Below are 72,089 nucleotides of genomic sequence, written 5' to 3' on the forward strand. Positions count from 1 at the left end.
AAACTGAAGATCTATGTCATTTCAACAAGAGGAAATTACTGCACCCTTTTAGCCCTTTTTAGAGAACCACTACTTGGAATACCCTCATAGCAAGCAATCATTGAAACAATGTTGAGTCAATGTTGACGCGTCAACGTTAATTGCATTGAATTAATGTTACAAAGTGATGTTGGTTCAGTATCACTTTTGCACCCTCATTTAATGTTGAAGCAATGTTGAGATTTCAACCAAAAATCAATGGTAATATAGTTGATTCAACATTACAAAGTGATATTTTTTCAACCTCACTTTTCAGTTACTTCAGATACTTTCGAAACAATGTTGAGATTTCATCAACAAGAAATCAATGATAATATCATTGAATCAGCATTTACACTTTGATTGATTCTACATCACCGATGCTGAATCAATATTAAAATTAACAAAAATAATCAATGGTAATATTGTTGAATCAACTTTACACTTTTATTGCTTCTACATCACCGATGTTGAAGCAATATTGAAATTAAAGGGCATATTGCAGGTTAGAGTACCCAGTGAGTCAATGTATAGAAAAATAATGTAGGAACTAGATTTAGCCTAAATATAAATATATACTTATAAAATGCTATTCAGGCTTCTGGAGTCATTTTTGTGATAAAATGTTACTTCCGCATCTGAAAACCGCCACACCGGAAGTGACGTACCAGGAGGGAGTGCGGTAAAAGTAAACAATAGGAAAGCAATGGATCGCAATGACAGTTCGGACACTGAGGAAATTGTAGTCTAAATGTTTACTCGTATGACGGACCTCAGCCATATAATTATGAGCCTGCCATGCAGCCAAGAGAGCAGGGACAGGCCAGGATTAGACAAAACAACGGTCAGAGGAGAAAAATGTAGTTGTGAGGAGAACAGGGTAGGTGTCTTGGTGAGAGACCAGTGTTACCTTATAGATATATCCACGTTAGCGACGATACGATAGCCTATGTAACACTATGCTCTGATCACAACATTGTACAGATTATTATCATGTATAGCTAGTATTGGACCCTTACCTGCATGTGTTGTGTCAGCCATAAGAAGACAGTTTCCAGAGGAAGAGGGACTTTATAAAGGCTTTGAATGGTCCTATTTTGGTGACAATGAATGTAAAAAAAAAAAAAAAAAAAAAAAACAATCACAACTGTCTTACTTTATAAAAACTGTATATGCAGAAACATCCAATACAAACATTAAAGTGGTTTTGTACAGACTGAAAATGAATTATAGAACATAATATATTATATAAATGGCAAACTAATAAACTTTTGACTAATTTCACCATTTTGAATTGAAAATAGGCCAATACAATTTATGTAACTATGTATGTAATAATTTAAGTAACTAAACATGAGAAGACAAGAAACCCTAACGAAGCCTTTTTTATCATATTGGGCATAAGATTAATAATGAATGTGTACATTTGTGAATGAATTTAATACATTTAATTAGCTTTCCTGGTAGCCTTCAGTAAATTAACTTGTCTAAGAAAACATTACTTGGTAGAATAAATGCTGTTAAAATGAATATTTTGCCCAAATTCTTATATATGTTTCAATCTCTTCCAATATTAATCCCTAATTCATTTTTCACTTCTCTTAATAAGTTAATAAGATCCTTTATTTGGCATCGTAAAACTCCTAGGGTCAGCCTTGACAAACTGGCTTTGAATTATAAGCAAGGAGGACTGAGACTTCCCAATTTTAAGATGTATTATTGGGCAGCCCAATCCAGGTACTTAGCTCAGATGTTTGCAAATACCCCCTTTCCCTCTTGGCTGAATATGGAGAAATTTGAGATAAAAGAAGAATGTCCTGCAAATATTTTATATACATGGGATGACAGACTGATTAAAACAAGAACTAATAATCCCATGATGAGACATTCAGTTCAGACTTGGAATAAATTGCGGTCTATGCTGGGACAGGATAATTTTCTTTCCCCAAAAACACCTTTATGGGGGAACAGATTGCTATCAATGTGTCATCAAAACAAAAATTTTAAGATATGGGCAGATAAAGGAATTACACTGTTAGAGCATTGTTTTGACGGTGATGTCTTAATGTCGTTTGAACAGTTAAAGAATCAATATAATTTGAGTAATAAAGAATTTTTTAGTTATCTACAATTACGTGATTGTTTAAGAGTCAAAACAAAAACTTATCCTAAATTACCGAATTTGACATTTATTGAGCAACTCTGTTATTCCGAAAAACCACTATATAAAACTATCTCTAGAATATATGAAGCTCTTATCTCAAAATCAGCCTTTAGATGACCCAGATAAATCCAGAAGGAGATGGGAGCAGGATTTGGGGGTAAGGATAGATGCAGACCTGTGGGGTCAATTATGTAAAGATGGGGTCACATCAACCTTGAATTCTAGGTATAGATTAATTCAGTTTAATTTTTTACACCAGCTTTACTACACTCCAGCTAGATTACATACATTTAATAACAGTATTTCACCCCTCTGCTTCAGATGTGGTACAGAGGAAGGGACATTTTTGCATTCCACCTGGTTGTGTCCTAAAGTTAAGGTGTTCTGGGTACAAGTATGTGATAGTATATCACAGATTCATGGAATTGACTTTCCAATGGATCCAGAGGTATGTTTATTAGGCAATTTTAACAACTCTAACCTCCGAAACAGACAGGCTATTAAGCTTACTGAAATGTTGTTAATAATAGCTAAAAAATGTATTGCTTTGAAATGGAAAGCAGACACTGATGTGCCTATTGGAATGTGGTTGTCAGAGATTTGCAGCTGTGTACCCTTAGAGAAGATTACATATTCAATGAGAAACAAGGGTGAATTATTTTATAAAATCTGGAAACCCTTTTTGAATTATATAAATATAGTACCACATGTCTTGATTTCATAGTTAACTGTAGTTAACATAGTTACACTGTCTTACATTGTATCTCCATTTGTATTATTATTATTTATTATTATTATTATTATTATTATTCTATTATTATTTTTTTCTTCTCTTTGTTGTGGTTTTTGTTGTTACTGTTGCTTCATTTGTGTTTTGTCCGATGTTTGTTATTGTATTTGAAAAAAGTTAAATAAAATTTTCAAAAAAAAAAAAAAACTTGTCTAAGAAAATGATTCATAAAACATATCAATATCAGTTGACCCTATGTTTGCTTTCTACTCTGACACAGACAAAAATGAAAAGACTATCAGCCAAAGCTCAGCTTTAGGAGGGGAAGAGATAGGGCAAGATAAGGAGACAGAGAAAAAGAAGACTGATGAAGATGAGGAGAGAGCAGGTGTTGACAAATAATCTACTGCCCACTGACATGGTTTTATAGCTAGGTCTTATCCATTTTTTTAGCATGCTCCCCTGAACCCCCCTAACATTTGCGAGCTCTGTGATTATAAAACCATGCCTATACAGCCCTTACTACAACCTTTGTAACATAAAAAAAATAAAATAATATATATATTTTGAGATATTGGCAGAAACTCATACAGTAATTCAGTCTGCCCAGTGCCCACTAGGCATTTACTATAACCTTGTCAATATCGTTCATTGGAATTAATGATTGGACGTTTATATTTTTGGACTGTGAGTGGATTTTGAGGGGGTCCCTTTAGCAGTCTAGGCGAATATGTGTTCCCGAAGCGGTTGCTTTACACTACAAATGCATAAGTCAAATGCCGTTGCCCCCCCCCTAGAAATATAGATGCCTCAACGTCGTCCCATTCGACTATCGTGAGTGCGAAGGCAGGCGATTATATGATGCTGCCTCAGATCGGAGAGACGCTCGCGGGCTATCTCTCCCCTGGAATCGCATTATCAGATGTATTTTCAGCAGCTGGTCAGGCTGGTACATGGCTGTGTTACAGGCATACCAGGCTGATCTTATGAAAGATGTAAACACAGCCTGTCACCCAGACCGTGTTTGCTTGTCTGATTGATATTTGGCTCTATTTATTGCTGAGAAATTAAATGATAATATGAGAAATGACGTTAACTCGTTCATGGGGAAAAGGTTCTTTGTGCCCTTGACATCAACTTATTAGACTATCGTGGGTGCAGGGGGATGTGGTTATACGATGATGTGCCAGTCCGAAGAGACGCTCGCGGGCTATCTCTTCTCTGGGGCTCATCATCATTTAAGGAGTCAGCACTCCCCATATAATAACGTATAATAACGTCCACGCTGGTGGGGGTCAGTCTCAGTCTCAAACGCAAGGGACAATATCCCCAGCCCGAGTTGTGGAACCTTCATGCTTGGCCCCGGAAGGGTACCAACTGAGGGACACTGGGTTTTCAGCTATCATAGAGACCATTCTCAGTGCTAGGGCTCCCTCCACTAGAGGAAGTTATGCCAACGATCTTTACGTGAACTACGTCCAGTAGTTCACGTAATGCAGATCCAGTTAACTGCCAGATTGCTTCAGTTCTGGACTTCCGGCAGAAAAAATGATCAGCAGGCACATGCCCCGCCACTCTCAGGGTTTATGTGGCCGCTTTATCGGCTTGCTGACGGGGTGTCACTTGAGAAACATCCTCTGCTCGCCAGCTTCGTTCGTGGAGCCAGGCAGCTGAGGCCTCCCATTAAAACCAAGATCCCTTCATGGGACTTAGCTATAGTCCTCGAGTGTCTAGTTGAGACCCCCTTTGAACCTCTAGACTCAGCGTCTGACAAACTTCTGTTCAAACATTATTCAAATAGGCTACTAAGTTACTAAAAAAATCTTTGTCAAATAATACACTTGTTTTTTCACAGTATGAACGTTCTTGTTTCCATTTGTTTAATTTCAAGATCTGAGGTGAATTTACATTGTTGCTTTTACAGCTACAAAGCTGGGAGCACTAAATGATATTCAAAGTCACATTACACGCTTTTAACATTAAATAAAGCACATAAACAGTACCAGTGATTATCATTGCCAAACTTTGTGTTTATTGTTCCAGCGCGACGTCGCAGAAAAATAGAAACCGTTTCTAAAATAGAATCGTCGCGTGTCGCCGTGGCGGCTGGACAAAAACTCTGATTAACATGGGAAAGATACCTTTTATCACGCGTCGCCAGGACACAGTGTAATAATGTTAGTTTGTGTAAAATATTAACAGATGTATCAGTAAATCTTGAAATTAACAAGATTAATTAGTTAATATTGTTAGTTCATGTTAACTAGTGTAGTTTAGTACTTTTTTTACTTGTAAAGTGTAAGCAGCTATTGTTCTTAAATAAAAAAAATGGGGGGGGGGGGGGGGGGCAAAAAAAAATGTGTGAGAAACCAGTTAAAAAGAGATGCAGATCAGTGAAACAACAGCAGATGCATTTGGCACTACAGATGACCCATCAGGAGAATATGCTGACTGATCAACCCCATGCCTTTAACTGGCATCTCTCAGTTTGAGTCCATCTGCTCAGTGGACCCAAAGTGTTCCCTGATGAGCAATGTTGGTGAATTATTAGTATTACAAGCATTTGTTGCTGACTTGTAAAAAGATTAGTTCACTTGAAGAAGCAAGCAATAACACTAATGCTACAAAACGTCCAGTAAGCATACCAGTTTGCTGATCTTACAAAGCTCCACTGTATCTATCAGTATAGTTTTTCCTATTAGCAGTATTTCTGCATGACACGTTTATTGCAGAAACATTTTTGAAATATCTCAGGTCTTAAATACTGGTTTTGGTTTACATTTACATTCCATCAAATCTCCAGCGTCCCATATTTTAAGCATCTCACCCATATTTTAGGCCATGTGGCAATAGATGACAACATTCCACAGATTTATGAATAACCAGAGTGTCATTGCTCCGGCTGTGCGGCGGACTCGCTCCTATTTTCATGACAACATGATTGGTTGGAGACTTCCCAAGAGGATTATAAGAAACCTCAGTGTTGATATTTTCCCTCATTTGTGCTTTTGGGGTTTATAGATTTCCAGATTCATTGCAAAACCAATAGCAGGGAACCGCCGGGGCCTCTAGACACCCCTCTGGCACCAGCTGAAATCACCAGTATTAAACTAAGCAACAGGAAAATGGCTCGGAACAAAAGGACTAAAAGGACTAAAAGAGCAAACGCTGCAGGAATAGATCAGACCACTAGTACTTTTATGACTTTGTGTCAGAGGCGTTTTCTATGGAGGCAATGAAGCAGTGCCGCCCCAAAAAAATCAAGTGCAAAAATAAAATGAATATTACAAAACAAAAATGAATGACATTCACATCACTGCGACTGGCTGTGAACACAGTAAGACCCATCTATCATGTTCACAACTGTTCCACAGAAATGGACAGAAAAACATCAAACTGAAATCAACTTGAAATGACTTGAAATGATATGTGAGCAAGCTGTTTTTATTGTGACCCTCATACCTACAATATTTCCCATTTTTTTGTTTTTCATGCACTGGTCAATTTTGACATACAGTATTGGGATATTTGGCCTTTCATAACCTGTTGTTTCAGACTAGTGGAAAGAAAACATCAAAATACACTTTTAAGTGTTTATTTTTTTGTACTACATCTATTTGCATCTGTAGATTTCAATTGCAATACATATCTTTAAAGGTTGTTTTCTCAAACTGAGTTTCTCATGCACTGAGCCAAAAAAACTCCACTTCAGTATCACTTACATACACCAAACGTTACATTATTCCTATCTATATTAATTGCAGAGGGTTTTGTTCATATATAATTTTTTTCAGCAGTTGACAATATTTAATGATTTATGGAGCGATAAAATTAGATATAAAAAAATCCCTTCTGTAAAAACCTTTGACTCTAAGACAAAATGAAGCGAGAGTTTGAACCTGGCTTCATCCAATTTTCAGATTTCTAATCTAGAAATGTATGCAAATTAGTAAACATTTAATTAGATAATGTATAATTTTGTTGTGTTGCTAGATTCTAATATGAAATCTTCTGATAAATCCCTTAAATTGGAACCTCTCCTAAATGATTTACATGTTTCAGGAACTGACAGTGTCTCAAAAGTAACTGATAAAATTGAAATATCTATGGACGATCTTTTAGTTGCACAACTACAGAAGGACCACGCCAGAAAACTTCATAAAGCTAAGAAAACAGAGAGGAGGAAGAAGAAGGACCCAACATCCACGGAACGAGCTGACATATCAAAGTCGACGAATAATGAGGATTCTCCGACAGATGGAGAAATTGCATAAAAGATTACTTAGTATTGTAAGGGGAGTTATGTTAGAGAATCAGTTTAAATGTCCAAATTGTGAAATATCCTGTTTACAGGAGAAGTTTGAATTGCTCGATGCAAACTTGCCCTGTGATAACGTTTTGTAGTTTAAGTGTCATTGCTTGCAAAAGAAGCTTGCAACGCTAGATGCATGTTGCAAGCTTGCTTTGCAACCACAGTGTTTGTGGTTTTCTTTGATCTCTCTGAGTGAGTTCAGTGGAACAACAGGTGTTAAGGCTATGCCCGCTTAGTTGACCTTTAACACAGTTCAAGAAGATGGAAAGTAGCCTCCCCACAGTTAGAGATGAGGCGAGAAGCGAGCTGTGGTTTTAACACCTGCAGGCCAAGTAACGGTCAAAATGTATATTAAGCTTTTTAGCGTAGGTGGTGCGGATGAGATAACCTATACACGCATGCTTATTGCATAACAGCTTTAAGGTCATGGAAAATTCCAGATCAATTGTTTTATTCTTCTAAGAATTGCTTCATTGTAAGGGACAGCCCTAAATGCTTAAGACGGCCCCCCATCAAACCATATAAAAGGTTTTGTTTCCAGTTGCTCGGGGCCGCAATTCGAGGTGAAGACCTATACGCATTTCTGTTATTTTTTCCTTTTTGAATTTATTGTCTTTGTATTATTCTGTAACCTTTTTAAGTAAAACGAAACCATTTTTGGTGATTCGAAAAACTTTTTAAAAGAGTCTCAGAGTGATTTTTTCCTAGAAGTATCTTTACTTTGTTATAGTTAAGATATTAATACTAAGCAAAAGCCCAGTGAAACGGACCCCGGACTGAACTGGATCGGACACCGCCGAGGACCCTGAAGCCATTTATAACATCTTTAACCAGCAGGTAAGGACAATCTTTGATTGAAATAGGTTATGGGATTGTTATAGAAGGATTTGGATGTTACAGCGGTATAGAAACACAACAATTTGCATATTTATGCATTTATGTATGGTGATATCTATTATTTAATGTTTTTTAGCTATAGCCTTTTTGAGAAATCTATTCAAAAAGGTATAAACCTGATGTCAACTAATAAAAACTATTGGTGCCTTTAACTGGGAAACCATGTAAACATTAAATCGAACATGAATTTGGATTGTACTGAAAACCCCCAAAGAAACAGAGCAAACTTTCCCTCCTCCTTTCAGACTTCCGCCACACGACACTGCTTTGAGCATGTTTGTTTGTTGTACACAGCAGATGTCTTTTATGAGCAGATGACGGTGTGTGATGACGGACGTTCAAGTAGTGACTCTGATTATCAACACAAGAGTCATGATAGCAGAAACCTGTCAGAAACCTGTTATTTCAGCAGTGTAAATTAGAGTCTCCCTGTGATTATCTAGCTATTGCTAGATATGGCGTGAGGAGTGGGTACGTGTGTTTATGTGACCTCTGCGGTGTTCATCTGAGAAAAACGCAGCATGTCAGGAATATTCAATGGAATGAGGAGCAAATTAATTCACCTTAAAAACACACTCCAGCCTCACCTGCCTTAACTTGCTCAGGCGATGGGCAAAATCAGGGAGCAAATTCCTTCTACTGAAAGGCAGCAGCAGGCGTGGGGAACATGGGCTGTGATGGCCAACAGAATCAAGCAGATAGTTTCCTAAAAAGTAGAGTTTAATGTTACATTTCATCATCACATGCACATGTACTTCTTTATAAGCAACAAAATATTTTTAAATTACAGTCCTCAATGACCGCATCATCATAATAAATCTAATCCCTACAGTGATTTTCATTTGCAGTGCAAAATAACAAATAAGCTAAAATTAACACAAAAGGAGCATTAACCATAAACACTTATTCACAAGCACTCCCTCTTAATGTTTTGGAAATGTATTCTGGTAATGAGTATGAAACGTATCTGTTTCTATACTCAAAAAGCATTTTGCTTGTATATAAAAGCTACAGACATACAGCAGTCTCCAACTAGGCAGCAATAGAGATTATCGAAATCCATTACCTTTCTTTATTTCACACAGAATGGCTTTAATGTTCTCCAAATTCACTTTGGAGATGTCTAAACCCTTTTACTATCATTTACTAAATTTTTTGGGTAAAAAATGTTTACACTTAAAAATATTTATTTTTAACGCAATGAAATCAATTACATATACCATATGAACTGAGTAAATGTAATAAAAAAAAAAGTAGATCTGAGTAAGTGCATTTGGTACATTAACAAATAGAAATAATTGAGAAAAACATTAAAAAAACAAAACACTATTTTTTTTTCTGTTTTTATTTATGAGTAATATTAACTTTTAATTTCCTGTAAACCTTTGTAAAATACTCCACACAACCACAGGTAACGTTATACATGACATCGGCCTTTATTGTCGATGAGTACAGCAATACAGCATATTTTGCAGTAATAGCTGCAAATTCTGTTAGTAATAGCATACTAGCATACTATTACTATAGCATACTATTACTAACAGCATAGTAAAAACTAAAAATGTTGTAATTCAAGTGTAAACAACTGGGGTCTCATTTATAAAACTGTGCGTAGGATTCTTACTAAAAGTGTACGTACGTCCAAAAGCCTAAAATTGCATACGTCCCAAAAAAATCTGACTTCTTAAACCGTCCGTACGCACTACTGTAAGCATTTTTCCCTTTATAATACTGTCTCCAAAATGTGCATACGCATGTGTCAGAGTTCGCGTGGAGGACCGCACATTCTCCCTTCAAGTTTGTTTTTTATAAATCACAACCTTTTCGTGGGAAGTATCGTACGCACATTTTCAGCCCTGTTTTGTTTCACTGTTTTTGTGGCTGTTTCACGCCACGTTTATAAATGAGACTCCTGGTCTGTTATGCAATTTCCACCATATCAGCGCTGGTTCTCGTGCCTGAGATGAACTCGCGCTCTGCGGATGAACTTCTAACTAGACCGCCGTCCTGCAATCATATCCGAAAGATGATGCGACTGCGACGCGAATTGTGGTAGCTAGATGTAAACAAACCAGCATGGCGAACCTTACGGGGCTTATGCGCATTTGTAATAATTTCTGTCGCCAAAGGTGCTTACTCCTTGTTTATTTATTATTATATTATTATTAATTTGACTGCAACGTTATATTGTCCTAAAGTGTATTCTCACCGTGTACCGCCTACAGAAACACTGCATCCGTAGGGGCTGCCATTGTTGTTTTGTATGGTTTCGCGGGTATGTGGTATGTGACATCCATTCCTCCAACAATCCCTCCACCAGTTATTGGTATTTCTCCCTCTTTCTCTCTTTAGCTTCCTCCATCCCCTCCTCCCAGGGCACTGTCAGCTCTAACAAGATCAGATGTTTTGTGGCCTCAGAGACCAAGATGATGTCAGGTCTCAGTTTGGGCTGGGTGATGTGTGTTGGGATTTTCAGCTGCCTTTCCAGGTCGACTGTCATCGCCCAGTCTCGGGCCGTGGAGAGCAAACCTACAGAGCAGTTTTTCTATGTTTTCTCTGGCTTTTGTCCTTTCTTGATGAAGTGAATGGCCTTGGCTGTAGCTTGGGTTTATCGGCTGTCCTTGATCCCCTTGCTGATTGCCTCAGCAATGGATTTGAGGACCTGGTCGTGCCTCCATCGATACCGGCCCTCACCCAGTGCCTTGGAGCAGCTGCTCAGGATGTGTTCTAATGTCCCTATTTTGTATGATTTTACTTCATCCAGGCGCCTTGCTACCGCATGGCCACTGCTCTGCTGGTTCGCTCTTCCTTGACTGAAGCTCGCACCTCCTCCTGTACCAGCCTCTACCTCTCCTTTCCGCTGGCATCTCTGCCTGCTGGACTGCCTCGGCTGCCCTCCACTTCCTCCCTGTCCTCACAACAATCACTGCGCCAGACACTTCTGGATCCAGAGTACTGCAGTTGAAGACCTTCCCAAGGGTCTTCACTGGTCTCTCAGTGACTGACGGGATCTGGTGTTCTCCCAGCCTGAAACGGATTCTGTCTGTAACTTCCCCTTCTTTAGGACCAGAGACCTGGACTTTGCTGGTTTGAAGCTCATGCATGCCCATGACATGAGTCTCTCCAACCCCTGGAGGATCCACCTGGCTCCTGGTACCACCGTTGTTGTCACTGTGAGGTCGTCCATGAATGCTCTTATGGGAGGTTGCCTTACTCCAGCATTGCTGAGAAGGCCTCTGCACTCTGTTTCAGCTGCCTTGACCAGCATGTTCATTGCCAGCGCAAAGAGGGTCACTAAGATTGTACAGCCAGTGATTATCCCCACCTCCAGCTGGTGCCAGTCAGATGTTAGCTGGCCATAGTCCAAGATGAGATCTTTCACCTTCCGCGGTACATGGTGTTTCTCCAGTGCGACCTCCACCAGCTTGTGGGGTATTGAGCCATAGGCGTTGGTGAGGTCCAGCCACAGTACAGCCAGATCCCCTCTGCCTTCTCTTGCTTCCCTGATGAGCTGGGTTACCACACCCGTGTGTTCCAGACAACCAGGAACTCCTGGTATTCCTCCCTTTTACACAGACATGTCGATGTACTTACTGCTCAATAGGAAGTTGGAGAGCCTCTTGGCCACGATGCTGAAGAAGATTTTCCTCTCCACACTGAGCAAGGAGATGACCCGGAACTGGCCGTGGTTCTCAGACTTCTCCTCTTTTGGCATGCACACTCCCTCAGCATACCTCCATGGCTGGGCGATCTTCCCTCTCCTCCAGATCACCTTCAGGGTCCTCCAAAGCCGATGTAGTAGCTTTGGGCAGTTCTTATACACCTTGTAGGGCACTCCACTTGGGCCTGGTGCTGAGCTCAATCTTGCTCTCCTCACCACTTCCTCCACTTCCCTTAGGCCGGGGCTCCTTCAGGTCAAAGTCTGACGAAGACTCTGGTGGTGTTATCAGTGCATCGCATGGACCCAGCGTTCTCTGATGGAGTCATAATGGTGGCCTTGAGGTGGTCGTTTATGGGATCCTTGGAGCAGGTGAGGTGGCCAGCCCTCTTTTGGCAAAGGAGCTTGGTCAACTTAAATGGGTTGGCCAAGAATCCTGCCCACCTCCTGACTCTCTCCTTCTGCCTCCTTCTGTGGAACTCTGCCCTCCGTAAGGTCAAGAGTTGTTTCCTTAGGATTGCTTTCAGGTCCGCTAGGCCGGCTCTCTCGACTTCCCCCGCTGACTTGTATTGCCTCGTTAGCAGCCTGAGTTCTTCCCTGAGGCACTGAATTTTCCTTACTCTGTGGCTTGGAGCAAGTAAATGATATTCAGAGATTTTATTAAGTTAATAAAGTTAATTATTACTGTGATATTTACTAAGCCACTGAATTATTTTTTAGAGTGTACTCTAGAGAGCATTTTGGTTTTATATAAATAGCTACAGACATACAGAGATGCTTTACATGAGCACCAGTGTTGGGGGTAACGCATTACAAGTAACTCCAGTTACATAATCAGATTACTTTTTCAAGTAACTGTAAAGTAACTCATTACTTTCAAATTTTAAACAAAATATCTCAGTTACTTTTTCAAATAAGTAATGCAAGTTACTTTGTTTTCCCATTTATTGACTGGCAGCTCTCCTGTCCCCATGTTGAGAGAAATCATAAGTAAGTGCAGAGGCGTTGTTTGCACTGTGTGAACATGATGGTTACTGTAGTTCTAAACTAAATGTGAGCATGCTTTTCATCTTACTTGCACAAGAACAGATTCAGATTCCTCAAAATGTATAAAAACAGTGAAACACAAACTCAGAATATTATGCAAATAATATTCTGAGCCTTACTCGTACGAAATCGTACGATTTGTCTAAACCCACGTGATGGGCAGGTTTAGGGGCGGGGTCAGGTGTAGGTCACGAATTCGTACGAGTGAGGTCGTATGAATTCATACGAATTAGCCACCTCGTAAAATTTATACGATTTGCCGTGAGATCAAGTTGGCAATCCAGTAGAGCTGAAAGGTTTGAGCTGCGTCCCTCTACTGAACAGGTGTGAATTTGCATTTCCTTCAGCTTGAGGCTTATTCGTTTCACTTATGGTGTGAATGAGCCTTTACATTTGCCAAAGATATAACTATAAAAAATAAACAAAAATAAAAAATAAAAAAGCAAACAAGGCCAGGTGAGAAAAAGTAATGCAAAAGTAACATGACATTACTTTCCATATACCACAATTAGTAACTTTTTAGTGCTCCTGAAGATCTTAATTAGCCGGTTCAATTGTGTTTGATCAGGGTTGGAGGTGAACTTTGTAGGAAGGTAGATCTCAAGGAACAGGATTGGGCACCCCTGCTGTAAACAATGGCTGCATCCAAAAACGCTCCCATGAGGTATCCCATGAGGCCTCGGGAGAGGATTTATGAATGGCAGTGAAGCAAAGGAACTGACGCTGATAGGTCACAGGATAAGGACAACATGGTGTATGTAGTACGTCCGGATTACATTCACACACATGTACTATTAGGGTGACCAGACGTCCCGAAAAATTTGGGACAGTCCCGAAATCTAAGCCGTTGTCCCGAATCCCGAATCCGGCCCTAATTGTCCCGAAAATTATACTAAAGCAAATTCTTGAGTAGTTATTGTCTGATAAAACATTAAAAACTGTCTGTGGAGGTTGAATCGTCCTGCAGTCAGCCCCCGCCGGCTGCTCATTGGCTGCAGCATCTTTTTTTTTCCTTTTTTTAAGTTCTACAAAGATACTGTAGGCGCGAATTTAAATGCATTGATAAGCGAGCGCAAGTTGCCGCAGCCGTGAGGACAGTGAATGTGCAGGCATCCAGTCGTAAAGGAGTGATTGATTGGTCGCGGCACTGTGTGCAAAAAAATACTTCGGCCTAATGTCTGATGGTGGGTTACACAAAGCAAATCATCTACACAATTATTTAGTTTTCATATTTAATGACCGACAATTTCGTCATAATAATAATTTTGCCATAAGGTTTATTAGCGTTAGGCTAGCCTGAAACAGTTTTTTTTTTTTTTTTTTTTTTCACAATGACATTTGAATTCATGATTTTAATATTGTTTTTTTTGTGGCAGACTAAAGATTAATGACAGACTGTTGATCTTTGAATAAAAATATGTTTGGTTCAGGTTTGAAAATTCATTTTATTATAGGCTATGTAGTCTAATATCATAGTAGGACTACCCCAAAACCTCCCCAAACAACACTCCCCCCCCACCCCCCCTCCCTGTCCCGAATTTCAGCCAATCTCATCTGGTCACCCTACGTACTATATAGAATGTACTCAAGAGAGTATGCAATTTCGGATGAAGCCAACTTACCAACATAAACACTGTTTATGACACCCAAAGGCAGATAGCAGTGAAACAATGCGTTACATCCATACTATAAACACAGACATCAGCCTGGACAGGAAATTCAAGACATTCACGTTAGCCACTGAGATATGTTTGGCAACACATGCGCATCTAGAGCCGGATCTCTCATTCCTAATGACTCAATAACAGTAGCGCAGGAGGTCATAGGAGGTGTCTGATTAGACAAGCAGCCGATAACTTCAACTTCTGCTTCTACTGAGTTCACAAAGGCCAAGCTTGTTTCAACAGAGACCCAGGCACACGCAGCTCACAGCTGTGCACACTTGTAACACACTTTTTAAGCCCACAATGAATCTTTATTAAAGCATGAAGTGGTTGGCTGCTGATCAGCTGAGTCACATTTAACAGTCCAGTGATGACCATAAAGACATCTGAATGAGGAGTCTGCATGACTCAAGAGAATTTCTCTGCAAATTTTATCCAGATTGTAGATTTAATTTTCAAGGCTAATTATTACAAATTCATTTGTATCTGTGCCAATCTGCAATATGTGCAGCAACTGTGACTTAATCAATACATTCCTTTCAGGTGTATCAGAAAACGGCAATAAAAATCCTAATAATGGTAATGGCATATAAACATGAAACAAAAGGTCGCTGTTTCCACTTCACGTGGACATTTAGAGAGAAAAAAAGTTTTTTTGTTAGAGGTTCAAGGTGACAAGGTGACTTTGAAGGCTTTGTAAATACATTTAGAAAAAGAGGGCACATAAATAGGGGTATTCATACCAGCTTTTTATAATCTAAACATATTTTCAAATATTATTGCATCAGTTTGTATCAATAGTTCACTGAAAAATTAAAATTCTAGGAAAATTAGAAGAAAACACAAACATCTAGAAAAAACACAAAAGGAAAATTTATTTATGGCCATGATGTCCATTTCATGGACAAATGAAAACAGATTCACAAAAAAACTTGTTAGTGAGTTGGCCGTTTGAATCAATCAATTCATTGTTCAGAGCACTACAGATTTCGCAACTGACTCCATCACTAAACTGCAACTTACTTTTAATTAAATATTTATTCAAGAGAGATTTGTTGTAATAAATGGTATTTAAAAAAATATTTTTTCTAAATAATATTTTGGGAGTAAAACTAGGTGGGCAATATGTTGATCCCAAACTAAATATTTTCCCTTTTAGTTTTTGCTAAATATTTTAAGTATGGAAAAGAAAAGCATGTACATTCTTTGAAAATTCAGTAAACAAGATTTTTTTATTTTCGGGCGAAGTTTTCCTTTAATCCATCATGTAGTTGTGAGTGTTTCCCAATAGAAACATCTTTTCTTTTTAAATGTAATCTTCCAGGCCAACAAAACAGCAGTAGGCCTACACAGTGCATGAACGGCACAGCTAGACTTGCTGATTCTGCCATAGAATGGACTGGCGGGGGAGGCATTGAGACGCAACGTGTGTGAGACTGAGGTGGAGCTGCCAGGCAATGAGTGCCAGGAGCACAGTTGTACCAGCACCTGTCTGTTATTGTTCAATCCACACCAACTGAACAAGACAGCTGCCTCTCTCTCATGTGTATCAAAGCAACGGCGTGACTCACCACTCCTAATGAGCGAACAGTTTGAAACCAAACACATAAAACAAGATGTTAGCCGAGAATAAAAATAAATAAAATGTAGGCTACTTTTGTTCATGTGATTTGCAAATCGATTGTATCACGCAGGGTTTCATTATGAGGCAAGTTCTCTGTGATTAAATAACTGGAGCATGGGAAAGTGAATGCGAACGTGGTCATTGAATTTGCCGTTTTATAATGAGAGAAGCAACTTCTCCACCTGAGACCATCTCAGTGCATTTCACGCTTCAGAGGATTCACTTTCAGCACAAACAGTTTTTATCTTGTAGAGCACACATACAGTAGCCTATACTGCAGATACGATCAATTTCTTGGCACTTCCTTTTGCACTGATTATCAGAAAGCCTGTCTCAGAAGCAAGTTAAATATTATGCAGCATCTGTTTTTAAAATAGGTAGTAAGAAATGTTTCTTTTGCATTAGAATGGTTTTTGAAGAATCTTGTGACACTGAAGACTGGAGAGTAATGATGCTGAAAATTCAGCTTTCATTTTAAAACAGAAAACAATTATTTTCAAACGTAAAAATATTTCACACTATTATTTAAAAAAAAAAAAAACCAAATAAATGCAGCCTTGGTGAGCATAAAGTACTTCTTTTGAAAAATCTTACCAAATACCAACCCAAACTTTTGAATGCTAAAGTATTATTTTATTGATTTTTAGATATAATTTTAACATGTGAAAATTGCTGATTTTAGTTTTTAGTGTTTTATTTTGAATGATTTTTTTTTTCATCTATTTATTGATTATCGACCATAACATGAAAATAATTTTTGTCTTATCTGAGACATGTTGTTTTTTGTTTGTTTATTATTGTTTTTTTTAGGAACAGATTCACTGTAAAAAGTGATCAGCTGACTTTTTTAAAAAAGTGAGGAAACCCGTTGCCTTAAAATTATTAAGTTAATAAACTTCATGCATAATTGGAAAGAATAACGTAATTTTTTCAAGTATGCATGAAGTTTGTTTACTTAATTTTAAAGCAGCGTGTTTCCTCACTTATTTAAAGTTAAGTCAATCGATCACTATTTACAGTGTTGAAATTAAGTTGTTATTAAATGAGAATCTTCCCAGTTTGCTGTTAATCTCCACAACTGGATTATTGAGTCACTAAGTCAAACTCAAGAAGCGAATCAATTATATTTGGGAAAATCATTTTTGTGAAACTCAAAAAAGTGATTTAATCCCATTGAGGGTCATGAGGCAGAAACTACAGAGTATATTTACAAAATTAACATTAACCAAGATTAACAGTGGTGTAGCACATAGCACATAACTAATGTTAGTATATAACATATACCCTAAGTATAAGGAACAAAAATTGTCACTATACACTAAACATCAACCGGATTTAACCAGATAAAGTGTTAAATTCCAAATAAAATATTCACTATACTCAGATTTGCCACAACCACATTCGTTCAGTAACCTATCAGTTTCTCCAGTCTAACAAAGAAAAACCTACTGTGCCAAATTATACGGCTGTTTAAACACCAACAATCCTTCCTCAAACCCTTATCACTTGCTGTATAACTATAATAATAATACATGTTACTTACCACCATTACTAAAGTGACAGTTTGATTTTGTCATCAATGTCTTCTCTTGGAAGAAATCTCTCCTCTTTTAGTCACAATGAAGTGGTTAGACTGTTGTTATTGTGTCAGAAACAAGGCAACCACCCCCTTCAATCAAACCGATCCCTGATTAATGTGAGCACACGAGAGGAGGGGAAAGCCATATGGAAGATAAGAAGTCAAAGGGAATTCACTCGGGACCGCTGTCACATGGTCAAAGCACTCTAGGCAAGGGGACAGATTCATCTGATTGTCCCTGTGGATACAGAAATGATGGTCAAATGTGAGCCTTTCACAGTTCTGCAACATACAATGTTTTGGGAGTGAGACTGAAATGTTGAACTCTTTTATATTCAAGCAGAATACTAACAAAGGGAGGTCACGGTCTCATTAGCCCATCACAGATTCAACAATACCAGGCTGAAAGCAGACGGGTGCAGAAAGAGCCCTGTGGTGCATAGTAATGGATATATTATGCGAAGATGAGAACCTCAAGATCTGAACACTTCTACATTATACATTATGGGAATGCAACACAAAATAAGTTGTGAAAAGCTTTATGTGACGAACACCATAATTATAAGTAATAACAATTTTTATGTTATAATACTTTCTGCAATGTCGACTTATTATAAGACATCCTTTAATAAGCCGTTTGGAAGTTGACTTGAGTGTAAACCAGTTTCAAAAGCTCTGACTGATGGCTCAACCAATGCCGTGAGTTTGGGGAAGAACTATCTGTTTGTACAAACAAAGAGGGACAGGATGTGCATTTTGCAATTTCATTTGGTGCCTCTAGTGGTACAGAAATGACACATTTTGACTTATATAATATATATGTTATTATATAACCAAAATATTACAAAATAAGTTTGATTATTGCTCATGTAACTTTATGTACTTTAATTTTTTTATTTTTTTTATTTTTTTTATTGCTCCATGGTAAAACACAAAACATTTCATTTTCTTCTTTAGATAGTTTAAATTCCCATGTGCAAAAGGGAACAGAAAGAAGATAAAATCTTATAATATCTGTCCCCTATTCCAACAAACAAAATAACCTTTCTTAAGCAGCTTACAGCCAAAATTACATTGACAACAAACAATGTTGGTTTAAATATCAGCATTCATGCAATATAATAAATCAGGCAATGCCCAGACAACAAAACAACAAGTAATCCAATACATATAAAGGAAAACAAAACAAAACAAAAAAACAACATGGACCTCACCATATTAATACTAACCGAATTTACTCTGTTTATATCTATACTTATACTGACCAATATTACTAAACCCAATATATATAGAAAAAAAAAAAAAAAAAAAAAAAAAAGACCAAAAACAACATAGACCTCACCATATTAATACTGACTGAATATACTCTGTTTATACTTATACTTAAACTGACCAATAGTTTAAGTATATTTGAATAAATACATTCATCATTCATGCTCATTCATAGATCCTGAATATAGTGTCGTGGAAACCAACTTCCTCTCGATTGGCAGTGAAAGACTCTAACATGGTGATGAAAATGAACATTACATTCATGATCTCTTCAATGGACAACAATTCCAGAGCACGCTCTGAGCAAACAGGGCAACGTTTCAACATGTAAAGTAGCTGATACATACCATGATGGATGTGTGCTGGAGGGACTGAACTGTGACAGCTCATCCTCAACACATCTGAGGAGATTTCCAGCCAGCTTGACTTAGGGAACTAATGTACTTAAAATGCAATTTGTCATTGAGAAGACTGTTCTTATCTAAAGGAACCACCTGAACGCTTAGAACAGGAACAGGCCCCGGAAAACAAAACTAAGGGTTAAGCATTTTGCTCAAGGACAGTGGCGTATCTCTTGGCAGTTGGCACCTACAACCTTTGGGTTACCAGGTCAAATCTTTTAACATCAAGCTTTCACAAAACCTTTGTACTTTTGCTGAACTGAAAAACTACATCATCTACTAACGTCACCCCAAACCCAACCCATTCAACTTTTTTTCTTCAGTGGAATAGCATTTTCCTCACATGAAGGCTTCTGAAGACTTTGAACACTGCTTATGAGTCATATCAAACTAATTACTTTTATGTTGCTTTTACACTGCGTTTTTGTCGGTTTCTGAGCTTGGTCACCATTCACTTTCATTGCATGTAAATGAGCAGCTTGAACGTTATCCTAAACATCTCCTTAGGTGCTCCATATGAAAGACTAAACTATTTTTATTATTAAAGCTGACTGTAGAACAGTTCACATATACCAAGCAAATCCTTTGCAACTCAATAATTTCACTGAGTGATGCTGCAGTAAGTTTACATTTACAGTAGCTAAGTGAATGAACCTGGTCTTCTCTCTCATCACACAGCTGCGCTCATGTGTCGTTGTTGACTGGTTGTGCATGTGAAGAATCCTTTATGTAAGCGCAGCATGGTGGTATACACTATTCCGCCAGCCTGCTTGAACAGATGCACGACACAGACGGGCTGTATGATATAATGGCAGAAGTATCTGAAGAATGGTATTTTGGATTTAAATCAACAGCCTTAGGCAAGGCACGGGAAAATCTTGAGCTTCTTCTGTAAACATAAGGCCCCCACTCCAGACAGAAAGCACTGTAGAGATAATGCCACAAGAAAAGCTGTAAAAAGAGGATGCACATTCATTTCATTTGTGGCTAGACTAAGAATGTCAATATTTTAGGTATGGTGAGAGCAGCGCATTATGGATCACACGCTTCTCAAACATAACATTTCAGGGGAAATTATAGAATACCAGAATTTGAGATGAATACCTCCTTGAGAGTGGGTGGATGATTGACTTTTAGGCCTGATGATACAGGAGATATCTGTACAAATATGTACTGCACAGTTTTTTGAATAATTGACATTAAGTAAATGAGAGTACAATTACAGGTGCCACTAATTAACTATAAAGTATAGGCTACTCTGCTCCCAAACAAACAACACAAAGATCGTATGTATCCCCACCCGTGATGAAACGTGGGCAGGGATTAACACACAATGTAAATTGCTGTTTGCTCACCATACTTTTGATATAGATATGTATATATGTATATGTATATATATTGTCACGGGTGAGAAATCACACAACAAGGTAGCTCAGTGCAATGGTCCCGGAGGGTGGATTTTTATTAATACTTGAAGTGAAGGTGATGGGGGAAAAGGTGCTCGGTGCGATCGTGTCTGGTGGTTCTACGGCGTCCTCGTGTCCGTGAAGGGGTGTCCAGGCGTGCGTGCTGAGGTCGTCGGTCACTCGCTGCCTTCTGCGTAACAAAGAGAGAGAACGTTAACCAGAGCGAGCTGCATGAGACGTGAGTCTGTTTGAGTGAGAGCGGCGGTGGCTTCTTAAGCTCTGTGTTGATGAGCGGCAGCTGGGACCGATCGGCCTGTGATGAGGACGTGCAGGTGCAGCGTGTTGGTTGCCAGGGCGACGCTGATGAGCCCAGAGACACTCGTCACATCCCCCCCCCCCCCCCCTAAGCGTCGTTCTGGCCCTGGGAACGGCCCCTGACAGACCTGCGTAAGCTGTCCATATCCGCGAGAGCCCATCTGCGTTGGCGTTGGCTGCCCCGGCACGATGACGAACCTCGAAGTGGAAGTCCTGGAGCGCGAGGAACCAGCGGGTCACCCTGGCGTTGGTGTCCTTAGCCCGGGCCATCCACTGTAGGGGGGCATGGTCGGTTACCAGGGTGAACTTACGGCCGAGAAGGTAATACCGCAGCACCAGGACTGCCCACTTGATGGCCAGGGCCTCCTTCTCAACGGCGGCGTAGTTCTTCTCAGCCGAGGACAGCTTCCTGCTGATGTAAATAATAGGATGCTCCTCACCTTCCTGGATTTGCGATAGAACGGCCCCGAGTCCGGTGTCGGAGGCATCCGTCTGCAGCAGGAAGGGGCAGCTAAAGTCGGGGGCCCGGAGCACTGGCGACGAGGTAAGGGCCGTCTTGAGCCGGGCGAAGGCCTCCTCGGCGGCGGTTGTCCATTGTATCTTTTCCGGCTGCCCCTTCCTGGTCAGGTCTGAAGGAGGAGAGGTTGGGGATAAAGCAGCGATAGTACCCCGCCAACCCCAAGAAAGCTCGTACCTGGGTCTTCGTCTGGGGCTGGGAAGCGGTAAGTATGGCCTCTACCTTCTTTTCCTGTGGTCGGATGAGGCCACGGCCGACCTGGAAGCCCAGGTACTTCGCTTCGGAGAGCGCTAGGTGGCATTTTCGGGGGTTGGCGGTTAGTCCAGCCCGCCGGAGCTCCGAGAGCACCCTCCGCAGACGTTCCAGGTGTTCATCCCATGCCTCGGAGTGCACGACGACATCATCCAGGTAGGCGGCTGCATAGGCTTGGTGGGGTCTCAGGAGGATATCCATCATACGCTGGAAGGTGGCGGGCGCTCCGTGCAGGCCGAAGGGAAGGGTCCGGTACTGCCAGTGTCCACTAGACGTGGAGAACGCTGTCTTCGGTTTGGCAGACGTGGTGAGTGGGACTTGCCAGTATCCTTTCGTCAGGTCGAGAGTAGAAATGTACCGGGCCCTCCCCAGCCGATCCAACAGCTCATCTACCCGAGGCATGGGATAGCCGTCGAACTCGGAGACCTCATTGAGGCGGCGGAAGTCGTTGCAGAAGCGGAGGGTGCCATCCGGCTTGGGTACCATCACGATGGGGCTGGACCATGGGCTGCGTGACGGTTCGATTACCCCCAACTTCAGCATTTGTTGAATTTCCTCCTCAATAGCCTGCCGACGGGCTTCTGGGACTCGGTAGGGCCGTTTCCTGACGATCACTCCAGGGGGCGTCCTGATGTCATGCTGGATGACGTTGGTCTGCCCTGGTTGGGAGGAGAACACATCCTTAAACTGACTGACCAGGTGTTGCAGCTCGGTCTTCTGGGCAGCCGACAGATGGGGATTCATGTCGACAACCACGGGATCGGTGAGACTGAGGGCGGCTACCTGCTCGTTGGTCCCTTGCCATTTCTTCAGTAGGTTAATGTGATACAGTTGCTCCGCTTGTCTTCGTCCAGGCTGGCGTAGTCGGTAAGTTACTGGTCCAACCTTCTCCACTACCATATAGGGACCCTGCCAGGACGCCAGGAACTTGCACGCGGAGGTGGGGACCAAGACCATCACCCTGTCTCCCGGCTGGAATTCCCGTGGTTGGGCTGCCCGATTGTAGTGGAGTTGTTGGGCTTGCTGTGCCTTGCTGAGGTGTTCCCGGACTAATGGCATGACCCGGTCAATCCTCTCCCTCATCTGCTTCACATGCTCGATGACCGTGCGGTGGGGTGCCGGCTGCTGCTCCCAAGCCTCCCGAGCGACATCCAGCAGCCCCCGTGGCTGGCGGCCGAACAGGAGCTCGAAGGGGGTGAAACCAGTTGAGGCCTGGGGTACTTCCCGGATTCCAAACAGGACGTAGGGGACCATGGGGTCCCAGTCACGTCTGTCTTCGGCAGCTACTCTACGGAGCATCCGCTTGAGGGTCTGATTAAAGCGTTCTACAAGTCCGTCGGTCTGCGGGTGGTAGACAGTCGTCCTCAACTGTTTCACCCGCAGCAGCCTGCAGAGGTCTGCCATTAGCCGGGACATGAACGGTGTACCCTGGTCAGTCAGTATCTCGGACGGGATGCCGACCAGGCTGGCCAACAGAAACAGCTCCTGGGCGATGGCCTTCGCTGTTGCTTTACGCAGGGGGACTGCTTCCGGATACCGGGTGGCATAGTCGACGATGACAAGGATGTGTTCATGACCTCGGGCAGACTTAGGCAACGGCCCCACAAGATCCAATCCGATCCGCTCGAAGGGCACCTCAATGATGGATAAAGGAATGAGCGGACTGGGGGGAGGAGATCTGGGCGCGGTGCGCTGACAGGTAGGACATGCCTGGCAGAATCTCTTCACTTCCGCTTCCATGCCTGGCCAGTGAAACCGGTCCCAGATACGCTGAGGGGTATTCGCGGCTCCCAGGTGACCCGCCATAGGATGGGAGTGTGCAAGTTCCAGAATGGCCTCCGTCTTGGTCCGTGGGACGAGTAACAACTCCTTCTCCTCCCCCCTGCGCTGGGCGACGCAGTATAGCAGGCCCCTTCGGACAATGAAGTGCGGGAGAGGATGGGGCCGTGGGAGGATGTCTTTCTCATCCACAGCGCGGACTTGCCCCCAGCAATGCTTCAGCCGATCGTCCTCCCGTTGTTCTTTGGCAAAAGAGCCCCCCTCACTGGCCTGATGGAAAACATCATAGAAAAGATTAGTAGTTTGAGAGGGGGACTCACCATCTCGTGGAGGGCACAGTCGTGCGTGAATGAGGGTGACCGCACTGCCCGAATCCAGAAGCGCCCGTATGGGTTTGCCATTCACGGTGACGTCTGCTTCTGGGGCCGCAGGTGGAACGCGCTGATGTACGATGCACCCCGCCAGCCAGGTCCGCGGAGTCGTAGTGGGATCGGCGGTGGGCATGGGCTCGTCCATCGGTGAGGGAACCGTCGGCCTGCCAACTGCGCGCGGGGTGCCCTCTGGCGTGCGTCGCTCCTGGACCACCCTCCGGGGAAACGGCGGCGCCCTCTCCCCAACCTCCCGGTGTTGGACAGCGTCCGCCAGCTCGATCGCCTCCACTAGGTCCAGGACAGTGGCGGGATTCCTCATCCCGACGGCTTGGCGGTGGGCTCGGGGCAGGGCTCATTGGAGGCGATCAACCACCACACGTTCCACTATCTGGGCTGCGGTGGGCTCTCCTTCCAGCAGCCAGTGTTGGGCTAAGCGGACGAGTTCGGCCGCCTGGGCTCGCGCTGGCACCCGGGCTTTATATTCCCACTCGAAGAACTGTTGCGCAGCGCAAATGGGGGAAAGCCCCAGTCGGGCAAGGATTTCCCGCTTCACCTCTCCATAATCATCAGCCCTTGCTGGTGGTGGAGGAAGTACTGAATCTCAGTACTTAAGTAAAAGTACAAATAAACAGAGACATATTTACTTTAGTAAAAGTAAAAGTACCACAATGAAAACCCTACTTAAGTAAAAAGTAAAAAGTACCTGATTTTAAATGTACTTTAAGTACTAAAAGTAAAAGTACTTTCATAACAATTTATTCTCTTAATGTCTATATTCTAATAATTAGGGCTGTAACAATATGCAATATGAAACTGAAATCGCGACACTCGGATCCACGAACCTGTGTGGCGGTGTGAGTGTGAGAAGGCAGAATCGCGACACACCCCTTATTTGAAGTTACGTAACATTATACAATACGTAGACCTGGATAAATTCTTTAAGATTGGGCAATCCCAGCGTTATGGACATGACAATTGCAGTAAAAACTTGAAATGTAAATCTTGAAATGTAAATTCTCAAATAGCCTACCAATTGAAACTGTTTATATATCCTCCTTACTCCCTTAATAAAGAAGTCCAGACATTAGAAAAATACTAGTCTACAGACACATGCGTTTTATATTTAATATGAGGGAAATATAAATCCGTAACGGACGTGACACAAAAAAAATCTTTAACTTTTAGGTGGCAAAATATTTTTTACTTTTTAGTAATTCTGTGAATTTCACTGCGCAAACCAAAAATAATATACCCACCGGATGAAGAAGGGCTGTGAACTGTGAAACTCATGAACCGAAACTCAGGTCTGTACTTGCCTCACAAACCTGAGACGTATATATATAGAAAGCTTGAAATGTGTATACTTTTAAACAGAACAATTCAAAACGAAAGAAAACAGACTGTTCTCTGCATGTAGGCATAATCCGTATGAAATGTGCATTTCTCTCTGGCGCGTTCACTGCAAAGATCGCGCGTCAGCATCAATTAAAATGTCTCCTTGTTATATTTTACATAGGCTATTCATAATCATTACTTTTGCTGGTTCTTTGTGACAGCTTTTAGGTGCTTTATTGGCAGCGCCACAGTTACATGTTACATGAACGCGTCAGCACCGAAAACATGGAGATTTTTTTCAATCCCTGTTTTGGCAAGGGGAAAACTGATCAGAAAATGTAACGAAAATGTAACGAAACGTTGTAGAAATGTAGTGGAGTAGAAAGTATAATAATTGCTGCAAAAAGTAACGAAGTAAAAGTCAAAAGTATGCACTATTGATTGTACTTAAGTAAAGTACAGATACGTGAAAAATGTACTTAAGTAAAGTAACGAAGTATTTTTACTTCGTTACATTCCACCACTGGGTACACAACAAGGTAGCTCAGTGCAATGGCCCCGGAGGGTGGATTTTTATTAATACTTGAAGTGAAGGTAATGGGGAAAAGGTGCTCGGTGCGATCGTGTCTGGTGGTTCTACGGCGTCCTCGTGTCCGTGAAGGGGTGTCCAGGCGTGCGTGCTGAGGTCGTCGGTCACTCGCTGCCTTCTGCGTAACAAAGAGAGAGAACGTTAGAACCAGAGCGCTCTGCATGAGACGTGAGTCTGTTTGAGTGAGAGCGGCGGTGGCTTCTTAAGCTCTGTGTTGATGAGCGGCAGCTGGGACCGATCGGCCTGTGATGAGGACGTGCAGGTGCAGCGTGTTGGTTGCCAGGGCGACGCTGATGAGCCCAGAGACACTCGTCACAATATATATATATATATGTATGTAGACAGACAACACCAAATAAGATTAACAATTTTACATATTGCACTTACTGAAGAAAGCTATAGCGTTGCACTGTTTGGACATGCTTTATAGTTTCCTGGTTTGCGACATCACCCGCTTCTGACGTCTCATCACACCATTGGACTGATTTCACACATGCTTCATGACGCAGTCACGCAGAGTGGTTCCCACAGTGTCAATCAACACATAATCAGGTGCCTCACTCCATTCAGTCATGTGTTTTTGGATTAAGATTGTTTTAGAGGAAACTGGTTTAATACGTTTATAATGTGCTTTCATGTCTCGTACCTTTCTTAGTAATAGACATACTGTCGATTACCTGTAGAGCTTACTTTGAACAGTAATGTTGGCATGCTGACGCCAAGTGTTTGGTTCATGATCGAATGTGTTTTTGGATCCAAGAATCGATTCACTGATTCACTTCCATTTACTTGAAACGACTGAGACATATCAGACACAAGTATTTGTTAAAGTTTAACAAATAATATTTAAAACTCACTCTGGGATCTGTGGTGCCATCCCCCCAACAAGGGCAAGAAGGTCTTAGTTACCATGACCACGATCAGATAAGTTGGTTTTATTGGTGTTATAAATATGGTCACGTGGTCTAGACCGAGACAATGGGGAAGACAGAAACAGACTTTAAAACAGACTTTGCTGCATTAATCTGATCTATAAATGAACATCCATTCCAGAAAATTGTGTGAATGATTTACTGTCTTGTGTAGTGTTTTTAATTCTATTATTGTTTTGATACTGTGTATTTTTATGATAGAACCAATGGTCAATGTAACCTCACCTATACCATGTTTGGTCTCTATAAATTGGTACTTTGAAGATCGAAATGATTGTGTACATGATATGCCGATAGCTGCGCAACATATTAGTATTACAAGAATCTTTCTTAGTTTCGTCATCAGAAACCAATCCAGCTGCACATGCAAATGAGCACGCTTAGAACAAAGATTCATAAATCAACCACAGAGGAATTTTCCCTCTTGGAAATTCCACCCTTCTCATTTGTCAAGCAATCCCGGAGAGGTGGGGCCTTTCTCAGGCTTTATTAGAGACAAATTCACAGTGACCCTCCTCTCTCTTCTGCTGGCTCTCTACCGCTGCTTCTTTGGGTTGATGTCTGTGGGGACGTCTGTTGTTTAGTTTAGTTATGTTTGTGATTTAGTTAATAAAACTTGTGCACAATACGTATTTGGTTCTGATTCTCAGCTTGCAACAAAGTCTATTTTACGAACTTGATCTTGTCAGATGCTCTAAGCGCTGAACATGCTAAGAAATTATTATTTTTCGGTGACCATGAAAGATACGCTTTTCTTAGAATGAATGAATAATCAAAAGAGTTCGTTGGACGAACTGATTAATTGATTGTAATATTAATTTAGCTACATCAAGTTAATCCAGTTAACTGACCCAAATATTAATAATGAATCATAATTAATAATTATGAGTTATTCATATTTCCCCTTTGAGCTAACTCGTTACATACTAACTCATATTTTTATACTCTATATAAATATATACTATACTCATATATGCTCACTGAAATCGCCCACATTTCACAAATAACAAGTTGGCTAAATAATTGTGCATGGGTAAAATTAACTGATGACCAAGTAGGCTACAAATAAAATGAAGTACTGAACTAGTTGAATAAAATAAAAATAAATCTCAACCAATTTGCCGCCTTGAAAACGCCATTTTGATGCAGACTGCTGAATTAAAATGATTTTCATTGTTTTAAAATTTTGCGTTGCCATATCTGACCAGAGGCATCACTAGATCCTTTTGAAATACACACTGTGGCCCAGTAATACATTACTGATAAATGCTTCTCTGATGTTGGAAATTACTTTATTCCAACCGATGATTTTTTTCTGATCATGTCCTCCTTTGTGTTTTCTATTTCTAATTCCAGAATAGTGAATGAATCACTACTGATCTAATTAAACAGGTTTAGAAAATGGTCTGAAATTGTTCATGATTCAGTTTGATTCGTTCAAACAGTTCACTTAATCACTGATTCGTTTCCAGATGTTTCTAACACGAAATAATGGGATATATAAGACAGAAACCAAAAAGAGCCCTGAATGAGGTCCATATTTGCAATCCATTGAAGGAAACAAACATGCGAATGTCTTCTTTGTCAGTGATGAAGCAGCTGCAGCATGCCTAAACCCCTCCCTTGATGATGACATAATTTAATGCCATTCTAATAACCATGTCATTGTTGGAAACTTTTCCTTCATCGAAGCAGAGACCAGGAGACGTTGGGATATCTTTCAAGCAGAAGTTACAATTATTGAGAACTCGCTGTGCATCGCTGTAGTCATCCAAGTCTGACTAAAGCAGTGTACATTGTAGTTATACATTTAGAGGGGAGGGATTTACATAGAGGTGACATGTAAATGAAGTCTTGTCACCTGATCTCATCAGCATAACAGTATCATTCAAATGCATAGATGCTAATCCAATCAGCCTGACAGTATCACCCATACCTTCACATTATCATAGCTTAACATGGGAAAATGACACTGTTCAGGAGGTGCATAAAGACAAAAGGTTCATGTCAGACACCTGAGTTGCTTGACTTAATCTTCTTTGAATCTCATCAACTATGCCTCAAAATGTAAAACACAGTGTACAGACCTTTATCAGTTTATATACCATTGTATTGGAACCTAGTTGTAACATTTTATAAATTTGTGTAATACAACATCATCAAACCTTGCTACACAATACTTATATTTTTATATACATGAATTTGATTGTCCACAATGCACATTATTTGATTTATCAATGCTTTTATTAGAAGAGTGTTTTAGAGAAGATATTTAGAAGAGATTAAAGTTGAGAAGAGATGTGATTTCAGAATAACATTTTATAAAGATAAGATCAGAAAAAAGTAAATGTAGTTCAAAGTAACTATTGAGAAGCTTAAAATCTTTTGGTCCCCTGAACACAAATATAGGACATCAAGTATGAACAGGGTGCATCGTTCCAGCAACTGGTAACTGTAGGATGAAATAATGAAATAAGTTATTCTGATCGTTATAGGTGTTAGAATCAAAATAAAACAGAATGTTCAACTTAAAGGGATGGTTTGGAGTAATTTCAACCTATAGGGTCCTTTGCACCATGAACTCGAGCCAAACACTTCCCAGAAGCTTTTTTTTCTAATTTACGAGATACAACCTTGGATCCATTAGCGCCTGCACTAAGCCATTCAGTTGATATCTCTGATATGACCCTATAGGTTGAAATTACTCCGAACCATCCCTTTAAGGCACTTTGTGAAATCCAAATGAGTCATTTCATGTTATGTATGATATGAAATTGTAGTATTGTAAATTATAACTGAAAGTATTCAAAAAACAGATTGCATTCTTACAGGGAAATCTGATCTCCAAACAGTTCTCAGAACCATATTGATTGTTAGGTTCTCCACGGCACCAGTTGGTATAGTACAACTTAGTTCCATCACTCCACAGCCACTGTCCTTCCTAATGAGTGAAGAGAGTGAATACAAAGATTGCACTACTGCAGTCAGACTTCAGGAAGAAGTCAAACCATCTTCTTTAGAAACTTCTTCATTCATTAGAAACCATCTTCATTGCCTTTACTAAAGCAGACATTTTTTATTAGACAAATAGCATAGGTCTCTTTAGAACACACAATTTAACTTACTTGTACACTATCATGAGCACCAACCCAAGAACGTGTGGAAGAAGGCATCAGACTCAGCAGGAAATCATTTTCCATTCTATTGCTCACTTGTGCGAGATTCGCACCATGACTTTGACAGTTTCTCTAAAGAGACAGATTTTGTTTATTGTCAATACAAAATCGAATCTTTTTAACAAAGCATAAGTGACTTTTTAAACAACAGTTTAGTAATTTGCAAACAAAGTCTGCTCTTATTGATTATTTTCTTATTATCAGTTCTGTATAATTCATTTGCAGAAAATAAAGTTACTATAAAAAATAAATAGTTGTATTTTATGAGCTCAAAAGTTTAAATTCTCCTTACAGAATCTGCAAAATGTTAATTATTTTCACAAAATAAGAGCAATCATACAAAAAATAATGTTCTTTTTTATTAACCCCTTACGCCCTGAAGGCATTTTTAGTGACACACACAAAAGTAAAGACTCATAACTCCAAAACTATAGCAAGGAGAGTCAAAAGTTAAGTATCGTTTGATATTGATTTTTCAAAATCAATCGTTTGATTTTCCAAAATATAAATTACATCGCATTTGGGAGAGATGTGTACTTCGGGTTTAAGGGGTTAAAAAGTCCTGAATAAGATATTTCCACAACTGTTTTCTTTTTTTTTTTCTTTTTTTTTTTTTGTGATGGTTGTTCTTGAGTCCCTTGTTTGTCCTGAGCAGTTAAACCATCCAATGTTCTTCAGAAAAATCCTCCAGGTCCTGCAAATTCTTCAGTTTTACAGCATCTTTTGCATATTTGAACCCTTTTTGCATATTTTTCAAAAAAAAAAAAAAAAAAAAAATTATTGATGCATTTTGTCTCCTTCTGGTGCATCAGTTAATTGTTGAATCTTTTTTAATAGTTGTGTTTGAGTCCCTCAATTACAACAATTAAAAAAGATTCAAACATTCACTGATGCTCCATATGTTTTGCATCAAATATGCATAAGATGCTGTAAAACTGAAGAATTTGCAGGACCTGGAGGATTTTTTCTGAAGAACATTGGACTGCTCAGCACAAACAATGTACTCAAGAACAACCATCACAAAACAAATTGTGGATCATCCGGGTAAGGAGACACAGTATTAGGAATCAAGGGTAACCTACATACACTTTTCAACAGGTTATTTTTATAAATTCAGCTTTTATTTTTATTTTCTTTGTCTTGTGGACTATATGTAAACATAATTTATATAAAATATCTTATTCAGGACAGTACTTAATAAAAAAATAACATGCATTTTGTATGATTGCTCTTATTTTGTGGGAAAAAAAACATTTTGCAGATTCTGCAAGGAGTATGTAAACTTTTCAATGTTTCTATCTATCTATCTATTTATCTGTTTCTATCTATCTATCTTTCTATCTATCCATCTATGTTTCTATCTATCTATCTTTCTTTCTTTCTATCTATGTAGAGTTAAAGACACCAATATAAAGTGTAACCAAATCACCTTGTTGTAACAAACACATTACCTTTGCTGTGTTCCAGTTAGTCAACTCAGAGAAGAATTTGTAGCATTGGTGTCTAAAATGTGTCCATCCATTGGGGCATTTGTTCTTTAAATGACCTGTATCTAGTACATAAACGTTAGGGTTCTTGTAATATTCACAGCCAAGAATGTTTTTATTTTTATTTATGTAGCTTATTTTATGTTTGTGTGATTATGTGCTGAAAATATGTGTATTTTAGACACTGTAAACCCCTCATTATAGTCATACAAATATTAGTCAATGGAATATTGTAGGTCTGCATTTCCAAAATGTTTTTAAATAGCAAGGGCTTTTACAAATAAATGTCTTGGTTACCTCTTGCATTCCCCATGGAGAAGATCATGAAAAGAAGCAGAAAACTTTTCAGCATCGCCATGATGAACCTGAAATTAATAAACAGGAAAAGGTAAATGTCAGCAAGCACTCATATGCTGCACACTGCCATTCTCAATGCATTAAATGACAAAGCACAAAAATACTTTAATAAGTTCCAGAAACAGCCGTGCTTTGCTTTTATAATTTACTTACTGTAATATCAATTGTGTGTAGGCTGTGTTAGATAAATTTTCAGGTAGACTATCTGAATCTTCAATGCTATCAGTCGAAAACAGGCACCTCAACCCTTGTGATGTGTGGCAGCAGCAGCGCGAGATATCTAGGGAGAATGATCAAGCAGACACAGAGCCTGTGTAATACCATAACATTCTCATATTTATTGAGGGAAGATGGGTCATATTTATACATTAGAGATCAGGCAATAACATCCAGGATGTCCTGTTGGGCAACCAATTATTTTCAAAGATCAAACCTTATACCATATATGGTATATTAAGAATTATAGTAACAATTCAGAGAGAGCAAATGTTCAAATGTCTTGGTGTTGCCTTTTGCGTGCAAGAGTGCCAGTGTTCAAGGTCTAGTTCTTCACTAAAAAAAAAAAAAAAAGTAAAATGTACTTAATTCTTCTTTTGCAAGTTATTGCATTCTTTTTTTTTTTCTTTTTTTTTTACTCACTCATTTGAAGTTGACTTTGCAATACATTTCAAGTACATTTTACTCACTGAAATAAGCCATGCTTTTAAAGCGTATAAAAGCATTTAAGAAAACAACACAGTAGATTTTGTGTTACACTTTATTACACAATAAAGGTAATGAGGTACCCAACCAAACACAGAAACCTCAATACTTGATACACAACACACAATAACGGTAACAATCAGTAGTTTGAGGATGAATGGGTCATTTTGAGAAGAAAATGAACTCATCACAAAACCACAAATTACTAAACCTAACAATGAAAGCAACCTACTCAACTTTATCAGAAATTTGAGGTAGGTTTTACTTAATTTTATAACTTGCTTAAAGAATCATTGTAAACATGACAAACAATTCCAAGTAAAATATACTTATAAATTCAAGTTTTAATTTCTACAAGCTTGAATAGAGTAATAATATAGAATTTATTTGTATTATTCTCGCCTGCACTAACTTTTGTAATTTAGAAATTACATTTGTTTTTTAATTCCCTTCACCACAGAATAATCTTTATCAGTCTAGGTGTGTCCACGATGTGCACATAACGTAAAAAAGTTACACAAGGGCAGTCTTACACAAGAACAGTCAAAAGTGAAGCTTAAGAGATAAGAAAATTCAAATGTGTGTAAACACGGTTCCTTGTGTTAAAATCGCATGTGCTGAACTACTGTAGAGTAGCCTAAACTTTTTACCTGTTGAAGGTGTAAAGGAGTTAGACAGTACAGTATAGTTGCGATTTTCCTGTAAAAACATGTTTTAACTAACGGGAGCTTCAGTAAGCACACGTAGCCTATGTCTCTAAAGTGGATTTACATAACCATATAACGTTACATCTTAAAGACGCTTATTTTAAATGTCTATTTACATCTGAAAGGAAAATATTCTATAAGTATTGAAGATGAGCACATCACAACATGAAATAGACATCTGAGTGATGAATGTGTGCTATTATGTAGGATAATTCACTGTTGTCAATACTGTTTACATTAGACAAATGTGCTGTAAGTAAAGTAAATACACAAATCTATAAAGTAACTAAACATAAGTTGTCTATTGTATTTGTCCCTTAGTACTGTTGATAAATTGAGGAACATTTAAGTTGGATAAAAAGTGAGTTAACAAATCAGCAACAACCTCAACATGTAAATGTAGTATTGAGCTCATAAATCACAGAGGTAACGTGAATCTTGTCGGGATGTTACAGGGACAGATGAACAGATGTGTGTTTATCCAGTGGAGAGTGGCTCATGAAGCTGAATGCTGCCATCAAAGCCTTTGAGTGAGTGTACAACAGAAATGGATAACAAAATCAATTAAATATTAAGTTGTGGTTTATTTTAATTATTGTAATTTCAAATATTACAACCCTTTTCGGTAACACTTTATAATAACTGCACACTATTAATCATTAGTTAAGCATTAGAAAACAGTTAATTCATCATTTATAAAGCATTAATAGACATTAATAAGCAATTTATAAATACAGCTATAAATGCTTTATACTTGATTTAAAAGCATATCTATAATGTGTTTAATAATTGTATTTTCATACTTTATTAATGATCAATTTATCATTTCTAAATGAAGTATTGCATTATTTACACATCAGTTATTTAAGAGTTGTCAGTGGTTCATAAGATCACTTAGAAATTGTAAGTAAATGATTAATAAACTATTTAAATGTACATTCATATATCTTATTATTCAGACATATAGTAATAGTTACTTAGTGTGTTAATAAATGCTTTATTAACATGTATTTCTACTGTAATTCAGGGTTAATTCAGGTAGTTATAAAGCATTTAGTAGTTGTTAGTTAACTATTTTTGTGAGCTAATCTAAAGTGAGGACTAGTTATGCCTTGTAAAGCATTTACAAAGGAGATTTAAAGGCTGTTAATATTTCTATGTTCTGTATCGCTGTGTTGTGTTTGTTTCCTTTTTCTGTTTAGAAGAAAACTGAGTCTTTAAATCTCCTTTATACATGCTTTACAAGGCATGAATAGTCCTCACTTTAGATGAGCTCACAAAATAGTTAACTGACCACTACTAAATGCTTTATAACTACCTGAATCTACTATATTTACTTACAATTTTTAAGTGATCTTATGAATCACTGGCAACTCATAAATAACTGCTTTGTAAATAATGCTATACTTCATTTAGAAATGATAAATTGATCATTAATAAATTATGAAAATACAATTATTAAACACATTATAGATACGCTTTTAAATCAAGAATAAAGCATTTATAGCTGTATTTATATACTGCTTATTAATGTCTATTAATGCTTTATAAATGATGAATTAACTGTTTACTAATGCTTAACTAATGATTAATAGTGTGCAGTTATTATAAAGTGTTACCCAAGCTTCCAGATGGCTAGAGTTGTTGGGACCAGACTTCCTTGTTAGAGACAGGTGGAGGACCCTGTACAAACTCCCTGTAGAAAAGCGAACTGGTGATCTGCAGTGGAGGATCATACACGGGGCGATAGCTACGGACAGGCATGTGGCACACCTGAACCCAGCAGTGGGGGGGCAGTGTAGGTTTTGTGGTGAGGGTGAAGATCTAGAGCATCTGTTTTTAAAATGCAATAGATTAAATGATTTGTTTGAATTACTTGCAGCTTGGTTTCAGGGGTTTGCAGAAGAATTTTCAGACAAAATATTTCTAGGAGGGTTGAAATATAGATTTTTATTAAGAAGGAGAGTATGTTTATTGAATTATTTAATAGGGACAGCAAAATTGGCCATATGGAAAACAAGAAAGAACAAGGGCCTAGAGTTGGCAGCAACAAATTCTAGAGTAATGTGTATGAGTCTGGTGGCAGCAAGATTGAGAATGGAATTTACATATTACAGTCTCACAAATAATGTACCTGCTTTTTGTGAAATCTGGTGTATCAATGAGGTTCTATGTGTTGTACATGATGATCAATTGGTCTTAGGGTTTAAAAAAAAAAAGTATTTTTATTTATTTTTTTGAATATTACATTTTATTATTATTATTATTATTATTGTGAATGAGATATAAATGATGTCTAAATAAAAGTTGTTTAATCCTCTCTCTCTCTCTCTCTCTCTCTCTCTCTCTCTCTCTCCACAATGAATAAGGACATTGTCTGATAGGATCATCTGTTATTAAATGTCAATATCAATAATTGAAAATATCAACCAGACTGAGGCAACAATGACTCGTTAAATACGATCTGAAGTTCGAGCCTTATGACACCCGAAGCGAAACACGCACTCTAGTAAACCGACACACGCCTCGATACGGGGCTTCACTAGAAATTGTGTCGCTTATGTGATACGCGCATCGAAGCTTCAGTGTCATATGTAACATCACTATCTACCGAGTCTGCATCTATGTTCCATGCATCTGGGAGTCTGCATTCAAGTTCAGTGTATCTATGAGTCTACGTCTAAGTCTCAAGGATCTACTGAGACTGTCATCTATGGAATCCATTATCTCCTGAGTTTGATTATTTAAAGACATTTCCTGAGTTCGAGCATTCAAAGACACTATCTGAGTTCCAGTATTCAAAGATGCTTCCTGAGTTCAAGTATTCCAAGAGACAAGTTCATTGCCTTTTGAGTTTGACCTTCAGTTGCCTCCAGGGATTCTTGGGGTTGCACATGTGTATAAATAAAGTTTGAGTTTAAATTGTATTCTGGTCTCCTGTCCTGGTATAGCGTGACTGCGTGGTACAACTCGGCTCGGCTAGCTTTACTTTGGCTCGGTTTGCTTTTCCACTGCAGTTTAGTCTGCTGGGTCATTCCGTGTCAACTCAACTAGACGTCCACGGCTCAATATATATTTTTTTTCTGTAGGAATTATAAACATAAATAGTGATGAAAGACAAAATATTAAATGTCACAGATGTATATTTACTGAGTAATCCACTGTTTTTTGCCTCAAGTTTGGAGAAGTATTAAAGATATCTTAATATCCTTATCAGAAACACACTTCAACACACAAGTTCTTAAACACGAGAGGGGAACACAAGACAGGAATCATGACAGTGACTTAGTGTTCATATTTTCTTAAGCTTCACTTTTGACTGTTCTTGTGTAAGACTGCCCTTGTGTAACTTTTTTACGTTATGTGCTCATCGTGGACACACCTAGACTGATAAAGATTATTCTGTGGTGAAGGGAATAAAAAAACAAATGTAATTTCTAGATTACAAAAGTTAGTTCAGGCAAGAATAATAAATTCTATATTTCTCAATTCAAGCTTGTAGAAATTAAAACTTGATTTATAATTTTACTTGGAATTGCTTTTATTGTTTACAATGATTCTTTAAGGAAGTATCAAAGTTACCGTTATTGTGTGTTGTGTATCAAGTATTGAGGTTTCTGTGTTTGGTTGGGTACCTCATTACCTTTGTGTAATAAAGTGTAACACAAAATCTACTGTGTTGTTTTCTTTAATGCTTTTAAGTAAACCATACGCTTTAAAAGCATGGCTTATCTCAGTGAATAAAATGTACTTGAAATGTATTGCAAAGTAAACTTCAAATGAGTGAGTAGAAATTATTCCACAAACTCTAACTGGCCAAGTTAAATTGACTTATTCTCTTTGTAAATTTTACTTAATTTAGTTAATTCCATATGTGAAATTTACTTTAAAAAAAAAAATGAATGCAATAACTTGCAAAAGAAGAATTAAGTACATTTTACTTATTTTTTTCAGTGAAGAACTAGACCTTGAACACTGGCACTCTTGCACGCAAAAGGCAACTCCAATACATTTGAACATTTGACCTCTCTTAATTGTTACTATAATTCTTAATATGCCATATATGGTAAGGTTTGATCTTTGAATATAATTGGTTGCCCAACAGGACATTCTGGATGTTATTGCCTGATCTCTTATGTATATAAATATGACCCATCTTCCCTCAATAAATATGAGAATGTTATGGTATTACACAGGCTCTGTGTCTGCTTGATCATTCTCCCTTCACACATCACAAGGGTTGAGGTGCCTGTTTTCAACTTGAGTATTCAGATAGTCTACCTGAAATTTATCTAACACAGCCTATACACACTTGATATTAAGTAAATTATAAAAGCAAAGCACGGCTGTTTCTGGAACTTCACGCAGTCTTCTTCTGAGATTCTGAAGGCAACAATTTGAAAACCAAGGTGAGTTTTTGGAACAGAGACCAACTGAATAAATTTTCTACCTAAAGTATTTTTGTGCTTTGTCATTTAATGCATTGAGAATGGCAGTGTGCAGCATATGAGTGCATGCAGACATTTACCTTTTCCTGTTTATTAATTTCAGGTTCATTATGGCGATGCTGAAAAGTTTTCTGCTTCTTTTCATGATCTTCTCCATGGGGAATGCAGGAGGTAACCAAGACATTTATTTGTAAAAACCCTTGCTATTAAATTTTTTTTTTTTGTGGAAATGTACAATATTACATTGACTAATTTTTGCATGGTTAATGAAGGGTTTACAGTGTATAAAGTGCACATTTCAGCACATAACATACAACAACATTCTTTGTTGTGAATATTACAAGAACCCTAACGTTTATGTACTGGATGCAGATACTTTGGGCAAAAAATGCCCCGCTGGATGGATAAATTTTGGACACCAATGCTACAAGTACTTCTCTCATTCGACTAACTGGATCACAGCAGAGGTAATGTACAATAAGGTTATTTGGTCACACTTTATATTGGTGTTTTTAACCATCTAAATAGACAGATGTACAGCCATGTATGTACACAATAAGTACATAGTATACATATTAAAGACACTTAATATGAAGTGGATTTTTTTTTTGTAAAACATTATTTTCTGCAAATAAATAATACAGAAAACTGATACTAAGCAAATAATCAATCAGAGCAGACTTTGTTTGCAAATGTCGTTTAAAAAGTCACTTATGCTTTATGCTAAAAAAATAGATTTTGTATTGACTATAATGTGTCTCTTTAGAGAAACTGTCAAAGTCTTGGTGGGAATCTCGCATCTGTGCACGATAAACTGCAAAATGATTTCCTGCTGAGTCTGATGCCTTCTTCCACACGTTCTTGGGTTGGTGCTAATGATGGTGTACAAGTAAGTTAAATTGTGTCCTAACGAGACCTAATTGTTTGTCTAATAAAAAAAATGTCTGCTTTAAACAGTAAAGGCAATGAAGAAGTTTCTAAAGAAGATGGTTTGACTTCTTCCTGAAGTCTGACTGCAGTAGTACAATCTTTGTATTCACTCTCTTCACTCATTAGGAAGGACAGTGGTTGTGGAGTGATGGAACTAAGTTTTTCTATACCAACTGGTGCCGTGGAGAACCTAACAATCTACGTGGTTCTGAGAACTGTGTGGAGATCAACTGGACCTGTAAGAATGCAATCTGTTTTTTTAATACTTTCAGTTATAATTTACAATACTGCAATTTCATATCATACAGTACAATGAAATGACTCATTTGGATTTCACAAAGTGCCTTAAGACATTCTGTTTTATTTTGATTCTAACACCTCTATAATGATCAGAATAACTTATTTCATTATTTCACCCTACAGCTAACCGTTGCTGGAACGATGAGTCCTGTTCAACCTCAATGTCCTATGTTTGTGTTAAGGGCATGTGAGACCATATGCAGTCATGCTGATCCACAGTTACTTTGATTGAACGGCATTTACTTTTTTCTAAACTTATCTTTACAAAAATGTTATTCTGAAATCAAATCTCTTCTGACAACTTTAATCTCTTCTCTGAAACACTCCTCGTATTAATAAAAGCATTGATAAAGCAAATCATGTGCATTGTGGACAATCAAATTAATGTATATACAAATATAAGTAGGCCTAAATTGTGTAGCAAGGTTTGAGGACATGGATATTAGAATGGCATTAAATGATGTCATCATCAGGGGAGGGGTTTAAGAATGCAGCTCCTTCATAATTGACAAAGAAATTTGCATGTTTGTTTCCTACAATTGTAAGCACATATGGACTTACAAGGCTCTTAATTGTTTTCTGTCTTATAAAATATATCATTATTTCGGTGTGAGAAACTTCTGCAAACTAATCAGTGATTGAGTCAACTGTTTGAACGAATCAAACTAAATCACTAATAATTAAGTTGGCTTGAGAAAGCCAACTTACTGAAATCCTATTTAAACGTATTATTATTATTATTTTTCTTCTGATCATACTCCTAGAGCTTTAACTCTACATACTCCAAACTCAGGTCAGACCTTCAGACTGTTCTGACTCGAGTTGCTATATCTTTTCAGACTGATTTGACTTTCAGTTTGCTTAAAAATTAATATTAAAAATCATAAAAATCCCATTGACTTTCATTGCAGACTGTTCAAATTGAGCCAAGACTACGGTGGCCCAGTAGTGCACAAACACAAAAACTCAAATCTAAACTCCTTGACTCAATTAAACTACTATTCTATGTACTAATAAACCAACCTACCTATCTATCTATTCTATGTACTAATAAACCTATCTATCTATCTATCTATCTATCTATCTATCTATCTATCTATCTTTCTAACTAATCTATCTTTCTTTATAACTAACTTATCTATCTTTCTTTCTAACTAATCTATCTATCTTTCTAACTAACTAACTAACTTATCTATCTTTCTTTCTTTCTTTCTTTCTTTCTAACTAATCTATCTATCTTTCTAACTAATAGGGCTGCACGTTTTCAAGTTTTTCATTAACCGTTAACCGAGGCCCTTAGCGGTTAATACTCGGTTAACCATAGTGTGCGCCAGGGTTTCTGTTGTCCGGTAATTGCCGGACATTGGCTGAAAAAAAAAAGAAATGTCCGACAAAATTAAATCTCTCCGGTCAAATTGTCCGATTAAAATTGCCTAATAATCCTGCCCCCCTAACACAATCTGAATTTGAGAATAAGCCTAAAATGTATGAAGCAAAAATACACCGACCTTTGGCTATGTTATAAAGGAACAGGCTCTACCGTTTGAAAGTTATTACAGTTTTTCTCAGTCGCTTTGGTGCATTTCTCACATCACTATTTACATTTGCACAACAGTTAGTTCAGCCTCCACAACATTTAGTCATTTGTGCACATCATAGTAGCAGTTTCTCATTCCTTCCAACAAATTGCAAATGCTTTTGGACATGCATCAGTTGCTTTCATACAACTCTCTGCTGTTTTATAACATTATCATTTGCTTATGTCATGTCAGTCAAAATTAACTATACTTGTGAATGCTGAATAGTCATTCCATATAAAACTAATAGTCCTCATTTCATTGTTTGAGTCATTACATGCAAAAATGTTGAACTAGTTGTCAAAATCTGTCAAGCAAATTTTACAAATTTTTTTTCCTGCAAATTAGAGACCTGCACGGGTTCGGGTACCCGCGGGTACCATTTTGCTCAAACGGGTGAGAAATATCCAACTGTGTCGGATACGGGTGCGGGTCGGGTCGGACACGGAGGAAACACGGGTTTAAACACGGGTTTACAGTTTTTCTCAGTCGCTTTGGTGCATTTCTCACATCACTATTTACATTTGCACAACAGTTAGTTCAACCTCCACAACATTTAGTCATTTGTGCACATCATAGTAGCAGTTTCTCATTCCTTCCAACCAATTGCAAATGCTTTTGGACATGCATCAATTGCTTTCACAACTCTCTGCTGTTTTATAACATTATCATTTGCTTATATCATGTCAGTCAAAATTAACTATACTTGTGAATGCTGAATAGACATTCCATATAAAACTAATAGTCCTCATTTCATTGCTTGAGTCATTACATACAAAAATGTTGAACTAGTTGTCAAAATCTGTCAAGCAAATTAAAAAAAAAAAATTATCTTTTTTTTTTTCTGAAAATGTCTCCTAAATTGAACAATTTCTCTCAGGTGAATCTCAGCTTTCACTGATGAGGAACGTCTGGATGTGCATGAATGATTACAGTACTATGTATGTTGTATGTTCAGTTCCAATATGTACTGCAGTATTGTGTACAGTTGTGCACAGCTCTACCCAAAGGGAGTTTATGTTTGTTGTAAATAAGGGTGTGTTTTTTCTTTTGCACAATGCGGTGAACAAATTAGAATTGCAAAGAGCATATGCAGTAAAAATGTGAAACATACATATTCGGTGTCTTGTACTCAGTTACCTCCCTAAATACAGTAATGTGTAACTTTACTGTATTTTTCAAATGGCTGTGCAAATAGTATATAGTGCTGTCTTGAGCATGTTCAGGTAGTGTCACCAAGATCTGACTTTTTTGCATTGGAAAACATTTACAGAGTAAACTGTCATAATGAAAACATGACAAAGCCATTTGACTATCTTGTTCATAAACAATGGTGTCAGGACTTTTCATTTTGATGACACTGACACTTTCATTGACATGAATACTTGCTTTTGAGGAATGAGCTCTCCATTTTGAGCAAGAGACACGCTTTTGCAGGTTATCAACTAGGTTTTGCAGTTTGTACTAATTGTTTTGAGAACTGAATTAACTGTTGTGCAAATGTAAATAGTGATGTGAGAAATGCACCAAAGCGACTGAGAAAAACTGTAAAACAATCACGTGCAAACGTAAAAATATATATGCATATTTTTAGGAACACACTTACAAAAATATGCCTGTATTTCAAGTTGATAAAAGAATTTAAAATCCACATCAGTTTATTTGTGCCCACGCCCTCTCAGGAGTCTGTCTCTATAACGTTACCTACTTTCACTTTGAAAAAAAAAACGTCATAACCGCGCGCGCGATCTGCTTGCAGTCGGCGAGATGGATGCTGAAGAGTTGGAGAAAAGAATAGCTAGGACTAGGAGATTGTAAAGTTGTCCATTGTGTGGGAGAAATTTGGAGATATCTGAAGAAAACAATATTGTGAAAGGATTTGCTGCATGCATTTTCGTGTTGGTTTGCCGCAAATGTGGATTCATCGCCGAGGAAGCACGCAGTAAGCAGTTCTATCGAACAGTATTTTTCACATTTAACACTGTTAAATATGTGTTGTGTGCAGGCAGGGCGTGTTTGAACCCAAAATTGTCAGATGTAAGCTAGACAAAATTGCGTGGCAGAAAATAGTGTTGTAGCCGCGTCTGTTATTAGGCTACTCGAGTTTTGTGGTAACGTTGGTTCTTCATGTACCGGCCGTTTGACAGATTCGGCTGAAGTTGTCCTTGTGTTAATGGTTGTGTAATAACTTCTGTATGACCTGGCAATAAACATTTTTGTAAGTGTGTCTATAATGTGATAGTCTAAACTGATTTTATTTCGGGTGCGGGTCGGGTGTCGGTTCTATTTTAAGCGGGTCGGGTCGGGTGCGGATTTGAATTAGTGCTGCTGTCGGAAAACGGGTCGGATTCGGTTTTAAGCACTGCGGGTACGGATTAAAAAAATTGGACCCGTGCAGGACTCTGCTGCAAATGTCTCCTAAATTGAACAATTTCTCTCAGGTGAATCTCAGCTTTCACTGATGAGAAGGGATGTGTGAAGCATTAGTTGCAACCAATGATAAGCCACTTCTCTACAATCACTGTCAGAGCTGAATCCCATAAACCCCCACTTTACAAGCATATATGAACCAAGCAGGACATAGTGTGTACCATTTCTACAATACTGTGACACAGAAATGGAAGGTCAGCCTCGTGGAAGAGGGGTGAGGGTGAGGGTGAGGGTGAGGGTGCGGGGAGGGGGAGGAAGGGGAAGGGGACAAAATGGGGGAAGAGGAAGAAGAGGCCAAGTACATAGGCGGATCCCTGATGAAATCAGGGCTACAATTGTGGATCATGTTGTCAATCACGGCCTCACAATGGCTGAGGCTGGTCGAAGGGTGCAGCCAAATGTTGGGAGAACCACTGGAAATTCAATTATTCAAACATTTCGTCGGGAGAACAGGTGTGTATACTGTAAATGGACAGTAATTCAGCACTAAACAATCTGCACTGCACTACTGTCATTGTGTCATACATGAAGCTTGCAGTGGGACTAACTTGTCACTGTACATTTTACATTTAGATGTACAGCTTTACTGCATCCCACATTTAGTGTATTGTAGTGTTACAGTAAAGATTTGCCATATTTACTGTAATTTTACTCTGCACCACACAGGATTGCAAGACAACCTTGCAGAGGTGGAAGAAGGCCTCTTTTTACTCCGCAACAAGAGGAAGCCATTTGTGCAATGGTGATTGCAAACAATGCCATAAGGTTGAGAGAGATACAAAGTGCTGTCATAGAGGATGACAACATCTTTGGGAATATTGAATCTGTTTCAGTCGTTACAATTGACAGAGTGCTCCGTAGGAATGAAATGCGCATGAAACAATTGTACAATGTGCCATTTGAACGGAACAGCGACAGAGTGAAGGAGATCCGTCACCAGTATGTACAGGTAAAACATGTATGTGTTCTATGCATATTCTAATGTTCAGTGCTGTAAACCGTTTACTTTGTGTAGTGTCATGCACTACACTTACATGACAGTTCTGTGTATGTGTATTCACAGTGCATACTGTACAATATGTTGTCCAAAATGCATTATGTTACACAGGAAAAGTTGTTATAGTTTTTCTCACTCCCTCTTTTGTAATAAAGCATGTACTGGAGCTGGAGGCCAGGGAACCGCTGCACACATTCATATACCTTGATGAGGCGGGTTTCAATCTGGCAAAAGGTAGAAGACGTGGAAGGAATCGCATTGGACAGAGAGCAACCATTGATGTCCCAGGTCAACGAGGAGGGAATATTACAATGTGTGCAGCCATCTCAGAAAACGGCGTCCTCACCCATATCCCCCGTCTTGGTCCATACAACACACAACATCTGCTGACTTTTTTAGACACTCTTTACAGGGACATAATCCCTGAGAATGAGAGAGGACTAACTGGAGACCATCTGAGCAAGCATGTTGTTGTTTTGGATAATGTGCGTTTTCACCACTCAGAAGTCGTCAGACAGTGGTTTGCAGCACATGATAGGATGCTGGTGGAATATCTCCCTCCCTACTCACCATTCCTAAATCCAATAGAGGAGTTTTTCTCTTCCTGGAGGTGGAAGGTATATGACCGGCATCCACATACCCAAATGGCCCTGCTAGCGGCCATGGATGCAGCATGTGATGACATCACAGCAGAGTCCTGCAGAGGATGGATTCGCCACTCGAGGAGATACTTTCCTCGCTGCATTGCAAGAGATGATATTCGCTGTGATGTAGATGAAAATATGTGGCCAGACAGAGAGGAACGTCTGGATGTGCATGAATGATTACAGTACAATGTATGTTGTATGTTCAGTTCCAATATGTACTGCAGTATTGTTGACAGTTGTGCACAGCTCTACCCAAAGGGAGTTTATGTTTGTTGTAAATAATGGTGTATTTTTTTTCTTTTGCACAATGCTGTGAACAAATTAGAATTGCAAAGAGCATATGCAGTAAAAATGTGAAACATACATATTCAGTGTCTTGTACTCAGTTACCTCATAAATACAGTAATGTGTAACTTTACTGTATTTTTTCAAATGGCTGTGCAAATAGTATATAGTGCTGTATTGAGCATTTTCAGGTAGTGTCACCAAGATCTGACTTTTTTGCATTGGAAAACATTTACAGAGTAAACTGTCATAATGAAAACATGACTAAGCCATTTGACTATCTTGTTCATAAACGATGGTGTCAGGACTTTTCATTTTGATGACACTGACACTTTCATTGACATAAATACTTGCTTTTGAGGAATGAGCTATTCATTTTGAGCAAGTGACTCGCTTTTGCAGGTTATCAACTAGGTTTTGCAGTTTGTACTAATTGTTTTGAGAACTGCATTAACTATTGTGCAAATGTAAATAGTGTTATGAGAAATGCACCAAAGCGACTGAGAAAAACTGTAAATGGTTGTAATTCAAGAATGCTTTGGAATATAGACCTGTGGTTGGTCTTGTTTTAAAGAAGACATTTGCCAGATTATTGTTGAAGTGCAAATAAATTATGAAAGTGAAACAGAAGAAAAGTTATACAAGTTTGAGTTTATTAAAATGTACACATTTAAAAAAATAATTATTTATATTTTATATAAAATATATATATATATATTACAAAATATATTTTACTCTATAACTGCAAGAAAATGAAAGCAAACAATCTGAACAAGTTGTGTTCCACATTTTAGGTTGATATCTCAAAAAATGAGCTTTCAGTAAGATTTTATTTGGGCGTAGTACCAAACTTTTGCACTAAATGGACAGCCAAGCTTCCTTACTGACCATATAAGGGCGCCTCTATTTTCATATATGTTTTGAGTGATCTGAACCATGTATTTCCATAATTTTCATACAATTTATGAAGTAGTATCATATTCAGAGGTAGTATGGGTGGTTTGGCAGTATTTGATTTGAATTCAACCTCTAATAAACACATAAAAAGAGCACATATGTGCGTTATAGCTCGCAGCCGCATCACAAATCGAGAATCCATAATATTTTTCTTTATGTCTAAAACATTTTCAGGCACACTAGCACACACATGCAAGGTCTCTCGCTCCTTCACCCTTTCTGCTGTGTGCTCTACACGGTTTGGAGCTGCGCGCTCTTGCTCGCTCGCTCTAGATTCTGGGAGATTTTAGCTAATTTGCGGGCATCAGGGAGCCGCTATCAATATGCGGGAGACTCCCGGAACTTCCGGCAGACTTGGGATGTCTGCTATAGAGATATTAAAAACTAGAAACTACTATTTAGTTCCCTTAACCGCTTTTGAATTGGAACCGGTATCGTTCAATTCTATGACAGCTGTGTTGCGTTCAGTCCAAGATGGCGGAGCTGCAGCTCTGCGCATGGGTGCATTTGTTGCAATGGAACGTTCAATTGAGTTTCGCCTCTTGGTACTTCTATACTCTTTGGCCTCGAGTTAGTTCACGTAGTGTTTTAGCGCAGCGCGTCTGTGTTGTACGTCACCACGTAGGCTCACTATTGGCCGACGCTGGTCATGTGTGTGATGCGTGTGACGTACAACACAGAAGCACTGCGCTAAAACACTACGTGAACTAACTCGAGGCCCAGAGAGAAGGAAATGAATAGTGGAATAAAGTCGTTATTATGGAAGCTTATGGGTAGCAAATTTCAATTGGAAATGTAATATGCAAAATGACAATGCAATATGTAAAATGGCAATGCATTTCTGTATTTTAATTTAAATTTTCCAATACATTTGTGCAACGTTTGGTGCAAAATGAAAATGAAAATTCAATTATATAATTTACATTTGCCGTTTCATACACTAGTTTTAATATGTAAATTGAATACAAAATTTAAATAAAAATGTATTACAGAAATGATTAGATATGTTTAACATGTTCAAGCAAAAACTGTAGCAAAATTGTAATTTAAATGTTATTTTTTCTTAATTGCATTTACACTCACAGTTAAGACACTTGCGATTGCATTTCCATTAAAGTCCCTGTAAAGGCAATTCTAAAAAAAAATTCTAAACACATTATAAATGTTAGAAATGTATTGCTAAAACATATTACAAAGACTGTGAAGTACTGTGAAGTAACTGTGAAGTACTGAATTGTGGAGTTAGACCGTTAAACAGTTTTTCACCATTGCAATGAATGTAGCAAAATTCAATGTGCAATTTGAAAATGCATTCTGAGCCGATCACGTGCCCGCCCCGCTCTGTCAATCACTGCGTGAAGGCGGGGCTCGGCAACAGGTAAACATACGCTACGGTGCGTATTTTGAAGTGTTGGAAGTAGGGGTGTTCGGTTCCGGTTTTTTTGGAGTCGACTCCGACTCCCGACTCCTAATTTTGGAGTCGGTGGAATCGACTCCTCGTCCTCGACTCCATTTACTTTGAATTAAAATAACTGTCTGAATCGGACGTTTCGCTGGTGGAGGACAGTTTCCTGACTCAGCTCCCTAACAAACAAAATGTCTGCACATGGTCAGATGAAAAAATGCATACAATATCTTTCATATTACTACACATTACATGGTGTGGGTGGGAAAGGGGAAATTAAACCAAGGCCCACCATCTTGTCTAATCTTATTCTAAAAGTGACGTATTTTTGTAAGGGTTGTAGGTGATTTTACTGTCATTTAAATTTGATATATGGACCTAAATAAACTCCTTATTTGGATTTACATTTCATTAGCTGAATTACGTGTTTTATCTTAATTAAATATTTATCTGGGACTGTACAGGAAAACATATAACTAGCGTTACAGCGTTTACCTCATCCATCTCATCTTGACGTCAAGATGTCACCAGTACTGGTGCTTGGCCGTTGAAGACTTGCGAGTTCTGTTCGATGAAACGCTTTCAAGTGTTTCCACATACACGACGTTGAACTGTTGAATTTTAAACAACGTTTACAAATATCACAACGAACTTTAGTTTTGTCTTCGGTCTGGTTGGAATATTTCCACACGGTTGAGGTCGGGGTTGCCATTATAAGTTAACGTTACTGGATTCAAAAACAGTCATCACTCAACAGTATCACTCAATCAACCACCACTTACCAATTATGGGCATGTCCCACTCTCACCCTGAGGACTGGTACATGATTGGTTCGTAAAACCTACTGCAGTGTTTTGTGCCAATCACAACCAATTGACTGTTTTGAACCACATCATGATTGATTGAGCCGCAAAACAGACCCAACAGAAAAAAACTATCTATACATTATTGTTCTTTGTTTTCCTGGCATTACTTATTTTTTCCTCTCATTTCTTTATCTTTTTGTTTTAATTTCCGTATCTTTACATTCATTATAATCTTTTCGTTATAATGAACTGTTGCTGTGTTGAACTTGAAAAAAACACTCGACACTGGGAGTCGATTCCTGACCTGGAGTCGATTCCGACACTAGGGCTAGTGAGAGTCGAGGAATCGACTCTTTTGGAGTCGACTCCCCATCTCTAGTTGGAAGGAAACACGGCGGCGGCAGAGCTGATACAAGCGTTACATTCACTAGCAGATGAAGTGGAGCGTGGACAGAGAAATGGTAGTGTTTCCGAAGATTATTACGCGTCTGCAGGTGATAGAACCAGTACGATGTTGGACCGTCTGGGACTGGGAGAAAGTTCTGCCTTATCAGGCGTCAACATTATACTGAGATGCTGGACTGCGTTGATGGTTTCGTTTTGTATAAAATATTCTCATTGTCTGATACATGTGTAATAAACCTAGAAAGTTTGGACAAATTGTTGCGGCTAGAGAAATCTACTCTACAAAGCAAACAACATCACAGGGGCAGAAACAATAATCTTTATTTAATATAATTCATGCAGTTACCAAACATGTCAGACTGGGTCAGGCTCTTGAAGTCCCAAATACTAATGTTAATCAGCCTGGGTGAACAACACCACGATGGAGCATGCTACACAGAGAACACCGCAATAAATAGGCCATACAAAAGCTAGCGCACACGCAATAAATAGGCAAAAGCTAGAGCACACACATCACCCCATAGGACACTGCACACGTTCACAAATGCACGTAAACTTCACACCCAAGACGCCATCAGACTACTACATAAGAATTCAGTTCATCATAACCCTCCCACCCCATCATGAAATGGCTATACTGCCAGGTTTAAAATCACTCACACACACACATAGAAAGTTCAACACTTAACTTTCCCGGGATTCGAGACCCTCCCCCAGGGTCTAGGCTTTTGGCGCTGGTTGGCAGAGGGAGAAGACAGACACCAGTCCAGCGCTCGGGAGGCCTCCGAACTATAGCGGGAACGGAGCACCCCTTGCTGAGAAGCCGCGGCGAGCCGTCGACCACGCACTCCTACACCCGGCCTTATCTACAGGTTAGCCCGCTAAGCTATCTTCGCCGCCGGCAGCCCTAAATAGCATGCGAACAGCACCCACCCCCAAACCTTGAGTGCAGCTCGGCGTTAGCAACAACACACCGCTTCTCAGAACGCCCCACCCTTCGCTGTCCCCTTCTTTTTATCTCCCTGCTTCCCATTGAAACTCACGCTCATCAGTCGTCAGGTGCGAACAATCCATTACCTCAACCCACTCTTCCCTCAAATCCCTCCCCCCCACACACAACAATCATAACAATGCATTTATCCAATATCACTTCATTACACATGCTTATCTTTATTATTATTATTATTAACTTTAATACCCAATAATGTTGGAGATCCTATCATTTTTCCTTACAAATGCATAGAACTATTACTCTGTGATCATGACAAAGCTCCTGGTATTAATAGCTACCTAAAAACGTGACCGCTCTTTACTGACTGTAATGTTCAATAAAGTGACGAATGTGATGTGTGACCATCTCTGTTTATGCAGCTGTATAATCGTAAACTATGAGGCAGACATGCGAATCCCCTTTCTATTTTATAAAGCATATTGATCAGGTATTAATACACAGGGTCACGGAATCTGACGGGTCAAATTCATCGACCTAGCCTTTTTTGGGTGAATGTGGAGCAGGTCGAGGGCTGGTGACGTCATCGTCTATAATTCAGTGTCTTAATATATTAAACAACGAAGCAGCACACGAAACTTTAACCGACACAAATGATCGCACAAACAAACAAGACTATTTTGGGTGAATGTGGAGCAGTAGGGGGCTGAGTGACCTCAGAATGACCAATAAATATTATTTTAACATTTAAGAAACCGAAGCAGCACAAAATAAACGTTTATCTATTATGCAAATATCTTGTAAAAATATCAGGGCAGTTACCATATTCATAATTTGTAGGTTTTAAGAAGATTACAGCAGCTGGAAAATCCAATGTACGGTTGATCATCCAGGCCTGGAACCTGTTTGTTTAAATCTGTTCTCGCTTCAGAATGCATTAAACATCTACCGAGCAGACTATGGGATTTTAGGTTTAAGGGGAATGGAAAGGTAAGTTGTGTTTTGATTTATTTCAGTCATAATTTTCTATTGTAACATAAGAAACTGCAGTGCAAAGCATAAAGTTCACTATAGGTAACTGATCAACTCTAGTGTAATTATTAATAACCACGTAACATACCATTCAGCATTAAAGCTGTAAGAATGGTCTAAAAAACGTATTTTTCAAATTTGTTTAAACTTTATGTATATATCAATACATAATTAAAATGTAAGTATTCTGAAAAAGAAAGTATAAAAATCGAGTGTATGTAGACCTCTAACGACTGTTTTAAAGACAGCTCATTATTTCCATTCAGTCCACCCTCTCCCTTCTGGGGTCCTTCCAAAGCCACGCCCCCAAAACACATGAACGCGCGACTCCGACAGCTGAGCTGGAAGACGCATTATTTACCTGAGACGAGCGGAGAGGAAGGAGCGCAGTGCATGTAGCATCATGTCAGAATCACATGTAATAAAAAAAAATCTAACTTTATCATTATGAATATAAACAAATAAGATGTATTTTAGTAGCCTACTCACTATCAAGCTATCATATCGATATTGGTAAAGTTTAAAATATATATTTTTTGATTCGCTAAGGAGCTAGTTATAACTATAAGGCAAAGCTAAAAACAGGTTGCATTGATACACGTTTTTCCATTTCCATTAGTTGCACTGTGATGAAGATGAATTTCGTGTTAACGTAACATATAACGTTAGGCCTACTAGCTGTTAAACATGTATTTTGTTATGTAAAGTTCCTCCCACAGCGGAGCCTGCCGTGAACGCGCAGGCTAGTAAACATGCAGGGTCACCGATGACGACGGATAAGGTCGCTAGATATAAGGTTAGCAGGTTTCAATTGTTGCTTTGCACAGTGCGTGACATTTTATCTGTATGTTATGCGGCTAGAGTTTTAACACTGAGTCAATGGGCTCCGACGGGCTTGTTTATCGTCATCGGTCTTTTTCCGTTTACCTGTCTTTGTTGTATGAGCAGGTTCCACTCGAGAAATTGGCAGTTTTGGTTGTTTGTCCGCCATTAGCACAGCTGCTCGGCACACCGGCAATCTTGATTTTGAATGACGGTACGCACTGTGCAAGAGAGGGGCGATCAGCGCGTACGCGAACTTGATTGACACTGCTAAGACTCTCCTCCTGGCTCTGAAGGAATCTGATTGGTTCTTTACATTCGCACCGAATGGCAGTGATTGGTCAGAGTTTTTACTGTCCTGCAGCTGCTACAGAGGTCTGATTGTTTTCATTCCTTTTTCTGAACACAATGTATTGACTACTCTCAGGATGGAAGGACCATTTCACCCAGTATAAAAAAAAAAGTGTTTCTGAACAGGATTACCTACTATAGCTTTAAATACGAAATAATGAATAGACACAAAACTGTTTGGACTAACATTTATTGACAGAAATACTGTTTTACTAAATTCCACAGAGGTATGTAATAAGTTATTAACAAACAAAAATGCAGTAACAGCAAAAATAATTGTCAAAAAACAAACAGCAATAAAAAAAAATGAAATTATGACATTAGATAACATTAATTTTCACAACAAAAAATGGTTCAATTTTCTCAGCCGTTACAGGTTTTTGGCATACAGAAGTTTCGTCAGCTGGTGTTGGGGCATTCTGGGCTGGAGAATCAGGGTTGTGCTGCCCTCCTGTGTGGTGCGACGAATACGGGCAGAGTTCCCTAATGCACATGGACATATTTAATATGTAGGGTTCAGACCTGCCCTTGATTAAACCTAGACACGTAGCTGTTTATCACTTCCCGTTTGTCTGGTTTGTCAAACTGGGACGAGAGATTCTCAGGTATGGAGATCTTCAGGATATCGTCCATGTAAGGGGTTGGGTCCACAACAACGTTCTCAAAGATAATTTCCAACAGGTTGTCCACGTACTCTGTACAAAAAAAAATAAAAAAAAATTGTTGTTATTTTCAGTTTACTCTGAAGTTGAGTTGCTCACTTAGTGTTGTGGCTACATGGTTTTGTACATAAAATTGTCTATAAGGTGTCTTGTTAAAAAAATAATAATAATTATACAAAATTTATGTTGTGCTTCTGATATTATGTCTGTACATAGAATGACTATTTTGCCTTTTAAATAAAAGTTGTTACACTCACGGAAGGTTGGTTCTACTTTCACTGGCTTTGCAGAGCATTGTCCTTTCTTGTATTTTGGGAAAACCACCTTAAATAGTGGTTCTCCAGCTGCTGTCGTGGCTTGGGGACGCCCAGCATTCTCATTAAAATGTAGGGCTGCCAGGTAGAGTCTATAGAGAAGAAATAATGGTTAAACATTACCTAGGTCACACTTGCGTGTTTGAAAATGTGTATACACTCCTTTCCCAATTATACTGATTTACCTGCATAACATTCCCAGGAAAGAAAACACAACATTCTTTGGTGCAAAGCGCAGAATTACGCTGTGGAATGCCTCTAGTGATGAGGTCTGATGGTGAGGGCTCAGTTTTTCAACATCCTTCAGAATCCTCTTGTTTCTGAGGATCTTCTCTAATCGAGAGAAGGCAGTTGTTCCTGGTGGGAAAGTGAAAGTTATGCAACTTTATATTTAAATACAAATAAATACGATTTTTTTTATTTAAAAAAAAAAAAAAAAGATGTCTGTCGTATGCACATAGACACATCAGATATATTGACACTGCTAATAGGGTAAACACCTGCTCTAAACCACTTGCTCTTGTCCGTTGTATTGCGCTGCGGATGCAAACACTGTGGGAAAATGGGATCATCATGTGTGTGCATGTCTTGGATATGATTAAGAATTGATGTCCACTTTGCCACTCGCTCTGGCCCTGATGAAGAAGAAGCCGCTGTCCAATATATGTGGTTTTTTATACTGCGATACCACTTCTGCAGTTTTTCACTGTCTTTCTTCTGAGCAATCTTCAGCAGTTTCTTTGATACTCCTAATAATATAAACAAACAAACTGCAATTCAGCCATGCAGAAAAATCCAGTGTTTATTGAACACAATATAATAAAAAGGAAGTTCTGGTCAAAGGTATGGTTTTGTATCATAATGTTTTGTAATAAAATTTGACTGATCTGTTTAAAATAATAGTCTGTGAGACTATGACAGTAATTAGGCACATAAACAACACATACTCAGACAGGAGCTAATACCTTTTTCAATGTGCCATACATCGTAATACTGTTTGATGTTGGCCTCCCGCAGGTATTTTTGTATTTGAGGGTGCCGGTCTGTAACAATGCTGTCAAAAGTCACACCGTGTGCCCTCAAGAGATCAAGGCTCCTCCTCAGACCCTCTTTCTCCATGTTGTTGCTCCCTCCAACTTCATTACTCTGATTAGAAAATAAAGGGCATACATGACAATTGTTGTCAATGACTGTTATGTTAGCGAATAGCTACACAGTAAAAAAAATCCCTGTGCCTTTTTTCTGTACATTTACTTTGTTACATTGCATATGCATTACATCTTGCATAAGTTTGTAATGTTAGACTCACCTGAACTAGTTGCAGATCAATAATAGTGTTGGTCCTTAGGTCCATCACTGAGTAACTTCCAAACTTGGCTGAATGACCTTTACGTAGAGAAGTAATGTTTACTTAGTATTAGATTCAGTATTTATTATTTATTATTATTACTCTGTAAGTTTTGCCTTCACAGTAATATGTAAACTGAGACAGTTGTTCAGCATTTAGTACCTGGTGAATCTGCCCTCATGTCTCCACCCAGGACAATGTTCTGCTGCTGTCTGAGCTGCTGCATCATGCCATCCTGTGCTACCTTCAAGCTATGTACAATTGCAGGCTGTATGTACCTCCGGGCATGAATTCTAAAGGTGGTGTATTGGATCATTTTCAGGTTCATTGCCTGGAATATCTAGTGTCAGAAAAGAGGATTCCTTCATTTAGCATGACTTCGGGGACAGTATGTTCATTTATTTATGTTCAGGGTTGATCTTTGTGATATTACTTGCAATAGTAAATCATAGGCTAAACAGTAAAAAACCTCACCAACCTACCCGTTTAACTTTGAAGAAAGAGGCACCATTGGCATACACTGCAACAGAAAGCTGGAGGTTCCCTGCAGGAGTGCTTTGTATAATTGGCTGACTATTCCATTTTCTGAAAAAGTCACAGTGTGGGCACCGTTGTTCAACAGAGAGGAATGTGCCAAATACTTTTTTCTGTACATTGGTAACACGTTGACACACAGGGCACTGCTCAAAGAGCTGCAGCAGGCAGTTTTCATAAACAATGTAAGTCGCTGTCTTGTGAACCGGCTTTGAAGACTCAAATCTATTAGAATAATAAAGAGTTACTTAAATCATTTCCAAATTCCACATAACATAAAAAGACAAATTTATACTATCGAACTGATTGCAATCTTGAGCAAAAAAATAGTCTTGTCACTTACGTCAAATCTGTTGGCTCAGTCAAGGTTGTGACAGAGTCAGCTGGATCATATGTGGAATCCATAGGCTCTTCCACGTTCATACTTGAGCTGGCTCCAGAAGGGTCCTCCTCTTCCTCCTCTAGCTCCAAGCGAGATCTCTTATTTGGCCTCTTTATTGGTGTAGATGATAGCAGTGGTATTGACTGGCCAACACCAATATCTGGGTATAACATAGTTGTCTGTGTGCCTGTTACATAATAGTTCACATTTTAATACCGTGTAGTAATATAAATAAAAAAAATAAAACAACAATAAATATTATTACTGACAATAACGCAAAAAATGAATATATGACTTCACACTATATAAAATCTGGATCAGCAAACCTGTGCTTTTGTAGTGCGGACGTGAAGTTTTCATTGAGAGCTGGGTGCCAACTGTGCACAGTTTATTTTGGCTGCCCACATGTTGCACCATGTCCAATTCTTCCGATGTGCTTGCCTATACAAAAGCAAATAATTGATAACAGATTACATAATTTATTCCGGCGTAATATTGAAAAACATCCATTAGAGTATTTATAGTCTTGAATCATATGCATTTGCAGGATGTAAACAATATTTTGTAGGTATTGTGTTACCATTCATCTTCATGCAGTTATAACTGTTTTTTTGTTCTTTACATTAACGTTACTTCTTAACATCAGTAACAGACACCATTATAAACCATATACAAAAGTAAGCTTAGTGTAGTATTACCACGTTAACTTTAACACCTGTGCTGTGTACACATTTTTTAATAACACCATAACGCGTTGTTCATTATAAACGTGGGATTATGAATTTTATTGAGAACGTCATAGAAAACATGCCATAATGTACCCGAGTGTTATAGCCGCATTCATAATGAAGCGTGCAGCAAGCGATTTGCAAAGATTAATATAAAGATGAACATAAAGGTTAATAAAACGTTAGACTCACTTGTTCTTCTGGAGGTTCAGCAGGAACACGAATGGTTGGTACTGATCCTTTTTTGAGGAGCAGCTTTTTAGCAAATCCAGCTTTATACTGACCCTCGTTTATAAAGCAGTCTGGTGAAAAATGATTAGCGCAAACATACAAACATTCGTGTTTATCGTGGGGAATATTCCCTTCAAAAGCAAAACTCAGCCACTGCGTTTTCAGCGGCTCTGATTTAGGAATAGTAAAATGACTGATGTGCTCCTTATTGCACCCAAGAACAGAACACCACAATCGCTTGGACGCCATTATGCTCATAGACAGTTCCCTCCAGGGTATCAACAGGGTATCGCTTTCCGACCGGAGGAACCTTTTCACAGTTCCTAGAACTATTGGCTAAAGTACCCGGATGTCGGCGTGTTCGCACCGCAGGAACTAGGAACGATTTTAGTTCTAGGAACTCCATTTGTAGGAACTAATTTGGGTCCTACTTCAGAGTAGGGTCTAAACCAGCACTACAGGAACTATCCGTGACGTTAGTGTACGCTGATTGACCGAACGCACGCGGAACAGCAGCACCCGCCATTTTTAAAACAGCTAGAATGTAAACACACAGATTATAACCTATATATTTACTCCATAAACTAACTATACAAACATGGAAAACAGTGATAGATGGGTCTCTAAACCTTTATGCTGAAGAGAAAATCCAACGCAACTTTGAGGGGACCAAGCCAAACATGATTATGTTTATCTGCCCAGCTAGCAACACTGGACATCAACCACACGGCATAGGCTAATAACCTTTTTTCATATACTGTCTACTTTCTATAACAATTCTATCTAATAAGATATTAAACAGTACTGTTAGACAGATCGCTAACTAATAAACACAGAGAATGCGAGCATTGTTTGCTCTGGCGTTCTCAGCGCCGCCAAAATAAAGGTGGGTCGCGCCGTCAAAATAAAAGTCACCGTGCTTGCGTCACTCCCTTACCAGTTCCTATGGCCACTTGGCCAGTGCGAACGCAAACAGCAAAACCGAGTTTGGGGGAGAGTAGTTCTTAGAACTGTTTAGAAGTGGACAGTTCCTAGAACTAAGTTCCTAGAACTACTTGGTCGGAAAGCGGCTTTATGAGTTTAATACGCGCGGACTATGATTGACAGAGCGAGGGCGGGACTGTGTTGAAACGCTGCTGTCAATCAAAGATCGTAGGAGGGGCGTCGATTTTGTGACGTCACAATATCAAACAGCTCAATTTCAGAGAGGGTCAAACATATAAGGAGATAAAAAAAAACCCACTGGATGGATTTTTATCATTTTATGATGGTTGTGTTCAGGCACTGCCAACACACATTTCAGTACAATCAGCTTGTAAAAGTGCATGTACCATTATATGACCCCTTTAATGGAAATGCAATCGCAAGTGTCTTAACTGTTACGCCCGTTTCACACATACTCCGTTTGCAGTGCGTATGCGGTGCGTATTTTTTTCCGTACCCATGTTAACAGGTTCACGCCGCCTTCACACTGGCAGTTGAAATCAGCTCCGATACGGCAGCGAAACGACCGGAAGTCATTCATTTCCTATGGAGATTCGCAGACCGCATGCGAATGGGTCCGAACCGGGTGCGAATGAGTGCGGTGCGAAAAAAATCGTGTCCGTTGGCCATCCGGATGCGTTAAAATTTTTTAACTCTTGCGAAAGGCTACGGACGGTTTCTATCCGAAAATCCCAACGGAAGTTAGCGTTGCTATGGTACTGATAAACAAACCTGGATTCTTAACTTTTAATAAAATAAATAATGATTTTATAACGTTGTCATGTCATTTTATTATTTTAATGATTTTATAACGTAATTAGTGCAGTTAATACAATTAAATAATTCAATATTTAAATATTGTACAATTCAATATTGTGGCCATTCCGAGGCTTCCGACGCTTTTCACAGTTGTGTACGACGTCCGCTGGGCGCGTATTGCGTATTACGGAGCTGATTTCAACTGCCAGTGTGAAGGCGGCGTCAAGCTTACACATTGCCCGCGGTTGCAGTCCGTCGATCCGTTCCATTTGCGGTGCGTATACAGCAGTGCAGCGATCGTTTCCGCACCAAGTCTATTTTTGCTGTGCTGCACACACTGAATTAAAGTGACAGCGCATGTTTCATGGTCAAAATGAACACAGAATGACCTAAAAATGTAGTAATTTCACCATAAATGCGATTAATTAAATAAAATGTAGTAATCTCACCATAAATGTATTTAATTAAATACTATTTTCACTTTAAGACCGGGTTAAAGCAAGGGAAACTACAATTTACCTCAACAAGGCGACATAATGAACGACACTCGTCTCATTCGTGGAGGTGGAAAAACAAGTTCTTTGTGACATGCAAGATTTATTGTATTAATAAATGCAAAAGAAAAGATATGAGAGTCGGCTGTTTTTGTCAATTTTAAGTTTTAATTTAAAATGTTTGCGATTTTTATATAAGTACATGGTTAAATATTTGACCACTGCTTGAGGAACTTAATAGAAGTAGAAGCAATGAATAATAGGCCTATGTTGTTTAAATTGTGTTTAAACGTGCATACGTCTCGTCTATTAAAGAGTGTATATGTGTACAAAGAGAATCGCAATGCTGAGACGTTAAGACCGCAGGGTAAATCAAGGGAAAATACATATTTCAACAAGGCAAAATAATGAACAACACTCGTCTCATTCTTGGAGGTGGAAAAAACAAGTTCTTTGTGACATGCAAGATTTATTGTATAAAGATTTAAATTATGCAAAAGAAAAAGTATGAGTCTGCTGTTTTTGTCAATTTTATAGTTGTAATTGAAAAATGTAGGCTATGCGATTTTAATATAATTACATGGTTAAATTTTTTACCACTTGCTTGAGCAACTTAATATATAATTATATAGAAGTATAATGCATTGAATAATACGTTGTTTAAATTGTATTTAAACGTGAATACGTCTATTAAAGAGTGTATATGTGTACAAAGAGAATCGCAATGCTGACAAAAAAACTTTTTTAAAATAAAAAGTTGCTAATAACTTCTGGATTTGAAATACAAATAGAGTATGTATTTTGTACAGCCGCGGATCAGTTACGCACTGCAAACGCAGCATATGTGAAAGCACTATTGCGCGTGCTGCTCCTGCACCGCATACGCACTGCAACACTCACCGCATACGCACTGCACACGGAGTATGTGTGAAATGGGCGTTAGTGTAAATGCAATTAACAAAAAATAACATTTAAATTACAATTTTGCTACAGTTTTTGTTTGAACATGTTTCACATATCTAATCATTTCTGCAATTTTGCAACTTATAAAGCGTTAAAATATGTATTAAATTTACATATATAATTGAATTTTCATTTTCATTTTGCACCAAACGTTGCACAAATGTATTGGAAAATTTAAATTTAAATACAGAAATGCATTGCCATTTTACATATTGCATTGTCATTTTGCATATTACATCTCAAATTGAAATTTGCTTCCCATAAGCTTCCATACGTTATTTTTGTTTGTTTTTTGCGCACAAAAAGTATTCTCGTCGCTTGATAAACTTAAGATTGAGCCACTGTAGTCACTTGGACTATATTAACGATCTCTTTAATAACTTTTCTGGGCCAGCAAGTTTTAATCCCTTAGAAGCCTGAGACAGTGTGAGTGAGACAGCTCTCAGATTTCATCAAAAATATCTTAATTTGTGTTCCGAAGATGAACGAAGGTCTTACGGGGTTGGAACAACATGAGGGTGAGTAATTACTGACAAAATTTTCATTTTTGGGTGAACTGACCCTTTAACCAGCGCCCCTATTTTTGAGAATTTTCTACAAATGTCTGTAGCTCTTAAACTCTATGGTCCACATTCATAACTTTTTTTAAACTAGACACTTGAAACTTTGTTACCCAAGAGTCATTATAACTCAAAGTAGCATAGGAACAGATAAAGATTTGTAATACAAAGTATATATATAAAAAAAGTTCAAATATTATTTTCGTGCCGTGACCGCAGGGCAGAAACATCATTAATTCATCTATCTGTAAATATCTTGATACTGATGAAACTTGCTCATTTTGTTGTTGAAGAAACAGCTTCCCATTTATTTTGTGAATACATTTAGGGTTGATTTAAGTTTTTATATTTTAAACCTGTGACCCACAGTTTTATCCTTATATTTTTTTATTTATTAAGAAACCCCAAAATCGTCATCTCTTGAATATGTTGTTAATTTCTTTATTTTATATCCAAAAATTTTCTTCTTTAAGGTTTCCTCTTTTTCTTGTTGAATTTACCTCTCATTTAATCCCTCAGGCTTATAAATAACAAAAAAATGTTATGAAGAACTTTTTAAAGATACTTAGCCTTGTCATTGTTCTTTTTTCCTGTGTATAAAATATCATATTATGATGTACACAAACCCATGATTTTTATGTTTTTGTCATAATGATTGTTCATTGTTAAAGATACAACTATCTTTCCCTGATCTTGTATGTAACTATAAGTTCTGCAATAAAAAATTAAATGAGCGACAGGTGCACTAACACCTCACAACATCAGTAACTCAACAGCCCTACTGTAACGATCACTAGCTGGAGTGCCCTCGAGAGCCACTAGAGGGCGCTCCACAATAGACTATGATCACTTCCTCACAAACTACATTTCCCATAACTCACTGCCCGGACTCATCAGCACTCATCATCTCATTCACCTGTGTCTTATCACCTTGTTTCACTCACACCATAAATACCTGGTTTTCACATTCACATTGTACTGTTATTGTACTGCATTTCTGAGCGTTATTTACCCGTGTTTGATTCTTGTATTGCTGACCTTGGACTGTTTCACCGTTTCCTGATTGTTTCTCTGCCTGGCGTGACTTGGATTGTTTATTGGACTCTGATAATTGCTGCCTGCCCTGACCTCTGCCTGTTATTCGGATGTTCTCTGTGTTTCCTCCATTGATCTGTTCGCTGTTGTTGACCCTTAGTGATGGCCAAATGAAGCGTTTCGAAGCATTATTGCTTTCTGATACAATTGTGTAGAAAATGGTTCATTACTCGAAGCTACATTCAGATAGAAATTGCAGCACCATCTCCTGGTGAAGTAAATGTAATGCAACAAAGCTGACAACCATAAAATGCAAGTAGGCTTATATGTTAACGCCCCGTTTATTACGTTTACCGAGGCGATCAAAGCTGAAACAGTGTTAGTGCTGTGAAACGTACTCGGTTACTAACGTAACCTCGGTTCTCTCTAGAGAGGGAACGAGTACTGCGTAAGTCTTACGCTAGGGGAAAATCTCTTTTCCGCGAGATACTGAAGCCAAAAAATTATCCTTAATTTTGAAATAATGTAAAACGCGTTGCGGCAGCATGCAGACATAGCCGAGACGGCTTGCGCGCCTATTGGCTGCCCTGCGGCAACTGCAGCAGCCTATCGATAAGGCCCTATCGCCGAAACGGGCGTGGCCTGGGGCTATAAATATAGCATCGAAAGGCTAGCTTACCGGTTTTTCATCGCCGGAGCGAACCGGAGCGCGCGCAGGCACGGCAAGATACGCAGTATTCGTTCCCTCTCTAGAGAGAACCGAGGTTACGTTAGTAACCGAGTACGTTCTCTTACGAGAGGTTCTCTCGTACTGCGTAAGTCTTACGCTAGGGGAACACAGTGTAAGGGCCCTTTCACACCTGAAAGTCCGCACCAAGGTCCGAACCAAAGTTCATGTTTTGATACATTGTATACATTTGGTTAGTTTTGGTTTGGTTTCACATTGCAATTATGCGAGCGCACTAAAGAACTTTTCATGACGTACTTGCGTCCTGTCGTCATCATCTACATGGCTGCATATTGACATTGATTGGTTTGTAAACGGACGTGCGTCTGACGTCAGCGTGTTGTCAATTCGGCGGGTAACTTTGACAAGAATGAATGAACAGACGCATATTATCGTTGCCACTATGCTGTTATTATTACGGCATTACTCCCTCCAGCACCAACTATACTCGACGCTAGTTCAAATTCGCCAAATGAACGTCCTCGTTGTGCAAACAAATCATCGCCGGTAGGATGCAGGACAAATGTGTGCGTGTGCGTGTGTGTGTGTGCGCGCGCGCGCGCGAATCAGCTGGAAGAAACGCTGTGGGCAGGACTGACAGATCTGCACATAAATATTCTTCTTCAGTTGTTTATGCTACGCGGGAACCACCGGAACTTCCTGTAAATGGTCCGAAAGTCCGAACCATACAGAAAATGCTTTCACACTAGAAACGAACCAAACCTTTGAACAGTTTGATCCGGACCGAGACCACCTCTTTTCGTCGGACCAAATTTCGTCTGTTTGGTCCGGACTGTGGTCCGGGGGAGGTTTCACACCTGTAATTTTGATTCGGACCAAACTGAAAAGTCCGAAAGTCCGGACCAAACAAGGTAGGTGTGAAAGGGCCCTAAAACGCCGTGCATGCTAAGATCCAGCACCAAAGTCCCAAGGGCAAGTGCCCGGGCTCATATAGTACATGATCATAAGTGACTCACAGAGAGCACAGGAAGAGTGGCTAGAATAGCATCATTCCTATAATAATGTAGCATCCTATAAGAAACAGTTATAGTGATGGTATTTTATTCAGTCAGGGCGACCCCGGCCTGGACTGATGAATATAGTGGGTCTTACACACTGCCCATAAAGCTGCGCGATCTATAAACGAGCGTTTGCTCAAGCCATTTCAGCATTCTGGGCCGGACACATTCGGGGCAGACAGTACCGATTTTAGACCGAAAGCAGCTTAGCTTGCAGAGCGGGAACCTCTAGGTTATAAAACCTTATAAATGTAGACGGGGAGGCCCAGCCTGCCGCCATACAGATATCTTGCAAGGCAATCCCACTAGACCAAGCCCACGACGAGTCCACGCCTCTCGTGGAGTGCGCTCTGACACCTAATGGGCACTGCAAGCCCTTAGAGGTGTAAGCCAGCGCTATAGCATCCACTATCCATCTGGATAGACTCTGTTTCGACACGGCGAGTCCCTTAGAACGTCCGTAGAGTGAAACAAAGAGCTGCTCCGTCTGTCTGAAAACAGACGTGCGAGACACATAAGCCCTTAACGCCCTGACCGGGCAGAGGAAGCTGGTGTCCTTCTCCTCGTTAGAGACCGGCAGGGCAGACAGGGAAATCACCTGGGCCCTGAACGGTGTGTTGAGGGATTTAGGGACGTACCCGTGCCTCGGTTTGAGTATGACTTTCGAGTCATTTGGCCCAAACTCCATACATGTCGCGCTCACTGAGAGCGCTTGTAAGTCCCCTATGCGCTTTACTGAAGCGAGAGCCAGAAGAAACACTGTTTTGAAAGACAAGTGTTTGATATCTATTGATTGGATTGGCTCAAATGGGGCACCCTTCATGGCCTCCAAGACCGTAGAAAGGTCCCATATGGGGACTGAGGGAGGTCTGGGAGGATTTAACCTCTTAGCTCCTGTAAGGAAACGAATGACCAGATCGTTCCTTCCCAGTGACTGACCAAGCGTTGGTTTAGAAAACGCTGCTATAACCGCCACATAGACTTTGAGCGTGGATGGGGCTCTGCCTTCATCCAGTAGCTCTTGTAGGAAGGAGAGAACCTCCATCACTCCACAGTCCAGGGGTGAAAAGCCGCGTGCTGCGCACCAGCTGGAGAACACTGACCATTTTGAGGAATAGAGCCGTCTCGTAGAGGGAGCTCTAGCCTGCATGAGGAGATCAGAGGGTACCCGTTGATGGCCCACGCATGTAGGGACCAAAGCTCCGGGCGAGGATGCCAGATCGAGCCCCTGGCTTGAGAGAGGAGGTCCCTCCTCACTGGTATTGGCCATGGGGCAGCGCTCGTCAGCTGCATAAGAACTGGGAACCAAGCCTGGTTCTTCCAGAACGGAGCCACCAGTAGCACTGAGCATCTGCTTTCCCTGATCCGCTCTAATACCTGAGGTAGGAGCGCGACGGGGGGAAAAGCATAGAGCGGGCAGCGGGGCCAGACGTGGGCCAGCGCATCCCTGCTCTTGGAGAAAAACTCCGGGCAGTGAGCGTTTTCTTGAGACGCAAACAGGTCTATCTTCGCTCTGCCGAATGTCTGCCACAGCAGTTGGACTGTCTGCGGATGCAGTGACCATTCTCCTGCTGGAACATTGTTCCTGGACAGTCTGTCTGGTCCCACATTCAGGTGGCCAGGCACATGCGCTGCTCTGAGCGAGCGCAAATTGTGCTGAGCCCATACCAGGAGGCGTTTCGCTAACCTGTACAGGTTTCGGGATGTGATGCCTCCCTGGCGATTTATGTAGGCTACCACTGACATGTTGTCCGAGCGGACCAAGACGTGGTGTCCTGCTATTTGGGGACGAAAGCGCCTCAGCGCGTTGTCGACTGCCATCATTTCCAGGCAGTTTATGTGCAGAAGCTTTTCCCGTTCTGACCACTGGCCGAAAAACGGTCTGCCCTCGAGCAGTGCTCCCCATCCCGAGGTGGAGGCGTCCGTAGACACCACCTTCACACTCGAGGAAGTCCCCAGGCTTACACCTGACTGGTACCAGTCGGTCGCTCTCCAGGGTATCAGTGCTGAGACGCATTTTTGATCGACCTTGAGGCGAAAGAGACCTGAAGTCCACGCTCGACGCGGTACTCGCGCTTGTAGCCAGAACTGCAGTGGGCGCATGCGAAGCAGACCCAGCTGGAGAACTGTAGATGCTGCTGCCATGAGACCGAGCATCCTTTGAAACTTCTTTAGCGGGACTATAGTGCCGCGGCGGAAGGTTTCTGTCATGCGCTGAATAGTCAGTCTGCGCTGTGGCGATAGTTGGGCTGTCATTGACAGCGAGTCCAGTTCTGTGCCCAGAAAAGATATTCTCTGACTGGGAGACAGTGAACTTTTCGCCCAATTGACTTCGAGACCCAGATTCTCGAGATGTTCGAGTAAAATGGTTCTGTGTTCTATGAGCTCTGTATGTGACTGAGCTAGAACCAGCCAATCGTCCAAGTAGTTCAAAACTCGCATTCCCCGAAGTTTCAGGGGAGCGAGGGCTGCGTCCATGCACATCGTGAATGTACGGGGTGCTAGGGACAGGCCAAACGGTAGGACTGTGTATTGATAAGCCTGGCCCTCGAAGGCGAATCTCAAAAATCGCCTGTGACGTGACGCTATTTGTATTTGGAAATACGCGTCTTTCAGATCTATTGACACAAACCAGTCCCCGTGGCGAATTTGCGAGAGGATTTTCTTGGTTGTGAGCATTCTGAACCGGCGTTTTGAAAGCGATTTGTTCAGTTGTCTTAGATCTAGAATGGGTCTGAGACCCCCGTCTTTTTTCGGAGCCAGAAAATATCTGCTGTATAGCCCCCCTTCGCTCTGAGCTTGAGATAAAGGCTCTATTGCCCAACAGTTTCGCAATTTCGGCACGAAGTAGATGTGCTACTTCCTTTTCTACCGTGGTTTCGATTCGCGCCGCGCAACGGCGGGGACGTCGAGCGAACTGTAGCCAATAGCCTCTTTCTATAATGTTCAGCACCCATTCTGATACACCGGGAAGCTTTGCCCACGCATTTGCATGAATAGCTAAGGGTTGAATGAGATCGGAGCTCTGGCCGTGACATAGTGGCGGCCGGAGAGCTTCGGTATGCTGTATTATAGACACCGCATTTGCAGCGCTCGAGGCGGGGAGTGTGCTGATCACAGCGGGCGGTTCGCCCGCGCTCGGCTCTCTCATGGCGGGTAGCTGAGAGACGGCGAGCGTGGGGGAAACCGAGGGATTCGTCATGTCTCTGAGTGAATGTGGGCGCATGACAGCAGGCACATTTGCACTGAAAACACCGTCGACCTGAGTCGGCTGTATGTGTGTTGGTTTCGTTTTTACAGAAACCGAGAGACATGCAGTGTGTAGTGTTTGTGGGCACTTGGATGTGGGCACGCTCACTACATTCTGTGCGCAATCGACATGAGTCGATTTTATGTGCGTGAGGCCTGTGGGGCGGGCTGTGTCTGTGTGTAGGAATGGGCACTGGGCAGTGGGCATTTTTACTACACTCATAACACCATCGGCCGTGGCCGGAATACCAGAAAATACACTCTTTACAGGATTTATCTGGGTCGCCGTAAAAACGGCGTTTGTGTACAGGCAAGCGGGTAGTGTAACCGACTTGTTTACTGCAGAATACACTGGAACAGTCGCATGTAATGGAACTGAACGAGCGAGAAGTTTTGGTGGAAGCCCGGCCGCAGCGGGACTTGAACACCGTCGTTTTCCTAAGCTGGCTAGGAAGACTTTGAGGCCTCGGGCTTTATCTCAATCTTCGGCCGAGGCCCACGCGGAGGGGGGTGGCGGCCGGCAGAGCGAGAGCGCGGTCTCTGGTCCCGGGCCTGTCGACGCTGTGAGGCGGCGGCGGGGGGCGGCGGCTGCGAGCTGCGAGCAGACGGCTGTTTAGAGCGGCCTGATGCGGAGCTAGAGCGCTTTGGCAAAAAGTGCTTCATGGCCTGCGACGTCTTTTGTACCTCTGCGAATCTGTCCGCGAAATCCTTGACGGACGATCCGAAGAGGCCAGCAGCAGAAACGGGGGCGTCGAGGAACACAGAGCGCTCCGAGTCCGGCATTTCTGAAAGCGTCAGCCAGAGGTGTCTCTCAGCAACGGTGAGAGAGGCCATGTTCCGCCCTATGGCCTGTGCAGCGGATTTTGTAGCGCGGAGAGCGAGGTCCGTAGCGCTCCTTAAATCCGCCACGTTGATTGCTTCCGTGCCTTCCTCGTCCAGCTTTCGGAGAAGGTTAGCTTGGAAGATCTGGAGAGTGGCCATAGTGTGTAGCGCTGATGCAGCCTGCCCAGCGGCGGTGTAAGCGCGACTGTGCAGGGTAGATGTAGCGCGGCAGGCTTTTGATGGTAGCGCCGTCTTAGCCCGCCGTCCAGCAGAGGGCGGGCAAAGATGGGCTGCTACTGCCTCCTCCACCAGAGGAAGAGCGAGGTATCCTCTGTCTTTAGCACCGTCCACCACGGAGAATGCCGCTGAAGCAGAGGAGTGCAGCCTGGCTGAGAAAGGGGCGCTCCAAGACTTTGCCAGTTCTTCATGAAGCTCAGGAAGAAACGGGGCGGGTCTTGAGGGCGTAGAAACGCGGTCCCCTTGCAGGAAACAACCGTCCAGACGGTTGCGTGTAGGCTTGGCGGGCGCGGACCACTCGAGGCCGAGGGTCTCTGTGGCCTGTGTGAGCAGACGCATCAGCTCAGCTTCAATACTGGCCCGTTTTCCTGACGACTCGCGGGCAGAAGAAGGGGCGAGGTCCACAGAGCTCGCCCAATCCTTACTGCCTGACGCCAGGATAGAGCAGTTGTCCTCCTCGAAAACTGCCGCTTCTTCTCTGTCATCTCCGGCGGAAGCGGCGGCCAACGGCGGCCACTGTCCGGGAGTGAGAGACTCGAGTGAAGTAGACGGCGAAGCTGGCGGGCGAACCGGCGAGCTTCTCTCGGTGGGAGGAGGCTCAGGGATCCGCTGAGCACGGCGCTTCTTACGGCGCGGCATCACAGCGGGAAGTGCAGGCTCGTGGAAGGTTGCCAGGCGAGTCCTCAAGAGTCGCCATAGGCATTAGCTCGCAGTGAGGGCATCCGCCGTCGGCGAGCGCGAGAGCTGCATGTCCTTCACCCAGGCAGGAAACGCAGATGATATGGCGGTCCCCGTCGCTGAGTGGGGCTCGGCACGAGCCACAGGATGGACGAGACATCTTAAAAAAGACGCTCTGCTCTTTTTGTGAAGGAGTGTGAGTCGCGGCGGCGAACACACACTAGCAGTGAAAAGGATATGACGCCGGATAGCGTAGCAGGAACGGCGGCTGAAGGCGGCGCGGCCAGCGACTCCAGGTACAGTGCTCGTCCCGCTGAAAGGCTTTTTCCACGGCGCGGCTTCTTCTCTCTGGATTCAGCGATACGTGAGCTCCGCTGAAGAGATAAAAAATCGGTAAGCTAGCCTTTCGATGCTATATTTATAGCCCCAGGCCACGCCCGTTTCGATAGGGCCTTATCGATAGGCTGCTGCAGTTGCCGCAGGGCAGCCAATAGGCGCGCAAGCCGTCTCGCCTATGTCTGCATGCTGCCGCAACGCGTTTTACATTATTTCAAAATTAAGGATAATTTTTTGGCTTCAGTATCTCGCGGAAAAGAGATTTTCCCCTAGCGTAAGACTTACGCAGTACGAGAGAACCTCTCGTAAGAGAACTCATTTATGTAGGTGATTTTTACAGATACTGATGAATTTCATGTGTTCACCTTGATAATAAAACATTAAAGCATGATGTGTGTGTGTAATTATTTCTTTAGACAAGGACAGAAGATCAGACCAGCTTAAAAAAAGTTGAAAACCATCACAGAAATTCTAATGGTTTCTATTAAAATACCAATAGGAACCAATTGGCTTTTACCATTTAAACCACTACAGAATTATTTTTTGTAGTGTGTTTGGGACATATTCCATTAGGATTTAATGCCCCCACCAATAGAACCCAACACATATCAGTAGAGACCCACAGAGACCACTATAATTCCCATTACAACCAATAAAATTCCCATGAAAACCATTAAATCCAATAGAATTTCTGTAATGGTTTCTATAGTTTTTTTTTGCAGCGCAGTATCATGTGTGAAAGCTTTATCTTGTTTAGCTGTGGGAAGCAGAACTCTATAACTTGTTAACTGGTGAGACTGATATTTTTGTATGTTGAAAAGGATGTGCTTGTGTAACTGGTTGTATTTGTATAATGTAGCAGAGGGTTTTTGAAGTTTCTGTCTTTGATGCATGTTTTTATGTTCATATGTTCTCTAATTAATAATATATATATTTTTTTTTTAAATGTGGCAGAGGGTGCAGTGCTTTGGGTACATGCAGAAGGCTTAGACAAAGTGTTCATTAAATGGTATGGTTTTTATTCAGAAATATTATTTTCTCCACAGTCTTTGGTGAAAGGCGATTTCTTTTTTTTAAAACAATTTCACCAGCTTTAGAGAATATCCTCTCGCATGGAACAGATGATGCAGGAGTACACAAAAACAGTTTAGAAAGCTGGTATAAATGAGGATATATTGCTTTGCTTTTATAAGAAATACAGCCGCCAGGTTTCAAACCTGTCAACACTGGATTGGGCTGTCAAAGCAGTCAGGTGGTTCACTACAGGAGTGAACCAGTGTGTTTGCTTCAGAAGTCATTTTCACGTGACTAGTGACGTAATGATACAAGCTCCAAAGCAGTGGTTCATTGCAAGGACCTTTGGAGAAAACTGTTGATTTTATACTCGAAAAATGTATATTCCATAAAAAGGAATATTACCTCAGAATGAATTGCATTGCTAGCCTAGCTTCACACTATAACCACTGAAAGATCTAAGACATTTTCTAAAATAACTGAAAATGTGTTCGTCTGAAAAAAGATTGACATATGCATCTCGAACGGCTTGAGGGTGAGTAAATCATGGGTTAAATATCATTTTTGGCCGAACTATCCCTTTAACAGCACAATGTAATTTGTTTTCTGTATTAAAAGTAACATAAATTACCTTACTTTATATTTTAGTAAAATCCCCCATGCCGCAATCATCTTCCCTTGCAGGTCCTGCTCCACCACAAAAGATCTGCAGCAAATGCACAGAAATCAAGAATCAGAAAAGTGGGTAACACTTTATAATAACTGCACGCTATTAATCATTAGTTAAGCATTAGTAAACAGTTAATTCATCATTTATAAAGCATTAATAGACATTAACAAGCAGTTTATAAATACAGTTATAAATGCAGTATTCTTAATTTATAAACATATCTATAATGTGTTTAATAATTGTGTTTTCATACTTTATTAATGATCAATTTATCATTTCTAAATGAAGTATTGCATTATTTACAAACCGGTTATTTAGGAGTTGTCAGTGGTTCATAAGATCACTTAGAAAGTGTAAGTAAATGATTAATAAACTGTTTAAATACATATTATTATTCAGACATATAGTAATAGTTACTTAGTGTGTTAATAAATGGTTTACTAACATGTATTTCTACTGTAATTCAGGGTTAATTCGGGTAATTATAAAGCATTTAGTAGTGGTCATTTCACTATGTTTGTGAGCTAAACTAAAGTGAGGACTAGTTATGCTTTGTAAAGCATTTATAAAGAAGATTTAAAGGCTGTTAATATTTTTATGTTCTGTATCACTGTGTGTATTTGTTTACTTTTTCTGTTTAGAAGAAAACTGAGTCTTTAAATCTCCTTTATAAATGCTTTGCAAAGCATAACTAGTCCTCACTTTAGATGAGCTCACAAACATAGTTAACTGACCACTACTAAATGCTTTATAACTACCTGAATCTACTACATTTACTTACACTTTCTAAGTGATCTTATTAGCCACTGACAACTCCTAAATAACCGGTTTGTTATTTGCAATACTTCATTTAAAAATGATAAAGTGATCATTAATAAATTAAGAAAATACAATTATTAAACACATTATATATATGCTTATAAATCAAGAATACAGCATTTATAACTGTATTTATAAACTGCTTATTAATGTCTATTAATGCTTTATAAATGATGAATTAACTGTTTACTAATGCTTAACTAATGATTAATAGCGTGCAGTGCAGTCCATGTTCCTGGGTGAGGTTAAGGAAAATGAAATTGCGTCTATTGTTAGCAAACGTGAAAATAAAATATCTACTGATAGTGACGGACTGGACACGATCATTGTAAAAAGGACCATTGACTTTTATTTTTTATTTGTCTATACATTCCTTTCCTGAGAAGATGAAGGTCGCTAAAGTCGTTCCACTTTTCAAAAATGGAGATGTACATCACTTTAACAACTATAGACCAGTGTCATTGCTCTCTCAGTTTTCTAAAATCCTTGAAAAGTGGTTTGCTCGAAAATTAAATATATATTTTTTAAAAACATAAATTAATTACTGAAAAACAAAATGGCTTTAGAGCAAAAAGATCAACAGCTTTGGCATTAATTGAACTCATAGAAAAAATTACATCCGCAACTGAGAACAAGCAACACACACTTCATCGACTTAAGCAAAGCATTCGACACCATAAATTACAGTCTGCTATTGTCAAAATCATACAACTATGGCATTAGGGGTCCAGCTCATCAATGGCTCAAAAGTTATCTCAACAATCCACAGCAGTTTGTTCAAATTAACGGCCAAAGATCAGAGTTAAAAGATATAATGGAGTTCCACAAGGGTCCGTTTTAGGCCCATTACTTTTTATTTTGTTCATTAATGACCTTTGCGAAGTGTCTAAAGTAGTACAGTTTTTGATGTTTGCCGATGATACCAATATTTTTTATTCTGGAAATAATCTGTCAGAAATTACAGAAAATCGAAGTTCTGAAATGGGAAAAATGAAGAAATGGTTTGATAAAAAATAAAAAATTGAAATTGGTAAAAAAACAAAATACATGATTTTTGGTAATTGTAAAAAGAATGAAAATGTAAGAATAACAATTGAAGGAACTGATATTGAAAGAGTTAATGAGATAACATTTGTAGGTGTTATTTTGGATGATAAATTGAATTGGAAAGATCACATAGTTTATATTAAGAGTAAAGTTTGTAAAAGTATTGGGGTCTTGTATAAAGTTAAAGATGTTTTAGACTATTCAACGTTGCATATGTTGTACAATTCCCTAATACTCCCATATTTTGGATACTGCACAGAAGTCTGGGGTAATGCATACCCTAGTAACACAAAACCTCTGTTTTTGTTACAGAAAAAAGCGTTAAGGATTATCAACAAGACAGGCTACAGAGAACACACTAATAAGTTTATTTGTAAATTCCGGACTTCTAAAATTCAAAGATTTGGTTGATTTTGAAAGCTAAGCAGAGAGTTTTGCCTATGGTTTTACAAAATTGATTAACTCTTGTATCAGAGGAAGATGGCCATAGAAGGCAATATCACTTTAAAACTCTTTTCGCACGTACTACACAAAAACAGATGTGTTTGTCTATTTACGGAGTTAAACTGTGGAACACCTTGGACTATGAACTGAAGTGATGATGACAATTAAGTGGAAAGATAGGTAATACTGAAAATGTTTGGTGTTTGGGGTGAGGATCGGGGTTGATCCACTCATAAAGTAGCTGTATTTTTATTATTTTTTTTAATGTGCACAAATAAGTGACAGGTAAGATTTTCTTCTTCCTGTTCCTTTTTTTTCGTTCATGCATGTTATAAATGAATGAATGAATGAAACATTTATGTATGACTTGTGCAATAAATTTATAAATAAATAAATAAATG

At 39.8% G+C, this 72,089-nt stretch overlaps 3 protein-coding genes across 4 annotated transcripts; 1 reads left to right on the plus strand and 2 right to left on the minus strand.

Moving 5' to 3' along the window:
* The first annotated feature begins 7,676 nt into the window (after positions 1–7,676).
* Positions 7,677–39,326, plus strand: LOC311297474 (ladderlectin-like). 2 transcript variants are annotated; one of them, XM_084419775.1, is made up of 6 exons: positions 7,677–8,061; positions 37,843–37,910; positions 38,112–38,206; positions 38,506–38,628; positions 38,796–38,907; positions 39,093–39,326. In XM_084419775.1, exons 2-6 carry the CDS (start codon positions 37,850–37,852, stop codon positions 39,158–39,160), a joined length of 459 nt encoding a protein of 152 aa, XP_084275901.1. In that variant the 5' UTR covers positions 7,677–8,061; positions 37,843–37,849; the 3' UTR covers positions 39,161–39,326. The 2 variants fall into 2 exon arrangements, with proteins under 2 accessions (XP_084275901.1, XP_084275900.1); XM_084419774.1 differs by lacking the exon at positions 7,677–8,061 and adding an exon at positions 37,463–37,700.
* LOC311297472 (uncharacterized protein) lies at positions 21,465–25,868 on the minus strand. The gene is made up of 2 exons (XM_084419770.1): positions 24,890–25,868; positions 21,465–24,848 (listed from the first exon to the last, which is right to left on the minus strand). Exon 2 carries the CDS (start codon positions 24,323–24,325, stop codon positions 21,599–21,601), a length of 2,727 nt encoding a protein of 908 aa, XP_084275896.1. The 5' UTR covers positions 24,326–24,848; positions 24,890–25,868; the 3' UTR covers positions 21,465–21,598.
* A 12,480-nt stretch (positions 39,327–51,806) lies between the features above and the next one.
* LOC311297609 (uncharacterized protein) lies at positions 51,807–60,631 on the minus strand. Its single transcript, XM_084419982.1, has 12 exons — positions 60,604–60,631; positions 55,793–55,902; positions 55,199–55,313; positions 54,834–55,059; positions 54,439–54,715; positions 54,119–54,296; positions 53,918–53,994; positions 53,574–53,754; positions 53,109–53,357; positions 52,794–52,965; positions 52,552–52,700; positions 51,807–52,327 (listed from the first exon to the last, which is right to left on the minus strand). The coding sequence occupies exons 3-12, from the start codon at positions 55,287–55,289 to the stop codon at positions 52,149–52,151; spliced, it is 1,779 nt and encodes a 592-aa protein (XP_084276108.1). The 5' UTR covers positions 55,290–55,313; positions 55,793–55,902; positions 60,604–60,631; the 3' UTR covers positions 51,807–52,148.
* Positions 60,632–72,089: the final 11,458 nt, after the last annotated feature.

The sequence above is a fragment of the Rutilus rutilus genome, assembly GCF_951802725.1.
Source record: "Rutilus rutilus genome assembly, chromosome: 9".
In the NCBI taxonomy this organism is placed as follows: Eukaryota; Metazoa; Chordata; class Actinopteri; order Cypriniformes; family Leuciscidae; genus Rutilus; species Rutilus rutilus.

Bases quoted from the DNA above. Each gene is read 5' to 3' on its own strand.
- LOC311297472 (XM_084419770.1), bottom strand. From the start codon at position 24,325: ATGAGGAATCCCGCCACTGTCCTGGACCTAGTGGAGGCGATCGAGCTG.
- LOC311297474 (XM_084419775.1), top strand. From the start codon at position 37,850: ATGGCGATGCTGAAAAGTTTTCTGCTTCTTTTCATGATCTTCTCCATG. The intron at 37,911-38,111 runs GTAACCAAGACA...TACTGGATGCAG, and splicing joins CTCCATGGGGAATGCAGGAG to ATACTTTGGGCAAAAAATGC. The intron at 38,908-39,092 runs GTAAGAATGCAA...TTCACCCTACAG, and splicing joins TGTGGAGATCAACTGGACCT to CTAACCGTTGCTGGAACGAT.
- LOC311297609 (XM_084419982.1), bottom strand. From the start codon at position 55,289: ATGGTGCAACATGTGGGCAGCCAAAATAAACTGTGCACAGTTGGCACC. The intron at 54,716-54,833 runs GTAAGTGACAAG...TTATTCTAATAG, and splicing joins ACTGAGCCAACAGATTTGAC to ATTTGAGTCTTCAAAGCCGG. The intron at 52,701-52,793 runs GTAAATCAGTAT...TCTTCTCTATAG, and splicing joins TTCCTGGGAATGTTATGCAG to ACTCTACCTGGCAGCCCTAC.